Raw genomic sequence first — 72,089 nt, forward strand, 5'->3', positions numbered from 1 at the left:
AAAGTCCAGTACCTGCTGTAGACCCACAGTGTGAAATTTCTGCTCTCAAGCCCAGATACTGGCTGTCTTTTTACCTTGTAATATTGGGATGAGGGGTCTGAAATTGTGGTGACCTTTTAAACAGACTACCTCCCTACTACAGGATGGAAGCTTTTGGCTCAAAATACTGGTTCATGTTGGCCCCAGCAGTTGGTTCTTCCAGTTTCAGAACACCACCACTCCAGACAGCCCAGAGTATTATCTAACCAGCTCTCCTTCCAAGGGTCCCTTGGGCTACAGTCATCATTCCCATGCTGGTTGGATGTATGTGGTTGATATTATCTAGCTGAAGACTGAACTACCTGTAGCCTCTTGGGAACATGACAAGTGTTGGACATTTTACTCAAAGCCAATAAGCATGGTTCCTAGGTAGGTGTTCTCTCACCATGTATACCTGTCTACTTGGGCTTGTACATTTTTTCATGTAAAGTAATGTTTCACCCATTTAACTGATGGCCACCTTCCAGACTGAGGCCCTCAGAGCATCACAGATATATCTGGTGAGACTGAAAAAGCGAAACTTTGTGCTTATAATTACTGTTTGTTCCCAAGACTAATCATGTGAGTTTTAAAAGCCAACAAAATGCCCAAATCTTTTGGTTATGCTGAAAGTCCCAAAGGACAGCAGCCATCAGTTAAAGAGACAGGTTGAAACTAGAAAGGTGAACACAGACCCAATTTATCCTCTTGTGGGCCTTTAGTACTTGAAGGATTTTAGAAAAACAAAAAGTAGTTCTTTATGGGTTGTAAGCTGAAGATGAACAGTTTGCACAGTTTGGACAAAATAGAAGTACTCTGACCAATAAATATGTCTAAAAATGACACAAAGTTCTCCCCATTTGATGGTTCCAGAGCCCGGCAAGAAGTGATGGGCACAGGCACAAGGAGCTATATACAGTGTAAACAGTAAGGCCTCTGGGGAGACAAAGTGAGGGGCAGGGCGGAGCCTCAGTAGGGCAAAGTGGGCCCACAGGTTAATACAACAGGCTTGTAGGACAGTCATCCAATCTGCCACCAAAGCTTGTGGGTGGCAATGGCAGGCCACTGGATTCCTCCAGTCTGCAGTAAGGATAAATTGTGTCCATTGAGAAGCTTTGGCCCCACTGACTTTTTCCGGAGGGGAGGCATTGGGGGCAGCCAGGCAGGGCCTCTGTGCCCTTTCCTCCCCAAGAGGAGGCCATCTACCCAGGGTTCAAGGCATGGATGGGGCAGTGTTTCTCAAACAGGGATTGGAAACAAATGGCCCCAAGGAGCCCTCAGCCTCTCCCTTGAAAGGAGGAGCTGGGGGCATCTGTGTCCAGGAGGGGGAGCCCATAACTTTCTGCCCTTCAAGGGCTTCACCCACACCTCAGTTCCTCGGGGATTCTGGAGAGCAGTCGCCCTGATCGATTTCTGGGTCCTTGATTCTCACCGGCCTCTTGAACAAAGCCAGCCTCCATCTCCACACCCTTCTCCCACCCCCAGCACACTCCTCGGCCTAACTCAGGGGTCCTTAAATATCAGTCTCCCGGAGAAGGCTAGAGTTTGCCAATTCGTAGGCCTGGCAGGTGGTGCCCTCAGCTGCCTCACTGCGGACGCGTAAGCACACAGCTTCCACCTCCAAGTGCAGGGCGCACGCAGACTCTCTGGCGTGCTTCTTTTGCGACAGGCTGGAGACCTTGGCATGCAGCGGGGTGGTGGGTTTCTGGAACGGCCCGAGAAGCCTCCACTTGCGAAAGGCGCAGGGCGGCTTTCGACGGCCGACGACCGGAGCCTGCGCCTTGCGTGTGCTTGGGGAGCCGGGGGCTGAGGGCTCGGTGAGGGCCAGCAGGGCCCCGGAGGTTGCGGCGCCTGGGCCAGGAGCGTAGTCAGGGCGCGGGCCGCCATTCGAGGCTTGCCAGTGGTGACCGTAGATGCTCCAGAGGGGGCGGTGGTGCTGGCGACTACGATGGCATTGGCAGCGCAGGAGGCGGAGGAAGGCCCGCTTGAACTCCCGGCTGGAGCAAGGGTAGATGAGCGGGTTCACGCAACTGTTGAAGTAGCCCAGCCAGAAGATAACCTTGAAGACGCCCTCTGAGGGCTTCAGCTGTGGGAACAGGGAGCCTGTGGGAAGCAGAGACCCAGGCTGGTTAGATGCTCAGGGAGAGGGAGTCCCAGGCAGCGCCTGGTGCAAAGGGGCCACCCTCTCTGCACTACTCCCCCTCCCCCCACCCCTTTCAGGGGCCCTGGCCATTCATCAACCAGTGGCTCTCAAGATATCTCTCCTCAATGAGTCCCTGATATAATTCGAGGGTGTCCATGAACTTGAATGAGAAAAAAATAGTCATCTTCAGCTTTACTCACGTTTACCTGAAATTGAGCATTTCCAGCGAGTGTAAGCAACAAACCTGAGTAGAATTAGACAAAACAATATGAAATCACTGTTTTGTAGCTCAAAACTGGTGCAATATTGGCAGTTTACCCCCTAATATTAGCAGTTGCTACAGATATTTTGGAATATTGTCTATGCTTCTCACTATTTGGAAGTGTCAGTCACTAGAACACGCCACTAGATCTTGTTATTTAAAGCCTTCACATGGAAACACATTGGAGACTAAATCACAGCATTCAATTAAATGAAGTCGATTTCATCTGCAATCCTTTGTATTTTATTTTTTGCATTTGAAAGAGTAACTCTGAGAAAGGCTCCATACATTTTGCCAGATGCCCAAGTAGTCCCTAGCATAAAAAGGGTAAGAACTCCTGAATTAAATGTTGACCAAGGCTTGCCCTGAGCCAGGCACTGTGCTGGGCTGTCATCAAACACCTGAGGCCTTGCTCTCCCGGTAGCAATGTGGGTCACATATCATGGGCATGCAGGTGGGATGATGGTGGTGCTCAGTATATTGGGGTGGGGGGCTTCCAGGGTCTCAGGATGGACAGGAGCCAGGCAGGATGAGGAAGGGCAGAGGGTATCAGGAGTGGAAGGGACAGGTGGGCAAGAGGATAACAAGTTTGGGGCATGGGAATGTCCTGTAGGATATGCTCAGAAAACTTCATTTGAGACAAATGATGAAAGGCCTTAAATGCTGGGAAGTTTGGCTTTTATTTTGTAGGTAGTTAGGAGCCATGGATATTTTTGAGCAGGCAAGAGATAGAACCTAGAATTATGCCTCAATAAACACAATGCCCATGAGCTGTCAGAATGCAGGATAGTGGGGCTGTCCCAGTGGAAGTGGGAAGTGGTCAGGAAGTCTTCTGGGATGGCTTGGAAAGGGAGCAGAGTGCCAGGCAGGAGGAGGTGGGGACACTGGGGTCTGAGCTGTGCCAGGAAGACCCTCCTCCCTGCATACCTTTCCCCTGTCTTCCCCACCATAGACCTCAAGGAGTCATGTCTCCAAAGGCACCTAACAAAATGCAAAGACATCACCCAGGAAGCAGAGGCCACTTTGTCACCCTCACTACCCTCAACATTAGCAGGGGTTGGGGGTAGGCGGCAGGAGCGTCCCACCCCAGGCAAAAGCCTCAGGTGTCTGCCAGGCTGAGCAGACCAGGGGTAGTGGTCCTTGACAAATCATGGTCCTTGACAAAGCAAGACCTGCTTTCTTTTCTCCTTGCCCTCAAAGAAATAAGAGCAGTGTCCCCTACTGAGGGAGCAGGGGCACCATGCCCCCTCTTTGACCTGGGGACCCTTGCATATCACCCACCTCCCACCCAGTGGGATTCCTGATGCTAAGAGACACTGTGGAGGAAGAGGAGTGTCAGGCAGTATTGCGTGGCACAGCATTTTCAAACCCTGGTCACGCAGCCTTGAGCAAGTTATTTGGCCATCTAAGTCTCACTCTTCTTTTCTGTGAGATACATACAACAATTTCTCTAAAGGGATTTTGTGACAATTCATAAATTTCAGGGCACAAGACTTCGCAGTTTTGTGGTAAATACTGGAGTCTGTTCACTGCCCCTTTCCCTACTTCTGTGGCTTTTGAGAGAGGAGACCTCAGCCCTGGGAAGGGACCCCGTTCCCAGCTCTGGAGAGTGGCCAGAAACAGTAGCCGAGACCTGGTGGGTTTGGGGGAGGCTGGGGAATCGATCAGAATGTAAGGAGATAATTTTCCTTGTTGTCCCTGGAATGTGGGGGCCACCAGTGTTGACCTTAGCCTCCAGGAAGGCAGCCTTCTGAACAGCATCCCTTAATGGCTGCAAAATAAGACAGAGTGCTGAAAATAACTTTCTGACTCAGGCTAGAATTCTTTTATATTTAGCCCAGGATGACAAATCAGGGGACTATGCTTTAAGCAGTAAGCCAAAAGCCAGCCAAAGGGCTTTGTTATTGGTGTGGTTTTGATTCGGATTGGTGGGCAACATGGCATATAGTAGTGTGGCCTGGGCCTTGTTTTAAGCATTAAAATTCTAACTCATGCTCAACCAACCTATGCGGAAGCCTGCTGCCAGCTGGGAATTCCTTACACACAAAGGAGCTGGGATACAAACTCAGCCTTTCAGCCCCAGGTTTTTCCTACTGTGTCCTGCTGAGGGTTCTGTCTTACTTTGGGGTCTCCCAGAAGCAGACCTGAGACAAGGATTCAAATGCAAGTTGTTAATTTGGAAGGTAAATGAAACACCAGTAGTGAAGTGTGATAAAAAGAGGGAAGAGAAGGAAGCCAATAAAAGGAGAGTTAACAAGTTAGTCACTCTCACTGGGAGCTCTGGGGGACTGGAGAACAGGATCAGTAAGGTGAGGGAGGTGGGGTATCTATACTCCCATTATCATAAGCCAGTGTTTGGGTTGCTCCCTCAGGGTGTTAATTTTCCATCCTTCCTGCTTGCTGTGTGGGTGGACAGTGAGGATTTTGCTGGTCAGAGAATGCTGCAGGCGAAGATATGGAGGGGGGGATGGGTGGGGCACTGACAGCACTGCCACAATTTTGTTTCATTGCTGTCTGCCCTCTGTGCACAGACATCTTGCCTGGAAAATACAGACGTCTGTGCCTTGCACTCCAGCTTGCACAGGCAGGAGCTCCTAAGAGATTTTTACTCTGTTCCTTTCACATATGGCAGTCCTGAGCCTCACACCTACTTCTGCCCAGAGTGCTGCAGTCTACCCCCTATGCCTCCTTGCACCCTGCCTCACTCTTTGCTTTCTGCCTGCCCCAGCGTTCTCTCTTCTGCCCACAGCCTCTTTCAAGGATCTCTGGGTCGGGGGAGAGGGGCTTGTGGGCACTTCCCTCCCCTTTGCCATGGACGAGGTGGGTAACTGTCCTGAGACTCCCGAGGGTGCTCACTGGCATTATCCCTGCAGCACTGCCCTGCTGTCAGGGCATCAGTGGACAAGCCCCTTCTCAGCCACTCCCAACTTTCTCCTCCTCCAGCTACTCTGACTTATGGCCTCTTAGGTCGACCACTTGGTTTCACCTCTCTTGCCTTCACAGTCCTCTCCAGCTGCCCAGCACAAGCCTCTGCCAGCCCCGGAAGCCCAGCTACAGGAAAGCTTCAATGGGTACATGGGGGCTCTGAGGCAAGGCCTCTGTCTCCCAGTACCTGGCACTCCCCTTCCCTGTCCTGAGCTGGCTCCCTCTCCTACTCCCCACATTGTCCACAGCCGTTCTTGCAGGCATAAAGCACAGCTGTGCTAACTCATCTTGGCAGTTGTCACTGGAAACAGGTGCTCATGGGACCCTCCTCTCTCGGCCTCCCGCCATCCAGGTGCCCAGCACCACCCCCTTGTTCTCTTTTCTCTTGCAATTCCCGCTTCTCTTCTGTCTTCGTGTGCATCAGCTAAGTTGCCACACTGACTGTTCACTGCCCTCTGGCCACAGCGGGCTCCCCAGTCTTGTCTCTGTGCTTTTGCACAGGATCATCCTGGACTGCCCTTCCTCCTTCCTCCACCTGGTAGTGCTGGCTCCAGTGGCACCTCCTCCTGGGAGCTTTCGTCACACCATCCCCTCCCGACCCAGCAGAGTTAGTTGTATTCCCCCCTCCCCTAGCACATCTATTCACTTCTCAATGCCAAGAACACTGTGGGTAACTACCAGTTTCCCATCTATCTGATCCTTAAATGGAGAGCTCCCCACACCATCCTTGGCACATCGTAGGTGCTCCACACATCCTGACGCCTCTCTTTCTGGCACGCTCTGCATCCCATCCATCACCAACTCCTGTTAGTCCTGAATCCCGCACTTTGTACCGTCGCCCGTTACCACCCTGGTCCCAGCTACAATCATCACCTACCTACAGTGCCCTTCCAGGTGGGCTCTCCGTTCCTGCCCCTGTGCCCCCCGCAGCACCCTGTTCCCCACATAGTAGCTGGGTGTGTGTGTCCTTTTAAAACATAAGGCTGAGCAGTTCATTTCTTCACTTAAATCTATATTCCACTGCTGACTGCAGCTTTCTGTCCTCTCTCTTTTTCTCATCTGAACTTTGACCTGCCAGCCCCTTGGATTTCTCCTATCATCTCTGCTTAGCTGAGACTTCTCACTTGCACCCCAGCCATTCTTTCCTCAGTCCTTCCATGTGCATGTCCTTCTGGATTTGGGTTGTATTTATCCAGCCAGAGCCTAACTCTGGAGAGATTCACCCACACTCTGAACACGCTTAGGGTCTCCAACCTTAGCTCTGTGTCCTGGCTTCAAGCAATCTTGCCACCCATTCTCAGCCCACTCCCCCGCCCCCATCTATTCCTGCACCAGCTCCTTTGAGCCTTTACCCCTCTCCACAGGCTCTGCAGTCTGCCCCTTTCCCTTCTCCAAAGCAGTTGATCTCACTTCCTGTTTCACAGAGAAAACAAGACAAAGAAGTTGGGCACTCACTCAAACCTTCTTCACCTGTCTTCCTCCTTGGTAAGAAAGGAGTCTCTCCTCCCACCCAAGGTTCACGTCCCTACTTGTGTTGTAGAGCTCTCGACCCATCAGTCACTCGTGAGCTTGCCTCTGTCACAGCTGCACCCTCCTTGCTTGTTCTCTGGCTATGACTTCATTCCCTCCATGCTTTCTATCCACACATGCCATCTCCTCTTCCCCACCTGCTTTTCACTCCACTGCTTTGCCCCACTGCCCCACTCCACCCCAGCCCTCCCACATGCAGATACAGCTCTCATCCATCCTGGACACTTCTCATCTCACCCGGGGCTTCTGGGGCGCCATTCTCTTGGATTTTCTATTCCTTGTCAATTGCCTTTGCTCCTTCCTCATGTCCCCACTGCTATGTGTAGGAGTGCCCTTATAAGAAGAGTCTTGTAATCTCTTTTCTTTGCATTCTCTTGGCAATTTCAGCCAGGCTCACAGACTTTTGGCTGGTAATGCCCACAGTTCTATCTCCAGCTCAGTTTGCTCTCCCAAATTCTAGACTCATAGATCCAAGACTCACTGCCTCCCAGATATTTCCACTCGGATGTCTACTGGCATCTCACACTTATCCTGCCCTCATAAAGCTTACATTTCATAGGGCAAGACCAGCAAAACATATGATAAACAAGGAAAATGCAAACGTATCAAATAATAAAACATGCTAATAAAAAACAAAGCAGGGAAGGAAGATACCTAGTGTGTGTTTATATATGTGTGTGCGTGTGGCTGGGGGTGGTGCTATAAATTTTGGGTAAACTGCTGAGAATATGACGTTTGAGTAAAGAGCTGAATGAGGCATGTGGACATTTTGGGGAAAAGCATTCCAGGTAGAGGAAACAGCAAGTGCAAAGGGCCTGAGGTGGCCCTGGTATGTTTGCAGAACAATGACAAGGCTAGTGTGGATAGAATGGAGTGATTGAGTGTACAGCAGAAGGGGATGAGGTTGAAACTCAACCACTACCCTCCTCCCTGCGCCCTCCTACCCTGTCTGAGACACAATCCCCTCTTCCCTTGAGTAATTCAGCAGCCTCCCGACTGTCTCTTGCATGTACCCTTGCAGCCTGAAATCTACCCTCAACTTGGCAGCTAGAACGATCCTTTAAAAATATTGGGTTGGGCAAAAGTTTTGTTCAGTTTTTTCCATAAGATGGCTCGAGTAGCGCTTAGTTGTCTTTAACTTCATTCAAAACAATTTTGTTAGATTGTATTGTGACAGCTGTCATACCAGCGTGCATTTAAAAACAAACTTATCAAAATTGGTGAATTTTTATGTAGCTATTTTAATATTGAAGATGGAAGAAAAAAAGCATCATTTACAGCGTATTATGCTTTATTATTTCAAGAAAGGTAAAAATGCAACTGAAACGTTAAAAAAAAGATTTGTGCAGTGTATGGAAAAGGTGCTGTGACTGATCGAACGTGTCAAAAGTGGTTTGTGAAGTTTCATGCTGGAGATTTCTTGCTGGACGATGCTCCATGGTCGGGTAGACCAGTTGAAGCTGACAGGGATCAAGTCGAGACATTAATTGAGAACCATCAACATTATACCACGTGGGAGATAGCTGACACACTCAAAATATCCAAATCAAGTGTTGAAAATCATTTGCACCAGCTTGGTTATGTGAATCGCTTGGATGCTTGGGTTCCACAGAAGTTAAGCGAAAAAACCTTCTTGACTGTATTTCCACATGTGATTATCTACTTAAACGTAATGAAAAGTTTCTGTTTTTAAAAGAAATTGTGATGGGCGATGAAAAGTGGATACTGTACAATAATGTGGAATGGAAGAGATGGTGGGGCAAGCGAAATGAACCACCACCAACCACACCAAAGGCCAGTCTTCATCCAAAGAAGATGATGTTGTGTATATGGTGGGATTGGAAGGGAGTCTTCTATTATGAGCTCCTTCTGGAAAACCAAGTGATTAATTCCAACAAGTACTGCTCCCAATTAGACCAACTGAAAGCAGCACTCAGCCAAAACCATCTGGAATTAGTCAACAGAAAATGCATAATCTTCCATCAGGATAATGCAAGGCCGCATGTTTCTTTGATGACCAGGCAAAAACTGTTACAGCTTGGGTGGGAAGTTCTGATCTATTGACCGTATTCACCAGACATTGCACCTTCGGATTTCCATTTTTTTCAGTCTTTACAAAATTCTCTTAATGGAAAAAATTTCAATTCCCTGGAAGACTGTAAAAGGAACAGTTCTTTGCTCAAAAAGATAAAAAGTTTTGGAAAGATGGAATTATGAAGTTGTCTGAAAAATTTCAGAAGGTAGTAGAACAAAACAGTGACTATGTTGTTCAATAAAGTTCTGGGTGAAAATAAAGATGTGTCTTTTATTTTTACTTTAAAACCGAAGGAACTTTTTGGCCAACCCAATAGAACTAGATCACGTCACTCCTCAAGCTCAAAACCCTCTAAGGGCTGCCATTCCCCCTCACAGCTCGACATGTGGTCCCCTGACCCCCTGACATCCTCTCCTACTCCCCCCCACTCTGTTCCAGCCACACTACCCTCCTTTTGCTTCTTGGACATGCCAGACACACTCCCTCCTTGGGCCTTTGCATGTGTTTTTCCACAGAATCTTCTTCCCCCAGAACTCCACATGGCTCCCTGACCTCTCATCTAAAATTGCAGTGTGCCTGGAAACAACCCAAGGGCCCACCAACAGATGACTGGTTTAAGATGATGTGGTATGTATAAACAATGGAATATTACTCAGCCATAAAAAGAATGAAATATTGCCACTTGCAGCAACATGGATGGACCTAGAGATTGTCATACTAAGTGAAGTAAGTCAGAGAAAGACCAATATTATATGACTTACATGTGGAATCTAAAAAATAATACAAATGAATCTATATACAAAACAAAAACAGACTCACAGACATAGAAAACAAACTTACAGTTACCAAAGGGGAGAGGGAGGGAGGGAGGGACAAATTAGGAGTGTGAGATTAACAGACACAAACTACTATACATAAAATAGATAAGCAACAATAATTTACTGTATAGCACATGGGACTGTATTCAGTATCTCATAATAATCTATAAAGGAAAATAATCTGAAAAAAAACTGAATCACTTTGCTGTACAACTGAAAACAACACGATATTATAAATCAACTACAATAAAAAAAAATTGCAGTGTCCCCCACCCCATACTCCCCATCTCCCTCAGCTGGCTCTATCTGTGGCCCTTATCACCTTCTCTTGTACTATTTGAGTTATTCTTCATTTTGTCTATCACCTTTCTCCCTGCAGTAAGAGTCCATGGGGCAGGACTAGTGTCTGTTTTGCTTGATGCTGCACTCCCATTGCCCAGAAGACCTCATGAACACACTGAACACAGTAGGCGCTCAACACTTGCTGAGTTTGCTGAATGAGTCCCTCTTTTCTACGCTATATGTCACCATGTCTGGTACATTCAGTTTTCTCTCTAGTGGAGTCCTTCCCTTCACCTCATTCCTGAAGCCTTTGCTGACTCTGGCATCTCATTTTGTTTACATGGCTGTGACAGCCCCCAGTGGTCCCTTGTCTCCTCTACTCTGCACACAGCTGCTGGAGACTTATTGTAAAAAAAAAAATGGTTTCTCTCCTTTTCCCTCTGAAAACCGTTGGTGGCTTCTAATGGCTCTGAGGAATAAACCCAAATTTTCTTGTGTTGCATTCAAGTCTTTTTAGAATCCTAAGCTGTCTTCAGCTTACATCCCTCCCAAATTGGCCATACAAAGCCACAAGCATGTCTTCCCACAGAGGCTGGGCTCCTTCTGCCTTCCTGCGTGGCTCTAACTGCTCCCACGGTGCTTTCTGCTTCCGTCCACCCATCCCTCCAGCCCAGGTCAGGTGTCCTCCCCCACCAAGCCTGGGTTAGGTGCCCTTTTATGCACGCCTGCATCTTAACAAATAAAATTTGTTACTGCTCTATCTACTCTCCTAGACTCTAGGTTTCTTGAGGACAGGGGTGGGATTAATTATTCTTTTCATCCCAGCCTCTAACACACTTGCCTGATCCAGAGCAGGGGTCATAAAGTATCTGTTGAGTGAGGGAATAAGTGCTGTTTGCGTAGATGTAGGTAGCCTCTAAAGTGACGAGGAAGGAAATGGGAGCTCACGCTTGCTTTCTGAGTGTTCAGTACCTACCAGGCTTCATGCTGGGCCCTGTATGTAGCACTTCTCATTTAATTCTCATGGCATTAGCATCCCACTTTGCAGAGATTCTAGTTATCTCCGGAGGGCAAGTGGCAGCATCAGGATTTGAACCTGCGTCAGTCTAGCCCTAAAGTGCTTGGTCTATCCTTGACATCATGTAAAGATAGAAAAAAAACTTCCCCTGGTCTTCCAGGGGCCCTGGGGTCAGGATCCACAAAGACCCAATACCTTCCAGCAGCTGATCCGCAAGCAGCATGCCCATCCCTACCTCTGGACTTTCGTACATTTGGCCTGGTCTGGAAGATGGCCCTCTTCCTTTCTCCATAGCAGGTCTCTCCAGTTCTTCAGAGTTGGGCATAGAACCACCTCTCCAGGAGCAGTTCTGTGATTAATTCCACTCCCGGGGTCTGCAGAGGTGAGAGTGGTTTCTGGAGTGTGTGTGCCTTTGAGCACTTCTTGATTCTGCCTCCACCAAGTGGCATTCATTGGCCTTCTCTATGGCCTTTAGGGTGGCCTGTGAGGACTGCCACATTGAATTTGGCTCCTGTGCACACATGCCCATCCAGAACACTCAGAAAGGCTGGGCTGTTGCCTGCTCGCTGCATCTCAGGAAATAGACCCCAGCCTCCTGGAAGGAGCCCCAGAAAGCCACTTGGCCATCTCCTTCCCCTTCTTCAAGTCTTTGCTCAAAAGTCACCTTTAAGGTTTGAAGTTGATGCTATTAGTGCCCCACCCAGGTGCCCCTGGTCCCCAGCTACTGTGAGTGTTGGCTGCTAATGGCTTATAGTTGGCTGCTAATGGAGAATTGCCCTTGACCAATGGGAGCTGCTTCAACTGGGAGATGACACCTTCCCACCAAGGTGGCAGCCCACAACCAGTGATAGACTGAGCGGGGATGGAAAAGGCCAGACTCCTTGTCTCGAGGTGGCACAATTCTCTGCTGTCGTTCTTGTTCCAGGGATCAGGCTGAGGCCAGACTTTGAGACCACATCCTAGGTTTAGCTCTTTTCTGACTTATCCTGCTTCCCTCCCTCCCAGGTACCTCCTGAGAGCTTCCCTCAATCCATCACTCGCATAAGAACTCCTGTCTCAGTCTCTACATACAGGGACGTGACCCAGGACACTCTTTGCATGGATGTGTCTTCAAGCTCTCTTGATTGGTCCTAAACCTATAATCCAGGGATTAGCTCTTGGTCACTGTTTCAACTCTTCCGCCCACTGCTGAGAAAGGCAGGGCATGAATTTGCATGTTCATGCCCATTTCTCTCCACTCAACAGGCAGGCTGGAGCACAGGAGTGAACACATTGACCTATCTATGAGGAGGGGTGGTCAGGATGTAGGTAGGAGATGACTGCAAACACAACTCTTGCCTGCTTCTCTCTGCTCCTCGGCCTTTTCTTGCATGCATCCATCAAGCTTGCTCCCACCTGCCTTCCCCTATTCCCTGTTTTGGGGTGCCTTTGTCAGGAGTCTAACGTAATGTCCAGGGATGCTGAACATCCACTAGTCAGAAGAGGCAGGGCCTCTCCTGTGTCAGCAGGTTACCCCACTCTTTGGCATGTTGGCTGGGCTAGCCTGGCCTGCACACTGTTGGGGAAACTAAGGCAGGCTGAGATTGGCGGCAGAGGTCTGCAGCCTTATCACAGGCCAGTCCCCTCTCCTAAGTAAGAGCAATGTCCAGGCCCAGGAGATGCTGCTGAGATGGTGGTTAAGGCTGAAACTGGCCAATCTGGCCAAGCCTCGCTGAGTGACAGCGCTGAAGCCAAGGGGGGACTGTGTGATTAACAGCACTCTTTTGGCATCACCAGAAGGGAACTTCTTCTTGGCAGAATGTCATAATTCACAGCCAGTCTTGTTCATAGCTTGCAGCCAACCATGAACTATTAGGCTGCACCCCAGCCTTTCCCCTTTCCCACCTCCTCCCTCACCAGTGACTTTTCTATCCACAAGCAGCCATTTTCTCTAGCCAGAAGGAATAGAGGGATTAAAAATACCATATACCATATTCAGGTCTTTCTCTGCCAACAGGGCTAGCAGAGATGGAATTCCCAGTCCTAGACTCCCTTTCTCCCTCCTAGTTCTTTCAGCTGCTCACTCAGTGCTTCTGACTCTAGAACTCAACTGCACCTTCCCCAAGAGAGGCTGGGAAGCAGTGGACCTCTTTGCAATATTTTAAAGGGTCGGCCTCTCTCATAAGGCACACTTGAGCTGAGACCTGAAGACCCTCTGAGGGAGTGAGTCATGCATCTACCTGAAGAAAGAGAATTCCAGACAGAGGAGAGGGCATGTGCAAAGGCCCTGAGGCAGCAGGGTACCGCACAAGTTCAAGGACAACCAAGAAGTTAGGACTGCTGGAACAGAGAAGGGGAGGGAGAGATGGTAAGAGATAAGGCCATTTTGAAGCAGAGACAATCATAAAAGGCTGTCAGGAAGAGGTGACCTGAATAGGGTCCAGGTCTCAGATGGATTATAAAGACACAGAGTTGAGGATATTGTGGGGCTAGCTGTGCCAAGCTAAATCTCTTGAATTCCTTGCATTGCCAGTCTTCCATGGTGAGAGGTAACTGGTGGGTCCTCTGGCTTGAGATAGGCAAGGAATAGATCAGAAGTCCTTCTGTGCCCTGTGTTTACCTCAGGATCCTTGAGCTCTGTGGGGCTGGCCTAGAGCTACTGGTCTGGCCCTGGACATCCTTCTGCAGCTGTGTGGATTGGCAGGGAGGGGTAGTTCCTAGAGCCACAGAGGCTGCCTGGTGGGGCCCAAGGCAGGGAGATGAGTCACAGACCTGTTCAGTGTCCTACACTGGACCCCATCCATTCCCCTTCAGCTCTTCTCCCTCCCCTTCTCCCCTTTCTCTCTCTCCACCTTCCCTCTCTCCCCCTCTTTTCCACTCTTGTTGTCACTTCTTAACTCATTCCCTGATCTGTGGCCTTGGAGTGGTCACACCCCAAGCTCTGCGTGCCCAAGGCTGAAGTCCCTGCCAAATGGCCCTTGTGCTTGGCTGAACATGACCCTGATCTGAACATGAACCTTTCAGTTCTCAGGCCACACTGACAAATGGCTCATAAGTTGGAGCAGATCAGTGCTTTCGCCAGAGGAGAGAAGTTCCCAGACAGTGGTCACTCTGTCCAGGAGTCCCAGCACTGAATTGCTGGGGCATTGCCCACTAGGTCCCAATGCTGGCTCTCAGGGGCCCAGGCCAATGTTCTGCTGGGTCACCATCTGCAAAGGAGGGCAGGCAAATCTTCTAGCATTCAAGGAGACCTTTTTGGTGGGCATATGGCACATGAAGCAGGATGGGGCAGGGTTCAGGTGGGGTCAGAGGTGGGCTCAGGAACTCAGAGACTTTCCCATGAGGAGCGGGCTCAAGGGCTCTGGCGGTCTGGGAGGACCAAGCCACACAGGAAGTGGTCACGTCCTATGGCAATGCTCAGGGCCCTCATGGCCAGGATCTGGGGCAGAAGTGAGCCTGGAACTGAGCCTGGGGGGAGTTAAGCAGGTGCTGAGGCATTTGGTGAGATTTAAAGCTTAAAGCATGTCTGTCAACTGACCCTTAACCCTGGCTTCAGTTCGACCTCTGATCTCTGACCTAGGCAGGAAGTAACAAGGACCCTAGGGGCCAAGGGCACCCATTGGCCAAGCCCAAAATAGTGATGTCTATAATGTGTGACAGATTTAAATATCACTTTTAACATGGTACTAAAAAACCTATTGGTCCCCTTTGGAAAGATTGCTAGGAAATTGACTCTTTTTTTTTTTATATTTTTTTTTATTTTTGCGGTACGCGGGCCTCTCACTGTTGTGGCCTCTCCCGTTGCAGAGCAACAGGCTCTGGATGCGCAGGCTCAGCGGCCATGGCTCACGGGCACAGCCGCTCCGCGGCATGTGGGATCCTCCCGGACCGGGGCACGAACCCATGTCCCCTGCATCGGCAGGCGGACTCTCAACCACTGCGCCACCAGGGAAGCCCAACTCTTCTTTTGATAAAGGAGAGCATCGAGCAGCTCTCCTGATTTTGCTGTATGGACTCTATTTCAAGTGACCAAACAGCTAGTGGTGAATTCTTTTTAGAATTTTAGTCTACAAATGCAGAAGGAATGACAGAATTTGGATATCACCACTTTCAGTCCCAGTGATATAATGGGTCCAGGCCATGGTCAATGGCTGCTAAAACTAGCAGGTGAAAAGCTGATGGAACATTTTATAATGAATGAATCAGGCTGACTGCATCTGAACCCCTGATCAATCTTAACATCACAAAAGAAAAGAAATCTTGTCTCAAACACTGAACTTGAATCTGTTCAAGCCAGTTTACAGGAAGTACAGGGAACAAGGGGACACGTTAAATGGCACTAATAGGGATGCAAACTCCAAACTGTGGGCAACTCCTTTGGGACAAACAATCTGGTTTCTTCACCAAACAAGCTGAAAGGGAAAAGGTGGGGGTAGGGGAATCTTATTAATCAAAGAAACTGAGGAGACAAATCAAGTGCATGCAATGTATGTACTTTTTTTTGGACCCTGATTCAAACAAATAAACTAAAATTTTATGAGGCAATCAGCAACATTTGAACACTAAGATATTTGGTACTATTAAACAACTATTTTTTGTGTTATAATGGATTGTGGTTATTTTTTAAAAGTTCTTCTAGAAATATACATTGAAGAATTTACAGATGAACTGATACGGTGTCTGGGATTTTCTTCAAAATAATAAGCAGTGGTGGAAAGTGGGCGGGGTTTGAAATGAACGAAGATCAGCCTTGGGTTGATATTGTTGAAGCTGGGGCCATCACACCGTTCTGTCTACTTATGTGTTTGAAACCATCCATGATTTTTAAAAATGGAAAATAAAACCCCTAGCTCACTGCTTGTTCATAATAATCACTCAATAAATGTTAGCTGTTATGTTTAAAAACTTTTTTAGGTCACATAAATGGGCATAAATGCATTGCGAGTAAGGGAGGTCTCTGCTTACACAGAGGCTGTTATACTAAGTGAAATAAGCCAGTCACAGAAGGACTGCATGACTCCACTTCCATGAAGGTAGCTAAAATAGTCAAATTCAAAGAAAGAGTGGAATGGTGGGTGCCAGGGGCTGAGGGGAGGGGGAAATGGGGAGTTGCTAATCAATAGGCATAAAGTTTTAGTTAAGCAAGATGAATAAATTCTACAGATCTGCTGTACAACCTTGTGCCTAGAGTTAACAATACTGCATGCTTAAAAATTTGTTAAAAGGGTAGATCTCATGTTATGTTCTTACCACAGGAATAATAATAATAGTAAAGATAGAGGGCTGTGCTTTGTCAACCAGATCCTCGGCACGGAAGGATGTGAAAAGGCCATGGGTTCTGCCACTTCTTCCTCCTATACACACACTGACCAAGCATCTACTGTGTGCCAGGTGCCACAAAGGCACAGATAGGAGATGTAATGCCAGCCTCTTCTTCAGGTTTTTGGGCCAGGGAACAGTAATGCCATTCCTGAGAACTTGCTGCAGCGCACCCCCTGCCTCTCTCCTTGAGTCTGTGGACCCTGCACCACCTCAGGGAGCCTGTGGAGATGGGTCCTTCGGTACTTGGCCAGCACTCTGAGACGCAAACGCTGAATCTGCCCTCCACACCTGGCTGCCAAAGTGTGCTTTCCAGCCTGGACGCCAGTTCCTCAGATGGCTCACAACCTCCTCCTGCCTCCTCCCGCCTTCTCTCCCTCTCTCTCTCTCATTAAGGCATAAGATACTGACAGTCAAGTTTATAAAGTGTGTACATTTTAAGAGTATAGACTGATGACTTTACATATATATTCACCAATGTAGTCACTGCCTAGATCGAGTCACAGACAGGGAAACGGAGGTGTGGGGGATGACCCCTAGTCCCTCTCTGAGACCCTCAGGATTTTAGGTGCCCTGTGCTTGTGTGCCATTCTTTCCTGCCCAGCAACTTGAGCCCCAATGGCCCCACAGTTCAGCATACTTTGTCTGTATCTCCCTCTGCTGCAGCTCTGGCTTGACTAAAACATTTCAGGTGATAGATGGCTGTTCATGGCCCCCTGTGCGTATACCACTGGGACCCTGGGCCCACTTCCTAAAGCTTTTGATATCCTCTGGCCTATTGGGGCTGCTCACTGGCCATATCACTGCTGTGGCTGGGGCTCCTGCTTCCACTTGGCTTTGTGTGTGGAGATGTGGGTGAAGGGCACCCTGCATCTGCTCAACAACCCCAGGTCGTGGCCCTACTGGGCACCTTCATTTCCATGGCCTGTGGCCCTGGCTGGCACACAGTGCTTTTTCTCAATCCTCCCACGTTTGCTGTTCCCCACACCTGGTGTGGGAACCAGGGCCTGCAAGGAGGGCGGTACCACCTTCTCCTGGCTGCCCCCTTCTCTGCCTCCTTCTGGGTTCTTTCAAAGTGGGTACACCCCAAGGCTCCTTCCCCAGCCCATCTCTTCTCTTTGTCCATCCTTCCTCTTTCTGGGAGACTGTACCCCACACTCCTGCTTCTGCAACCATATCCATCCTTGGTCCCCTTATCTAAGTTCCCAACATCCTCTTCCCCCAAGCACATACTGGCACCTCCTACCAAAATATGCCAGCTCCTTGGATTCCACATTCAACCCCAAAAGTTGCTGCTCAGAATGTTCCCTGTTCCTCCAAAGACGCCTCCCTCCTCCCAGGCCTGGCCCCAGAGCTCCTGGGGGGGGTTTGCTCCTGGCCCCCCTTCTTTCTGCACAACCCTCAGGCCACTCCTGCTTGTACCACAGGCTCTGTCCTCCTGTTCTCTCTGCTGTCCTGCCCTCCAAGCCACGTCATGGCAGATCAGAATATTCTGTTTCCCTGCTTGGCCTCTGTCCTGCTTGCTCATTATTACCAGATTCCACTAAATTCAGCTCCATTGTGGCCCTGGGCTTTGTTCTAGACTTGGTGAGATGCCATGGGAGGCTGGGCACAGTGTAGACCGGCAGGAAGGGAGACGCAAGATAGCCCCAGGGTTCCCACGCGAGGTGTGAGGAGCAGCAGAGATGAGGGGTTGAGGAAGAGCAGTGTCTGCCAGCAAGGGCAGAGGCCATGGAGATTTAGGGATGACTTTTTGGAAGAGGGAGACGTGATCTCGACCTCAAAAAACAGTAGCCTTTTGCAGTGTTGATTATAACAGCGAAAAATTAGAAAAACTGAACACTCAGCAGGAGACTGCATCAACACACCATGGCATACTTTCAAACAGGATACTATGCTGTTGCTAAAATAACCAGAATGGATAAATCTCAACAACAAAACATTGGGTGAAAAGGGCAAACTGAAGATGGATGTGCACAGCTGGTGCAATTTATATAAGTCCAAAGGACACACAAAACAATGCTATTTATTATTATAGATTCAGGTGTTTGTAGTAAGAGTATAAACGTGTGTGGGAGTGATAAACACCAGATCTACCTTTGCAGAGAGAGGGAGAAAATGAGGAAGGGACAGGAGGAGGGAACTTAGTTGCGGCTGTTCTGTTTATCTGAAAGGAGAGGGAGGAAGTGACCTGAGGCAAATATGGCGAAATGTTGTCATCTGTTCAATGTGGGCAGTTACAGGTGCGTGGGAGGCCCTGGCTTGGGCTGGCTGGTTGCACCTGTGGGTGAAGTGACTCAGGGCAAAAGCAACCCCATAGATGCCGTTCCCTTTCTTCTCCCTGTGCTGACCGAGCCCCCAGGCTTCCAGGAGGGGCCTCAAGGCATGGGAGGAAGGTCCTGAGAACAGCTGCCCACCTCCCAGGACTACAGGAAAGCCTGTGAAAGAAATAACAAAGTTCTCCAGAAGTGCTAGGACTCTGTAAATTTAAGAAACTACGATGAACAATATTAACTTTCCATTTGATAAGATGCCCTTTCCCTTTCTCACCCCCACACAGACCACCCCCCCACCAAGAGGAGATTTCAGAAATGAGAGCCCACAGCATTCACAGATACCAGCTGGGGAGGGCCTCCCAGGGGGGCCCAGCTTCCAAACAGAGAAAGCAGGTGGCTTCCGGTGTCTGCTGATGTTCACGTAGACTGGCCAGGGATTGCTGCCCATGAATGAATGTAGGCCCTGGTGGTGGAGGGAGGGAGATATGTAGACAAGCACATACACTGCTCGCCACATACTATGGGAGCAGATGCCCGCAGATTTCCACTGACCTTTTGTATTTAGAGGAGTGGGGAGTGTAAAACAAGCCCAGGGCTTGTAATGGCAGTGAAGAAGGGGGAAGGCCAGAAAAGTTAGAAGCTCATAAAACAAATCCTGCAAGCATGAAGAGCCTATTTGTGTCCCACAAAGCAGCATGCGCACGTGTCTAAGAGACCAGGCAGTAAACCTTCCATGTTCAGGTGGAGAGTCACCCTCCACTGGGAAGGGCCATCCAAGTCTGGGTGCCAGGAAGGGACGGTCACAGGCTCAGGGAGGAAGAGAAGGGGCTGGTGGGACAGGGGTCACTCACCCAGTGGCAGGACAAAGAAAAAGGGGAACCAGCAGAGCACGAAGACGCCCACGACGATGGCCAGCGTCTTGGCCGCCTTCTTCTCACGGGAGAACTTGAGCAGACGCACCGACAGTGAGCTGCGGAAGGTGTGGCCCTTGGCGCTGCGCATCCCACCGTGGGCTCCGTCTGAGCCAGTGCTTGCGCCGCGACAGTGGATGCGCAGCACCACCTCTGAGGCCTTGCCCCGCTCGCGCTTGACTCCCGCCTCCAGGCTGCGCGTGGTGCTTCGCGCTACCACATACACGCGGCAGTACATGACCACAATGACGGCCATAGGCAGGTAGAAAGAGCACAGGGAGGAGAAAACAGCGTATCCCGCCTCCTCCGTGATGCCGCAGAAGCGCTCGTCAGGGGGCACCGGCTCCTTCCAGCCCAGCAGCGGCCCCACAGACACCACGAGGGCCACGGCCCAGAGCAGCGCCAGGATGGCGGCCGCCTTGCGCTCGGTCATGATGGCTGGGTACTTGAGCGAGTGGCGCACGCCCACGTACCGGTCCACCGAGATTGTGCAGAGGCTGAGGATGGAGGCCGTGCAGCACAGCACATCCACGGCGGCCCACACGTCGCAGAAGGCCCGACCGAAGGCCCAGAAGCCCAGAACCTCCATGGTGGCCGAGAAGGGGAGCACCGTGGTGCTCAGCAGCAGGTCGGCCACGGCCAGGTTCACAATGAAATAGTTTGTGACTGTCTGCAGGTGGCGGTTGCAGGCCACGGAGAGGATGACCATCAGGTTGCCCGCCACGGCCGTGAGGATGAAGGCGGCCAGGAAGACGCCCACGCCCACGCCCTGCGCACTCACCACCAGCCCCCCGACGGCCGCCGTGCCGTTCACCTCGCCGCCGGCGCCGGTGCTTCCCGGCTCCCCAGCGGAGCTCCGGTTGTCCTCGCCGTTGCCCGCGCCCACCACGCCGCCGCCGCCGCTACCGCCTGCGGTCACCCGCACGCCGTCCACCTCCCGGCCCTCGGAGGCGGCCGCGCCGCCCGCGCCACCCCCGCCACCGCCCGCGCTGGAGCTCCCGGCGCTGCTGTCTGAGCAGGGTCCCTCGAAACTGACGTTCAGGAGATAGCGGAAAGTCATCTCAACGCGCAGCCGTCGGGGGCCGGGGCTGGGCGCAGGACGAGCGACTGGTAGGGCTGGGGCCTCCGGCTCCAGACCCGCGCGCTGGTCCTGTCGGGGTCCTGCCTCAGTTCCTGTGACGTGGAGCACTGCTGCCCGCGAGCGGAGCGGGCGGCCGCGGAGTGGGACCGAAGAGCCGGAGCTGGCGACGCGCGCCTCTCTCGCAGCGTGCCCAGGCGAGCGGGCAAAGCGGCGGCTCGGGGCCGGGCGGTGCGGGCGGCGACCACTGAGGAGCTAGCTACTGGGCGCGGGGCCGGGACGGAGGGGAGGAAGGGCAGCGCCGGGGATGAAGAGGGGCCGCTGGCACCGAGGGACCAGCCGCCACAGTTGCCGGAAGAAGGAAATCTGCGCTCTGGGCGAGCTGGCGTTCCGGGGTCCCAAAGGGCGGTGGCGCTGGCTAGTGCTCCGACCCCGCGGAAGCCACCCCCGCCGCGCCGCGGGTGCTCACGCCCGCCCTCTCCCCTCGCGGTCCGCTCCCTTCCACCTCCCGCGCCCCTACCCCGCCTCCTCTCTCTTACCACTCAGTTAAGTCTCCCTCCCGCCCTTTCCCCAGCGTCTCGGTCACTGCTGGTGCCCTTGGGCGCGCTGAGTGTAGAAGGTGCGATTCCCGGGTCCCCGGACTCCCGGCTCCGGCCGCCAGAGAGCAGCAAGCGCCTGGGATCTGCAGCCTGCTGACTGGACCGCGCCATGCCGCGGCGGGTCTCCTCCAGGGAGAGCCCGGATGGATCTGCTGCACCTCCTTCCTTCTCTCAGGGGACTGGACAAAGGAGGGTCTCAGACACCTCTGTCCAGTGCAGTGGCGTGGAGAGCTCCAGAGGGTGTCGGAAGCTTTGCGGGCCTATGTGGGCGAAGGAACAAGAGACTACTTATATGGTTACAGCCTTCAGACCCTGCCCAGGACACACTGGTCTGCATACACCAACTTCTGCACTGTTACTTTACTCCATATCGGATGTCGAAATAAAACTTCCCATTGCTACACTAAATAAGTGGCCTCGTTCTAGGGAGGGAGGGTTTAAGTGCTGGAGGGTGGGAAAGGCCACTTGGCGGGATGGTTAAAGGAGGTGGGGCAGACAGTCTGGCTCCAAATCTAGGCTCCGCCCTATGTTAGCTGTTTGACCTCTTTGTGTCTTAGTTTCTCGTCTGTAAAATGAAGATAAGAGTAGTGTCTACCTAAGCGTGAAGACTGAATGAATTAATATCTGTTAGGGCCCCAGAGCAGTGCCTATATTTGTTAGCTGAGTGGGACTACGCAGGGCAGGATTTGAACAGGTAGGACAGAGGACAGAGGGAATGTGGAGCTGGTATGAACTCGGGCCACAGGTGGAGCGGTGGGTTTAAGGAGCCTCTTGTTGACTAACAAGACTGGGTAGGGAGAAACAAAAAGAGACCATTCCTTTGGCCAACATAAAAATACTAACCAGGCTGCTGTCATGTGTCAAGCTATGTTGGACACTCTGGGTGGCAGGGGAGGGGGGAACTGCAGGGAGAATAATGCCACCAAGTAAGTGCAGGATGAGGAAGTCTTGAGCCATGCCAGGGAGATGAGGACCTGTTTACAGAGGTATCTGGGAGGGGGCAGAGAACTCATGGCCTCAGTGCCCACTAGCTGTGAATGACATCTCAGGATGTATGAGAGTCCTAGATGAGAAGGTGCTTTGGAGAAAAGAAGAAAAATGGGAGAAATGGGAGAGATGGGTAACCCCCCTCCCCATCCCCTCCCCAGCCTAGGAATCCAAAGCTGTTATAGTCATAGCTTAGAAACAGCTCTTCCAAGGCCCTCAGCTTCCCATTACATCTTCCATCTTTTACTTGGGTCTTTGGGGGCTTACTGTGGAGAGTTGAAAGCAAGGTGCCTTATGAGGATTATTTGGCAGCTGATCAAAAGCAGAACTGTGGGTTTGGGCTTCCTCTCTGAAGGGGAGGGGCAGAGGGCTCTGGAAGGAGAGGCCAGGAGCTTCTCACATGGGAGTGTCAGATGGCAGCCTCTGTGTCTGTGACTGGCTGCCATCTCACAGTGTAAGACAGGGATAACCCTCGTGGAGTACATCTGATTCTGGGCTGGGTCAGTTTTCATGGATGACTGGGAATAGGAGACAAAGTTAAATCTAAGCTGAGCCTGGGGTGGTAGGGGGCTACCTGACAGGTGTCACATAGAGATCTGTGCCTGATCCTGGTCTAGAGAACCAGCATAAGGCTGGCTGGAGGTATACTTGCCAGCAGGGTGAGGAGAAATTGTGGGATAGTGTGCCTGGAAGGAGATGGGACAGCTTTACCACGTCTCAGATCTGGGTCTACAAGAGGGCTTTGGAGGTTCTAGAGCTCTAGGGGAAGAAAGAGGGAAAGGCAGGAGGTGTGAAATTGTGAGCTTTCTCTACCAGTTTATTATGCTCAAATCTGGGAAGGGATCAAATTGCTGGACCTGTGAGCCCTGGAGACCTGGCTGGCCCTTGGGTTCTTTGTGATCCAACAGCATGGCTTCTAGTTTAAGAAGGAAAACTAAGCATCTCCTTTATGAGATCCCTTTAGAGTGAGAGTAAAGAAAAAGGAAAGGTTTATCCCACAACTGAGAAGTTAACTCCTAGGCTGGTAAACTGGGACTTTAGCCCTTAAAGAGGAGGTTTAAAGGAACCCTACAAGAGATCATGAGAGGTATGAGGAGATTTGGACTCTCATGGAAATGGTGCAGGGTGGTTGTTTCTTTCAGTCAGGGTGTTGAATGGGAGAGAATGCAGGCATTCCTGACAGATATCCTGTTTGTGGGGGCCAGCCAGTCAACCCACAGTTCCTTCCTACCCCACCAAGCCTGGACAACTTTTATTCATTCATTCAACACAAATTAACTAAGCACTAGCTATATGCTAAGAACTTTTCCTGGCACTGGGGATATGATGTTGTATAAAGTAAAATCCCTGCCATCCTGGGGCTTACATTCAAATTGTAGAAAGTGCTACCCAGAAGAGTTAAGAGGAGATCTTTCCCATGGACAAAAAGTTTTCTTTGGGTTTGGTACCTGGGTCCTGGAGACTCTTTTCAGTTAAATTCTCAAAGAAAATCCAAATGCAAAGGAACTGTTTTCCAATTCTTCCCTGCCTCAGAATAGCAGTGGAGGCTGAAAGGGTGTAAATTCATGTATGTCAACTAGAAAACCTGGCTAATGCTGCCACTTCCTGGGATCAGTTCCTATGAAGAACATAGACATCCTTTCTATTCTTCAGCTGCAAATGGATCTCTACCTCTGGCCTGACCTTTAAGCTTACAATGGCTCTGGCTACAAGCTGACCCACAACCTGACTGACCCCAAACTTAAGCCTTCCAATTCCCCTAATAGTGCCATTCATCCTAGATGCCTACTATGGTCAACAGGGGTACTGGGTAAAGGGGTGAGGGCTCAGTGCTACCCTATTCCACCATAAGGACAGTAGAGTTTGGTGCTGGCTACCTCTCAGTGGTTGTGGGTTACGGAGTATGTGGGGAAAAGATATTGTTGAGTATGTGGGGAAAAGATATTATTGAAAAGATAAGCAGAAAGGAGATATGTACTTGGTAATTCATCTTTGCAGCCTCATTCCTATGTCAACAGAAGCTACAGGGAACGAGAGGCCCGTTGTTTGATTATTTATGCTAATACTTGCCTAAAATTAATGGAGTTGGAAGTTAGTGACTATATTTCTCATCATAGTAGAAATGGTAGAGGATGGGGATGGGCACCAGTGGAATGATATTCCTCGTTGAAGCCTGGCAAGCAGCCTACTGCTCTGGGGACCCTTGGTGTGGCTGTTTGCTTTGCAGCTGTGTTTTCTTCTGCCCCGAAGATATATTCTTTTGTTTCTTTTTATTTTCTTCAGGAGAGTAAATAAGCTGGGAAGCAGGATATTGGACAAAGCCACAATGTGTGACGCCACTATTTTCTAGAGCCCTGGAATTCTCCAGGGCCCTGGAGACCTCTTCTAGATTGTCTACATCCACCTGCCCAAAGAAAAAAGGGATTCCTTTTGTGGAGGATTATGTAGACATTTTAGGAGTCAAGCACAGCGCTCGTGTCTAAGCTCATGCCCCCACTTAGATGCAAGGGAGAAATGTGGGTCAGCCAAGTGCTCAAGAATAGGGAATAGAATTGATGACCATTCAGCCTGCAGGACATTATGCTGCAGGAAAGCAAGAGTTCCAGGAAGACTCCATTGGAGCATTAATGAGGCAATTCCCGTTGGGTGGACTGTGAAAAGAGCAGGTAGATTGGCTGATCTGAACCCCTGGCTAATATTCTACCCAGACCGCTGACACTCTTCATGTGGCTATTCCTTCTAGACCAAGCCCAATGTACACATTTCCAGTATGGCTTACTAAAAAAACATTAGAGTTGAGAATGCCATTTGGGAATGTGCTGGTGACAATGATAATTCCAATTCACTCAGCTGTGGGAAAGCAAAGGGAGAATTAAGGTGGGCAGTGGGAACTCAGCTAGCATTGCTTTAACCTCCCTGGAGAATAAGCAACCCCTCTCTAGTAGAGTCCACCCCGTGCCAAGGGGAATCTCTTCCCTTCCTTTATTAGAGCCCCAAATCCCACCCTTACAATCTAGGTCTTCTAACTCCAAGAACCAGTGTTTCTCATTACTTTACAAATTCTCATTACTTTACAAATTCTCATTACTTTACAAATTCCTAGTAGAGGTGACATATGTTACCATCTCCTCCAGCCCCTGAGATCTGATTACCCATTGTGCGATGTGGAACTGTGAGGAGTGGGGAACAAGTTCCATAGGGATAGTCTGTGGTAATGAAAAGAAATATGAGAAAATTCTAGGTGTAAACTTGGCTAACCTGACCCCCAAATGGAGCAGCAAATGCTAATGAGGGAGATTTCCTAAAACAGAATCAAAATAGGCCAGTCAGCTCTGAGGAAGTGACATGTAATCAACTTGAGAGGGTTGCATGACTCCAATCCCAATTAGGGAGGCTGAGGCAACTCCTGCTAGGATATCAAGCTTCCAGCTCACAAATGAGATGGCACAGAGCCATTTTCTATTTCCTTTTTCCTGGGGCAAGTTTCAGTCTCTGGAGAAGACTGTGAAGAAAGGACTTCCCTTGACAATGATTCCTTGGAGGAAAGGAAGGATGGAAGAAGCAAAAAATCCCAAGTGTCCCAGGAAAAAAATTAGGAAGTGAGGCTGGTTCTCCCCACTTTAGTGTTCTCCATGCCTTATCTCTTGGGCTTCTACCAGTTCTCCCTTCCTCTGTCCTCTATGGGTTAGTCACTTAATCTCTCTGATCCTTCGTTTCTCCATAAGTGTAAAATAGTGATAATAACTCTGACCCACATGAGGATTGTTGGCAAAAATCCCATTTACCTCCTCCTCTGGGTCCCCAGTATCTTTGATTTATTCCTCTGTTGATTAGTGTTTTGTAATTTCATTGTTTACCTGTGGTAGCTGGAGATAGTGAAAGTATGAATCAACAAATGAAGAAATGAATAAATGTACAAAAGCATGAAGTACTGTGCACCTTCGAGTGTCACTGATGGTTAGAGTATATGTCTCAGTCCCAGAGTTCCAGCCTTTTGCAATAGATGACTGGGGAAGGTTTTCACACATTCTAGGGAGCCTGGTCTGTTAGGGCAGGCATGAGTACCTTTCTCCTAGGAGGAATGCTTCTGAGAGGCATCAACAGAGATGAGGGTGACCATCTATATTTATAGTTAATATACCTTGGATGTTTAGGGGTAAGACAATATATTGGGTGCATTTTCCTTTCTTGTAGCACCTTCATTGACCTAAATTGACGGACTTTTAGTTGTCTTGGGGTTTTTTTGTTTGTTTGTTTGTAAAATGGGATGATGTTTTACCAGTGTGCATTCTGTTTACAATATTGACACATGTCCTTATTAACAAAGGTGGTCAGTTGCGAAGTGGGCCATCTAGCTCTTTGATCTGCAGGGCTGTAACAGTCAGGTTTTCCAGAGAAACAGAACCAATAGGAGAGAGGTATACATATCTGTAAATAAATAAATTTAGAAGTCTTTATTTAAGCTTTATTTTTATTTCAAGGAATTGGCTCACTCAATTGTGGTGTGTTGGCAAGTCCAAAATCTGTATTTAGGGCAGGCTGGAAATTAAGGATTTAAGTTGCAGTCTTGAGTCTGAAATCTGTAGGGCAGGCTAGCAGGCTGGAGACTCAGGTAGACTTTTTTTTTGAGGGGAAGGTGCTTTTTATTTTTTTATTTGTTCTGAGGGGAAGGTGTTTTATTTATTTGTTTGTTTATTTATTTATTTTTAATTTAAAAAATTATACCTATCTTACATCCTTAAACCTATCTTACAACCAATAATTTGTGCCTCCCACTCCCCACCCCTATAATGCCCCTCCTTGCCCCTCCCCACTTGTAGCCTCTAGTTTGTTCTCCATATCTGTGAGTCTGCTTCTTTTTTTTTGGTTATATTCACTAGTTCACTGTATTTTTTAGATTCCAGACACCATTGATATCATACAGTATTTGTCTTTCTCTGTCTGACTTATTTCCCTTAGCCTAATGCCCTCCAAGTCCATCCATGCTGCTGCAAATGGCAAAATTTCATTCTTTTTTATGGCTGAATGGTATTCCACTGTGTATATGTGTGTGTGTGTGTGTGTGTGTGTGTGAGATTATATATATATATATATATATATATATGTATATAAAATCTCACATCTGTTGATGGACTTAGATTGTTTCCATATCTTGGCAATTGTAAATAATGCTACTGTGAACATTGGGATCCATGTATCTTTTTGAACTAGCATTTTTGGTTTCTTTTTGGATATGTACCCAGGAGTGGAATTGCTGGGGCATATGGTATTTCTATTTTTAGCTTTTTAAGAAACCTCCATCCTGTTTTCCACAGTGACTGCACCAATTTACGTTCCCACCAACAGTATATGAGGGTTCCCTTTTCTCCAACATCCTCACCAGCATTTGTTATTTGTGTTCTTTTTGATGATGGCCATTCTGACAGGTGTGAGATGATATCTCATTGTGGTTTTGATTTTCACTGATGATTAGTGAGCATCTTTTCATGTGCCTGTTGGTCATCTGCATTTCCTCTTTGGAGAAATGTGTATTCAGTTCTTCTGCCCATTTATTAATGGAGTTTTTTTTTTTTTTAATGTTGAGTTGTATGAGCTGTTTATATATGTTGAATATTAATTCCTTTTCAGTCATATCATTTGCAAATACTTTCTCCCATTCAGTATGTTGTCTTTTCGTTTTGTTGATGGTTTCCTTTGTGGTGCAAAAGCTTTTAAGTTTAATTAGGTACAATTTGTGTGCTTTTGCTTTTATTTCCTTTACTTTGGGAGATGGATCCATAAAAATATTGCTGCGATTGGTGTCAAAGAGTGTTCTTCCTATGTTATACTCTAGAAGTTTTATACTATCCTGTCTTACATTTAGGACTTTAATACATTTTGAGTTTATTTTTGTATATGGTGTTGGAGAATGTTCTAATTTCATTCTTCTACATGTAGCTGTCCAGTTTTCCCAGCACCACTTATTGAAGAGATTATCTCTTCTCTGTTGTGTATTCTTGCCTCCTTTGTCATAGATTAATTGGCCCTAGGTGTGTGGGTTTATTTCTGAGCTCTCTATTCTTTTCCATTGATCTATGTGTCTGTTTTTGTGCCAGTACCATACTGTTTTGACTACTGTAGCTTTGTAGTATAGTCTAAAGTCAGGGCTCATGATTCCTCCAGTTCCATTCTTCTTTCTGAATAATTGCTTAGCTATTGGGGGGAGGTCTTTTATGTTGTTGTACAAATTTTAAAATTATTTGTTCTAGTTCCGTGAAAAATGCCATTGACGTTTTGATAGGGATTGCAATGAAACTGTAGGTTACCTTAGGTACTATGGTCATTTTAACAATATTGATTCTTCCAATCCAAGAAAATGGTATATCTTTCCATATGTTTTGTCATCTTCAATTTCTTTTGTCAGCATCTTATAGTTTTTGGAGTACAGGTCTTTTGCCTCCTTAGGCAGATTTATTCCTAGGTATTTTATTCTTTTTGATGTGATGGTAAATGGGCTTGTTTCCTTAATTTCTCTTTATGATACTATGTTGTTAGTGTATAGAAATACAACACATTTCTGTGTATTAATTTTTTTTGTGTGGTATGTGGGCCTCTCACTGTTGTGGGCTCTCCCATCGTGGAGCACAGGCTCTGGACACACAGGCTCAGTGGCCATGGCTCATGGGCCCTGCCGCTCTGTGGCATGTGGGATCTTCCCGGACCAGGGCATGAACCTGTGTCCTTTGCATCAGCAGGCGGACTCTCAACCACTGCACCACCAGGGAAGTCCCTGTGTATTAATTTTATATCCTGTAACTTTACTGAATTTACTGATGAGTTCCAGTAGTTTTCTGGTGGGGTCTTTAGGATTTTCTATGTACAGTACCATGTCATCTGCAAACAGTGATAGTTTTACTTCTTCCTTTCCAATTTGGATTAATTTTATTTCTTTTACTTTTCTGATTGCTGTGGCTAGGACTTCCAAAACTATGTTGAATAAATGTGGCAAGAGTGAACATCCTTGCCTTGTTCCTGACTTTAGAGGAAATGCTTTTAACTTTTCATCATTGCATATGATGTTACCTGTGGGTTTGTCATATATACGGCCTTTATTATGTTGAGGTATGTTTCCTCTTTACCTGCTTTCTGGAGAGTTTTTATCATAATTGGATGTTGAATTTTATCAAAAGCTTTTCCTTCATCTAATGAGGTGATCATCTATATGGTTTTTACTCTTCAGTTTGTTAATGTGGTGTATCACATTGATTGGTTTGTAGATATTGAAAATTCTTGCATCCCTGGATTAAATCCCACTTGATCATGGTGTATAATCCCTTTACTGTATTGTTGGATTTGGTTTGCTAGTATTTTGCTGAGGGTTTTTGCATCTATGTTCATCAGTGATATTAGCCTCTAATTTTCTTTTTTTGTCTGCTTTTGGTATCAGGGTGATGTTGGTCTTATAGAGTGAGCTCAGAAGTATTCCTTCCTCTGCAGTTTTTTTGGAATGGTTTCAGAAAGAGGTGTTAACTCTTCTCTAAATATTTGGTAGACTTCACCTGTGAAGCCATTTGTTAGGAGTTTTAAAATTACTGATTCAATTTCATTCCTGGTAATCAGTCTGATCATATTTTCTATTTTTTCTCTGGTTCAGTCTTGAGAGATTTTACCTTTGTAAGAATTTGTCCATTTCTTCTAGGTTGTCTATTTTATTGGCATATAGTTGTTTGTAGTAGTCTCTTATGATCCTTTGTATTTCTGTAGTGTCATTTGTAACTTATCCTTTTTCATTTCTAATTTTATTGATTTGATCCCTCTTCCTTTTTTTCTTGATGAGTCTGGCTAAAGGTTTATCAATTTTGTTTATCTTTTTAAAAACCAGCTTTTAGTTTCATTGATCTTTTCTATTGTTTTTTTAAGTCTCTATGTCATTTATTTCTGCTCTGATCTTTATTATTCCTTTCCTTCTACTAACGTTGGGTTTTGTTTTTCTCAAGTTTCTTTAGGTGTAAGGTAAGGGTGTTTATTTGAGATTTTTTTTTTGTTTCTTGAGGTAAGATTGTATTGATATAAACTGCCCTCTTGGAACTGCTTTTGCTGCATCCCATAGGTGTTTTTGTTCTCATTTTTCTCTTGGTACTTTTTGATTTCCTCTTTAATTTCTTCAGTGATCCATTGGTTGTTTTGGCCATCCATATGGTTTGGCCTCCACGTGTTTGTGTTTTTCACAGTTTTTTTCTTGTAGTTGATTTCTAGTCTCATAGTGTTGTGGTTGGAAAAGATGCTTGATATGATTTTAATTTCCTGAATATACTGAAGATTGTTTTGTGGCCTTGCATGTGATCTATCCTGGAGACTGTTCCATGTGCACTTGAAAAGAATGTGTATTCTGCTGCATTCATATGGAATGCTCTATATAGATATCAATTAAGTCCAGTTGGTCTAATGTATTAAGGCCTGTGTTTTCTTATTGATTTTCTGTCTGGATGATCTGTCCATTGGTGTAATTGTGGTGTTAAAGTCCCCTGCTGTTATTGTGTTACTGTCAATCTCTCCTTTTATGTCTGTTAATACTTGTCTTATATATTGATGTGGTCCTATGTCAGGTGTATATATATTTACAATGTTATAACTTCTTCATTTGATCCCTTGATCAGTATGTAGTGTCCTTCTTTGTCTTTTTTAAAAACCATCTTTATTGGAGTATAATTGCTTTACAATGGTGTGTTAGTTTCTGCTTTATAACAAAGTGAATCAGTTATACATATACATATGTTCCCATATCTCTTCCCTCTTGCATCTCCCTCCCTCCCACCCTCCCTATCCCACCCCTCTATCTGGTCATAAAGCACTGAGCTGATCTCCCTGTGCTATGTGGCTGCTTCCCACTAGCTATCTGTTTTACATTTGGTAGTGTATATATGTCCATGCCACTCTCTCATTTTTTCCCAGCTTACCCTTCCCCCTCGCCATATCCTCAAGTCCATTCTCTAGTAGGTCTGCATCTTTATTCCCATCTTGCCCCTAGGTTCTTTATGACCATTTTTTTTTAGATTCCATATATATGTGTTAGCATATGGTATTTGTTTTTCTCCTTCTGACTTACTTCACTCTGTATGACAGACTCTAGGTCCAGCCACCTCACTACAAATAACTCAGTTTCGTTCCTTTTTATGGCTCAGTAATATTCCATTGTATGTATGTGCCACATCTTCTTTATCCATTCATCTATTGATGGACACTTAGGTTGCTTCCATGTCCTGGCTATTGTAAATAGAGCTGCAATGAATATTTTGGTACATGACTCTTTTTGAATTATGGTTTTCTCAGGGTATATGCTCAGTAGTGGGATTGCTGGGTCGTATGGTAGTTCTATTTTTAGTTTTGTTTTTTTTAACATCTTTATTGGAGTATAATTGCTTTACAATGGTGTGTTAGTTTCTGCTTTATAACAAAGTAAATCAGTTATACATATACATATGTTCCCATATCTCTTCCCTCTTGCATCTCCCTCCCTCCCACCCTCCCTATCCCACCCCTCTAGGTGGTCACAAAGCACTGAGCTGATTTCCCTGTGCTATGTGGCTGCTTCCCACTAGCTATCTATTTTATGTTTGGTTGTGTATATATGTCCATGCCACTCTCTCACTTTGTCACAGCTTACCCTATCCCCTCCCCATATCCTCAAGTCCATGCTCTAGTAGGTCTGCATCTTTATTCCTGTCTTACCCCTAGGTTCTTCATGACATTATTTTTCTTCTTAGATTCCGTACATATGTGTTAGCATATGGTATTTGTTTTTCTCTTTCTGACTTACTTCACTCTGTGTGACAGACTCTAGGTCCATCCACCTCACTACAAATAACTCAATTTCGTTTCTTTTATGGCTGAGTAATATTCCATTTTATATATGTGCCACACCTTCTTTATCCATTCATCTGTTGTTGGACACTTAGGTTGCTTCCATGTCCTGGCTATTGTAAATAGAGCTGCAATGAACATTTTGGTACATGACTCTTTTTGAATTATGGTTTTCTCAGGGTATATGCCCAGTAGTAGGATTGCTGGGTCGTATGGTAGGTCTATTTTTAGTTTTTTAAGGAACCTCCATACTGTTCTCCATAGTGGCTGTATCATTTACATTCCCACCAACAGTGCAAGAGTGTTCCCTTTTCTCCACACCCTCTCCAGTATTTATTGTTTCTAGACTTTTTGATGATGGCCATTCTGACTGGTGTGAGATGATATCCCACTGTAGTTTTGATTTGCAGTTCTCTAATGATTAATTATGTTGAGCATTCTTTCATGTGTTTGTTGGCAATCTGTATGTCTTCTTTGGAGAAATGCCTATGTAGGTCTTCTGACCATTTTTGGATTGGGTTGTTTGTTTTTTTGTTACTGAGCTGCATGAGCTGCTTGTAAATTTTGGAGATTAATCCTTTGTCAGTTGCTTCATTTGCAAATATTTTCTCCTATTCTGAGTGTTCTCTTTTCATCTTGTTTATGGTTTCCTTTGCTGTGCAAAAGCTGTTAAGTTTCATTAGGTCCCATTTGTTTATTTTTGTTTTTATTTCCATTTCTCTAGGAGGTGGGTCAAAAAGGATCTTGCTGTGATTTATGTCAAAGAGTGTTCTGCCTATGTTTTCCTCTAAGAGTTTGATGGTGTCTGGCCTTACATTTAGGTCTTTAATCCATTTTGAGCTTATTTTTGTGTATGGTGTTAGGGAGTGTTCTAATTTCACTGTTTTACATGTAGCTCTCCAGTTTTCCCAGCACCACTTATTGAAGAGGCTGTCTTTTCTCCATTGTATATTCTTGCCTCCTTTATCAAAGATAAGGTGACCATATGTGCGTGGCTTTATCTCTGGGCTTTCTATCCTGTTCCATTGATCTATATTTCTGTTTCTGTGTCAGTACCATACTGTCTTGATTATTGTAGCTTTGTAGTATAGACTGAAGTCAGGGAGCCTGATTCCTCCAGCTCCGTTTTTCTTTCTCAATATTGATTTGGCTATTCGGGGTCTTTTGTGTTTCCATACAAATTGCGAAATTTTTTGTTCTAGTTCTGTGAAAAATGCCAGTGGTAGTTTGATAGGGGTTGTATTGAATCTGTAGAATGCTTTGGGTAGTAGAGTCATTTTCACAATGTTGATTCTTCCAATCCAAGAACACGATATATCTCTCCATGTATTTATATCAACTTTAATTTCTTTCATCAGTGTCTTATAATTTTCTCCATACAGGTCTTTTGTCTCCTTAGGTAGGTTTCTTCCTAAATATTTTATTCTTTTTGTTGCAATGGTAAATGGGAGTGTTTTCTTAATTTCACTTTCAGATTTTTTATCATAGTGTATAGGAATGCAAGAGATTTCTGTGCATTAATTTTGTATCCTGCTACTTTACCAAATTCATTGATTAGCTCTAGTAGTTTTCTGTTAGCATCTTTAGGGTTCTTTGTCTCTTGTAACAATTTTTATTTTAAAGTCTATTTAGCTTATGTAAGTATAGCTGCTCCAGCTTTCTTTTGATTTCCATTTGCATGGAATATCTTTTTCCATCTCTTTACTTTCAGTGTGTATGTGTCTCTAGAGCTGAAGTGAGTCTCTTATAGGCAGTATATTTACAGGTCTTGTTTTTGTATGTATTCAGCCACTCTGTGTCTTTTGGTTGGGGCATTAACTCCATTTACATTTAAGGAGACTCTCCAAGACCAGCAAGTGTGTCTGACCCTGACTCCTATCAAATTACTTCTTTAGCCCTGAGTCCCAGTGTGCATGAGATTTTGTGTGTGCCCTTTAAGAGTGAAGTCTCTATCTTCCCCAGTCCTTTGGGGCTCCCAAAACTAAGCCCTGCTGGCCTTGTTTTCTCAGTGCAGGACCCCCAGACTGGGGAGCTTGATGTGGGGCTCAGAACTCTCACTCTTGTGTGAGAACCTCTGCAATATAATTATTCTCCAGTTTGTGCATCACCCACCGAGGGTATGGAACTTAATTATATCATGAATTTGCCCCTCCTACCTGTCTCATTGTGTTTCCTTCTCTATATCTTTAGTCATAGAAGAGCTTTTCTGGTATGTTCCAGTCCTTTTCATCTGTGATTGGTTTGTAGATAATTGTGATTTTGGTGTGCTCATGAAAAGAGCTGAGCTCAGGGTCTTTCTACTCTGCCATCTTGGCTGCTCTCCCCTATGTTACATTATTCAGGCAGAATTTCTTTTCTCTGGGAAACCTCAGTTTATGCTCCTAATACCATCAATTGATTGTATGAAGCCCACCCACATTATTGAGGGTAGTATCCTTTATTTTAAGTAAACTGATTGTAGATGTTAATCTCATCTACAACATACCTTCACTGCAACACCTAGGTTAGTGTTTGAGCAAACAACAGGGAACCATAGCCTAGCTTTTATACTTTTGCATAATTGAATTATGGGCCAATATATGTTTATAGAAATGTTTTAGCTATGGCTTTTAGGAGACTTTACCCTGCTTTTTGGACCAGTTTTTGACCTTCAAGTTTATAGTAGAAAGAGGAATCCAAGTCAGTCTAATCAGCTTTTGTCATCCATAATTCAGTATCTGAGGTTCTGACCAACATGTAAAAAATTGATATAGGTCAGGAAACCCTGGGTCATATGTGCCCAAAAGAATTCTAACTTCTTCTGTGACTAGTTGCTGGTCTTGTCTGGGTTTAGGACAATCCTTAATTATAGTTATTAATTCAGCTCTGGTCCAAGGTTTAAATTCTACAGCTGTCTGCATAGCTACCTTATGGAAGGGCTATCTATATCTTTAGAGGTAACTGATATTTAAAGATCTTTGGATTTGTTAGGAAAGTGTAAGGGCTAGACAGGGGATGAGGAGGGAAGCATCAGTGGAGGTGTGAAGGCTGAACATTTGGGAGGAGAAGGTGGAAGAGGTAAGATTAGATCTAGGGAATTAACTGGAGGAAAAGGAAGGGGAAGATTTGCTATAAAAATGAGTCTAGTTTGTTGTTGCCTAAGTTTGTCCTATTGCTCATTATAGGCCAAAGAATCTTTTAGTGAAGCAGTTTTAAAATCAGAATTTCCTTTGGAAGCCTCTGAATACTGATCAAAGTATCTTATTCCTTTTGTTTTCTAAAGCACCTCTAAAATGAACAATTTTGTTCAAGTCACATATTTCCTAGAGTGGCAATTGCAGGTCCAAATGATCCCTGGTGAAGTTTATCCATTTAGAGAGAGAATTAGGATTCTAATGAGAATACATACAAGAAACAATAGTTTTTCCTGGAGGAGGAGAGGACTTTGGTGACCCCATGAGAGCTGGCAATGGTGGATAGAAATGTAATGTTTGGGCACCTTGTGTCTCGGACCCTCAGCTTGACAGTTGGCTGTCTCCAAATGCAGAGCTGACAATTTACTCCCTACAGAAAGCCAGGGAGAATACTCTCTCTGGGAAAAGTGTTGGGATGAAAGAAGAATGTTACCCAGTTTTATTGGTGACCTACAGCCAGTATAAATGAGAACCACAAAGTCACCTATGAGGTGTATGAGGCTGGCTTGACCAACAAGCCTAAAGGGGGCCTATGTCTGTGTTTTTCCTTGTGCTTCTCCTTCTTGTTACAAAAAACAACTTTAACAGCATCACTCAAAATGGAAGCATAAAAGAGAACCAAAAAGATGAAAAGCAATGTCCTAATTCCACCAACGATACAAACAAAGGGGAACCAATAACAAAACCTGGGTGCTAAACTGGTAATAAACAGCTGAGAACTCAATACAAAAGGTGTGGAGTTCAAGCCCAGTGCTGATTTACCAGGTTGGCATGGATCTGACAAGCCATGAGCAGCAAGACACAAGAGGTTCATGTATTATTATCTATAGATAATGCATTTGGTGTTGAGCATCTTTTCATGTACCTCTTGGCCATCTGTATATCTTCCTTGGTGAAATGTCCATTTAGGTTTCCCACCCATTTTTTAATTGGATTGTTTGTGTTTTTGATATTGAGTTCCATGAGCTGTTTGTATATTTTGGAGATTAATCCTTTGTCAGTTGTTTCATTTGCAAATATTTTCTCCCATTGTGAGGGTTGTCTTTTTGTCTTGTTTATGGTTTCCTTTGCTGTGCAAAAGCTTTTAAGTTTAATTAGGTCCTATTCGTTCATTTTTGTTTTTATTTTCATTACTGTAGGAGGTGGGTCAAAAAATATCTTGCTGTGTTTTATGTCAAAAATTGTTTTTCCTATGTTTTCCTTTAAGAGTTTTATAGTGTCTGGTCTTACATTTAGGTCTTTAATCCATTTGGAGTTTATTTTTGTGTATCGTGTTAGGTAGTGTTCTAATTTCATTCTTTTACATGTAGCTGTCCAGTTTTCCCAGCACCACTTATTGAAGAGGCTGTTTTTCCTCCATTGTATATTCTTTCCTCCTTTGTCATAAATTAGGTGACCATATGTGCATGGGTTTAGCTCTGGACATTCCATCCTGTACCATTGATCTATATTTCTGTTTTTGTGCCAGTACCATATTGTCTTGATTACTGTAACTTTGTAAAATAGTTTGAAGTCAGGGAGCCTGATTCCTCCAACTCCATTTTTCTTTCTCAAGATTGCTTTGACTATTTGGAGTCTTTTGTGTTTCCATACGAATAGTAACATTTTTTGTTCTAATTTTGTGAAGAATGCCATTGGTAGTTTGATAGGGATTGCATTGAATCTGTAGATTGCTTTGGGTAGTATTGTCATTTTCACAATATTGATTCTTCCAATCCAAGAACATGGTATATTTCTCCATACATTTATGTCATCTTTGGAACCTCACTCACTCCTTACCACAGTGCCAGAAAGGCCACATATTGCTCCACTCTTTTGGGTTGAGCATTGCCTTCCATTTCTTGATTCATTCATTCAAATATGAATTACAAGTGTATCAGGCACCATATATTTGGCACTTTACTGGTCACTGGTGATAAAATGTTGAGCAAGACACAGCTCTGACTTTCACAGGTCTTATAGTCTATCATGGGAGACAGATGATAAAAACAAAAGTGCAATGAATCTAGTGCAATGAACACACACAAGGCACTGTGCTGGATCATGGAGGGCACTGGGCAACTTAGGTGAGAGTGTGGCATTTCAACTGAGATTGGATTTTCAGAAATACCAGGTTTGTGAAGAGCAGACAAATGCACCTCAGACATAAGAAAAGCGAGTAGAAAAGTCTCAGACCAGGAAAATCTTGGCATTCTTGGCACCAAATGAAGGTTGGTGAGCTTAGAGCATAGAGTATGAGGATTGAGGGCATGAGTTGCTGCTAGAGAGGAAGCTGGGGGCACACAGGGATGTAGAAATCTGTGCATTTGTATTTAACTTCAAATTTCTACACAATGGAATGTTTTTGAGTAAACTTTTAAAGTATAACATATATAGAGAAAAATGAACAAATCATAGGTAAATAGCTTGCTGAATTTTCACAAAGTGAACGTACCTGTGTAACCACTGCCCAGATCAAGAAACCCAATGTTAACCCACTCTCATCCCACTGGAGACTCTTGGTGAGCAACTGGCCCTTCTCAGCTGCCAGTCCTGGTGAGGCCCCTTGGTTAGGGGCTCCTGCAGGACAGCCATCTTTCCTTCGGTCCTCACCTGAACTGATGATATGGTTCATGGCTGCCTCTCCCACTAGACTCGAGGCTCCCTGAGGGCAGGAGCCTGGGGGTTCTGTTCACCCTTGGGTTTCCACTCTGGGCTTGGGTCACTCATCATGACTGACCCACTGACCATCTAAGGTAGAAGCCACTCTTCTGATTATGAGCTTGACCATTCCACATGTTTCCTGCTTGCAAGAGGTTTACAAGTGTCCAGCAAATGCTTTTTATTTTTTTATTGGAGTATAATTGCTTTCCAATGTTGTATTAGTTTCTGCTATACAATGAAGTGAATCAGCTATATGTATACCTATATCCCCTCCCCATTGGACCTCCCTCCCACTCCCCCAATCCCACTCATCTAGGTTGTCACAGAGCACTGAGCTGCACTCCCTGTGCTAGCCATCAGGTTCCCACTAGCTATCTATTTTACACATGGTAGTGTATTTATGTCAAACCTAATCTCCCAATTCGTCCCACCCTCCCCTTTCTCCCTGTGTTCACATGTTTTTCTCTACATCTGCTTCTCTATTCCTGCCCTGGAAATAGGTTCATCTGTACCATTTTTCTAGATTCCACATATATGTGTTAATATATGATATCTGTTTTTCTCTTTCTGGCTTACTTCACTCTGTGTAACAGACTCTAGGTCCAACCACATCTCTACAAATGACCCAATTTCATTCCTTTTTATGGCTGAGTAATATTCCATTGTATATATGTACCACACCTTCTTTTTTTTTTAACATCTTTATTGGAGTATAATTGCTTTACAATGTTGTGTTAGTTTCTGCTGTATAACAAAGTGAATCATCTATATGTATACATATATCCCAATATCACCTCCTTCTTGTGTCTCCGTCCCACCCTCCTTATCCCACCCCTCTCGGTGGTCACAAAGCACCAAGCTGATTTCCCTGTGCTATGCAGCTGCTACCCATTATCTATTTTACATTTGGTAGTGTATATATGTCAATGCTACTCTCTCACTTCGTCCCAACTTACCCTTCCCCCTCCCCGTGTCCTCAAGTACATTCTGTACGTCTGCATCTTTATTCCTGTCCTGCGCCTAGGTTCATCAGAACCTTTTATTATTTTTTGTATATATATATATATATGCATATGTTATTTATTTTTCTCTTTCTGACTTACTTCACTCTGTATGACAGACTCTAGGTCCATCCACCTCACTACAAATAACTCAATTTCATTTCTTTTTATGTCTGAGTAATATTACATTGTATATGTGTGCCACATCTTCTTCATCCATTCATCTGTTGGTGGACATTTAGGTTGTTTCCATGTCCTGGCTATGGTAAGTAGTGCTGTAATCATCACTGGGGTATAAGTGTCCTTTTGAATTATGGTTTTCTCAGGGTATATTCCTAGTAGTGGGATTGCTGGGTCATATGGTAGTTCTATTTTTAGTTTTTTAAGGTTCTCCATAGTGGCTGTATCAATTTACATTCCCACCAACAGTGCAAAAGGGTTCCATTTTCTCCACACCCTCTCCAGCATTTATTGTTTGTAGATTTTTTGATGATGGCCATTCTGACCAGTGTGAGGTGCTACCTCATTGTAGTATTGATTTGCATTTCTCTAATAATTAGTGATGTTGAGCATCTTTTCATGTGCCTCTTGGCCATCTGTATGCCTTCTCTGGTGAAATGTCTATTTAGGTCTTCTGCCCATTTTTTAATTGTGTTGTTTGTTTTTATGATATTGAGCTCCATGGGCTGTTTATATATTTTGGAGATTAATCCTTTGTCTGTTGCTTCATTTGCAAATATTTTCTCCCATTCTGAGGGTTGTCTTTTTGTCTTGCTTATGATTTCCTTTGTTGTGCAAAAGCTTTTAAGTTTCATTAGGTCCCACTTGTTTTTTTTTGTTTTTATTTTCATTATTCTAGGAGGTGGGTCAAAAAAGATCTTGCAGTGGTTTATGTCAAAGAGTGTTTTTCCTACGTTTTCCTCTAAAAGTTTTTATAGTGTCTGGTCTTACATTTAGGTCTTTAATCAATTTGGCGTTTATTTTTGTGTATGGTGTTAAGTAGTGTTTTTTAAAATTTTTTATTTATTTATTTATTTATACAGCAGCTTCTTATTAGTTATCTATTTTATACATATTAATGTATATATGTCAATCCCAATCTCCCAATTCATCCCACCACCACCCTATCCCTGGCTTTCCCCTCTTCATGTCCATACGTTTGTTCTCTACATCTTGTCTCTGTTTCTGCCTTGCAAACCAGTTCATCTGTACCACTTTTCTAGATTCCACATATATGCATTAACATATGATATTTGTTTTGCACTTCTGACTTACTTCACTCTGTATGACGGTCTGTAGGTCCATCCATGCCTCTAAAAATGACCCAGTTTCATTCCTTTTTATGGCTGGGTAATATTCCATTGTATATATGTACCACATCTTCTTTATCCATTCATCTGTCGATGGGCATTTAGGTTGCTTCCATGACCTGGCTATTGTAAATAGTGCTACAATGAACATTAGGGTGCATGTGTCTTTTTGAATTATGGTTTTCTCTGGGTATATGCCCAGTAGTGGAATTGCTGGGTCATATGATAGTTCTATTTGTAGTTCTTTAAGGAACCTCCATACTGTTCTCCATAGTGGCTGTATCAATTTACATTCCCACCAACAATGCAAGAGGGTTCCCTTTTCTCCACACCCTCTCCAGCATTTGTTGTGTGTAGATTTTCTGATGATGCTCATTCTAACTGGTATAAGGTGCTACCTCATTGTAGTATTGATTTGCATTTCTCTAATAATTAGTGATGTTGAGCAGCTTTTCATGTGCGTCTTGGCCATCTTTATGTCTTCTTTGGAGAAATGTCTATTTAGGACTTCTGCCTATCTTTTGATTAGGTTTTTTTTTTTTTAATATTGAGCTGCGTGAGCTGCTTGGAAATTTTTGAGATTAATCCTTTGTCCATTGATTCATGTGCAAATATTTTCTCCCATTCTCAGGGTTGTCTTTTCATCTTGTTTGTAGTTTCCTTTGCTTTGAAAAAGCTTTTAAGTTTAATTAGGTCCCATTTGTTTATTTTTGTTTTCATTTCCATTACTCTAGGAGGTGGATCAAAAAAGATCTCACTGTGATTTATGTCAGAGTGTTCTTCCTATCTTTTCCTTTAAGAGTTTTATAGTGTCTGGTCTTACATTTAGGTCTCTAATCCATTTTGAGTTTATTGTTTTGTATGGTGTCAGGGACTGTTCTAATTTCATTCTTTTACATGTACTGTTCAGTTTTCCCAGCACCACTTATTGAAGAGACTGTCTTTTCTCCATTGTATATCCTTGCCCCCTTTGTCAGAGATTAGTTGACCATTGGTGTGTAGGTTTATCTCTGGGCTTTCTATCCTGTTCCTTTGACCTATATTTCTGCTTTTGTGCCAGTATCATACTGTCTTGATTACTGTAGCTTTATAGTATAATCTGAAGTTAGGGAGTCTGATTCCTCCAGCTCTGTTTTTTTCCCTCAAGAGTGCTTTTGCTATTTGGGGCTTTTTGTGTCTCCATACATACTTTAAGAATTTTTGTTCTAGTTCTGTAAAAAATGACACTGGTAATTTGATAGGTATTGCATTGAATCTGTAGATTGCTTTGGGTAGTATAGTCATTTTCACAATAGTGATTCTTCCAATTCAAGAACATTGTGTATCACTCCATCTGTTTCTGTCATCTTTGATTTCTTTCATCAGTGTCTTATAGTTTTCTGAGTACAAGTCTTTTGTCTCCTTAGGTAGTTTCATTCCTAGATATTTTATTCTTTTTGTTGCAATGGTCAATGGGACTGTTTCCTTAATTTCTCTTTCTGATCTTTTGTTGTTAGTGTATAGGAATGCAAGAGATTTCTGTGCATTAATTTTGTATCCTGCAACTTTATGAAATTCATTGATTAGCTCTAGTGGTTTTCTGGTGGCATCTTTAGGATTCTCTATGTATAGTATCATGTCATCTGCAAACAGTAGACAGTTTTACTTCTTCTTTTCCAATCTGTATTCCTTTTATTTCTTTTTCTTCTCTGATTGCCATGGCTAGGACTTCCAAAACTATGTTGAATATGAGTGGCGAGAGTAGACATCCTTGTCTTGTTACTGATCTTAGTGGAACTGCTTTTAGTTTTTCACCATTGAGAATGATGTTTGCTGTGGGTTTGTCACATATGGCCTTTATTATGTTGAGGTAGGTTCCCTCTATTCCCACTTTCTGGAGAGTTTTTATTGTAAATGGGTGTTGAATTTTGTCAAAAGCTTTTTCTGCATCTGTTGAGATGATCATACGGTTTTTATTCTTTTTTTTTTTTTTTTTTGCGATATGCGGGCCTCTCACTGTTGTGGCCTCTCCCGTTGCGGAGCACAGGCTCCGGATGCACAGGCTCAGTGGCCATGGCTCACGGGCCCAGCTGCTCCGTGGCATGTGGGATCTTCCCAGACTGGGGCATGAACCCGCGTCCCCTGCATCGGCAGGCAGACTCTCAAACACTGCGCCACCAGGGAAGCCTGGTTTTTGTTCTTTAATTTGTTAATATGGTGTATCACATTGACTGTCTTGCATATATTGAAGAATCCTTGCATCCTTGGGATAAATGCCACTTGGTCATGGTGTATGATCCTTTTAATGTGCTGTTGGATTCTGTCTGCTAGGATTTTGTTCAGGATTTTTGCATCTATATTCATCAGTGAGATTGGTCTGTAATTTTCTTTTTTTGTTGCATCTTTGTCTGGTTTTGGTATTAGGGTGATGGTGGCCTCATAGGACGAGCTTGGCAGTGTTCCTTCCTCTGCAATTTTTTGGAACAGTAGGTGTTAGCTCTTCTCTAAATGTTTGTTAGAATTCGCCTGTGAAGCCATCTGGTCCTGGACTTTTGTTTGTTGGAAGATTTTTAATTACAGTTTCAATTTTATTAGTTGTGATAGGTTTGTTTATACTTTCTAATTCTAGTATTCTCTTATAATCCTTTGTATTTCTGTGGTGTCAGTTCTGATTTCTCCTTTTTCATTTCTAATTTTATTTGTTTGTGTCCTCTCCCTTTTTTTTTTTTTGGTGAGTGTGGCTAACAGTTTATCCATTTTTTTATCTTCTCAAAGAACCAACTTTTAGTTTATTGATCTTTGCTATTTTCTTCATTTCTATTTCATTTATTTCTGCTCTGATCTTTATGATTTCTTTCCTTCTCCTGACCCTAGGTTTCCTTCATTCTTTATCTAGTTGCTTTAGGTGTAAGGTTAGATTTTTTTATTTGAGATTTTTCTTGTTTCTTGAGGTGAGATTGAATTACTATAAACTTGCCTCTTATACCTGCTTTTGCTGCATCCCATAGGTTTGAGGTTGTCATATTTTCTTTTACTTTAAAAAAAATAATTAATATATTTAGTTTTGGTTGTGTTGGGTCTTCATTTTTGTGCATGGGCTTTCTCTAGTTGTGGCAAGTGAGAGCTCTCTTCGTTGTGGTGCCTGAGCTTCTCATTGCAGTGGCTTCTCCTGTTATAGAACACAGGCTCTATATGTGTGGGCTTCAGTAGTTGTGGCACACAGGCTCAGTAGTTGTGGCTTGTGGACGCTAGAGCACAGGTGACCATGGGCTTAGTTGCTCTGGGACATGTGGGATCTTCCTGGACCAGGGCTCGAACCTGTGTCCCCCTGTATTGGCAGGTGTATTCTTAACCGCTGTTCCACCAGGGAAGTGCCAGGTCATCATGTTTACAATGTCATTTATTTCTATGTATTTTTTAAGTTCTCCTTTGATTTCTTCAGTGATCTCTTGGTTATTTAGTAGTGCACTGTTTAGCCTCCATGTATTTTTGATTTTTACAGTTTTTTTTTAACTTGTACTTGATTTCTAATATCATAGCACTGTGGTTAGAAAAGATGCCTGATACCATTTCAATTCTCTTAAATTTTCTGAGGTTTGACTTGTGACTCAAGATGTGATGTATCCTGGAGAATAACCTCTTCAAATATTTTCTCAGACCCTTTCTTTTTCTCTTCTTCTTCTGGGACCCCTATAATTCCATGTGCACTTGAGAAGAAAGCGTATTCTTCCACTTTCAGGAGGAATGTCCTATAAATATCAATTAAATCTATCTTGTCTATTGTGTCATTTAATACTTGTGTTTCCTCATTTATTTTCTTTTTGGATGATCTGTCCATTGGTGTAAGTGGGGTGTTAAAGTCCCCTACTATTATTGTGTTACTGTTGATTTCCCCTTTCATGGTTGTTAACATTTGCCTTATGTATTGAGGTGCTCCTGTTTTGGGTGGGTAAACATTTATAATTGTTATATCTTCTTCTTGGATTGATTCCTTGATCATTATGTAGTGTCCTTCCTTATGTCTTGTAACAGTCTTTATTTTAAAGTCTATTTTATCTGATATGAGTATTGTTACTCCAGTTTTCTTTTGATTTCCATTTGCATGGAATATCATTTTCCATCCCTTCACTTTCAGTCTGTATGTGTCCCTGGGTCTGAAGTGGGTCTCTTGTAGACAGCATATATAAGGGTCTTGTTTTTGTATCTATTCAGCCAGTCTGTGTCATTTGGTTGGGGCATTTAATCCATTTACATTCAAGGTTATTATTATTATGTATGTTCCTATTACTATTTTCTTAATTGTTTTGGGTTTGTTTTTGTGGCTCTCTTTCTTCTATTGTTTCTCCTACCTAGAGAAGTTCCTTTAGCATTTGTGGTAAGGCTGGTGTGGTGGTACTGAATTCTCTTAGCTTTGGCTTCTCTGTAAAGCTTTTGATTTCTCTGTCAAATCTGAATGAGATCCTTGCTGGGTAGAGTAATCTTTCATCACTTCAAGTATATCCTACCACTTCCTTCTGGCCTGCAGAGTTTCTGCTGAAAAATCAGCTGATAACCTTATGGGGGTTCCTTTGTATGTTATTTTTTGCTTTTCCCTTGCTGCTTTTAATATTTTTTCTTTGAATTTAATTTTTGTTAGTTTGATTAATATGTGTCTTGGTGTGCTTCTTCTAGGGTTTAACCTGTATGGGACTCTCTGTGCTTCCTGGACTTGGGTGGTTATTTCCTTTCCCATGTTAGGGAAGTTTTCCACTATGCTCTCTTCAAATATTTTCTCAGACCCTTTCTTTTTCTCTTCTTCTTCTGGGACCCCTATAATTTGAATGTTAGTGTGTTTAGTGTTGTCCCAGAAGTCTCTGAGATTGTCTTTAATTCTTTTCATTCTTTTTTCTTTATTCTGGTCCTTGGCAGTTATTTCCACCATTCTGTCTTCCAGCTCACTTCTTTGTTTTTTTGCCTCAGTTATTCTGTTATTGCTTCCTTCTACAGTACTTTTCATTTCAGTTATTGTGTTGTTCATCTCTGTTTCTTTGTTCTTTAGTTCTTCTAGATCTTTGTTAAACATTTCTTGTATTTTCTCAGTCTATGACTCCATTCTATTTCTGAGATTCTGGATCATCTTTACTATCATTACTTTGAATTCTTTTTCAGGTAGGTTGCCAGTTTCTTGTTCATTTATTTGGTCATGTAGGTTTGTACCTTGCTCCTTAATCTGTAACATATTTTTTTGTTGTCTCAGTTTTTTTTTTTTTTAATGTGTGGAATTTTATTCCTTTCTTACTGGTTGTTTGGCCTGAGGCTTCCAGCACTGGAGTTTGTAGGCTGTTGGGTACAGCTAGTTCTTGGTGCCGAGATGAGGACTTCTAGGAGACCTCATTCCAATGAACATTCCCTGTGGTCTGAGGTTCTCTGTTAGTCCAGTGATTAGGACTTAGAGATCCCACTGTAGGAGCTCAGGGCCCACCCCTTGTTCATGTACCTATATCCCACAAGCCACATGGGGTGGCAGAAAAAATGAGAAGAAAAATAACAAAGAGCAAAATTAAAATATATTAGAAAACTAACAGATATATTAGAAAAAGTTAAAAAAATAAAAATATAGACAAAACAACAACCAGAATGTAAAACAGAACCACAATAGTGAAAAAGAGGAGAAAATTAAAACCCCAGCAAATACTTACTGAAGTAATGAATAAATGAATAGTAGCTGGTTTTCACCTTAATTCCATGCAGCAGTTTAAGCCAGCAAGTGACCCTCTCTTAGTGCATCAGCATCTAAATCATCAAGGCTGAATTGAATGGGCACAAGTGGTTATTGTGGCAAGTTAAAGTAGACATGGTATGTAAGTACAATTTTTTTCAAGAGTTCCTTTTGAGTGTGAAGAAGCTGGGTAAGCAGCATTTGGCAAAGAAATGATTTTCCCTTGTATGGTCACACCTTGGCTGCACTTCTTGCTTAGGTCTAGTTTTATTATTTTTTAAAATTACAGCTTTATTGATGTAGTCATATACCATACAATTCACCCATTTAAAGAGTACAATTCAGTGGTTTTTATTAGATTCATAGATGTGAACAACTACCACCAAAGTCATTTTTAGAATATTTTCATTACTTACTCTCCCTCCTCCACCAAAATAAAATCCCTACCTATGAGCAGTCACTCCCCATTCCTTCACACTTACCCTCTCCAGTCCTAGGCAATCACTAATCTACTTTTTATCTCCATAGGTTTGCCTATTCTGGACATTTCATACAAACAGAATAGTATATGTCTTTTGGCTTCTTTCACCTTGCTTAATATTTTCAAGATTCATCTGTGTTGTAGTATGTTTCAGTACTTCATTCCTCTTTATGGATGAATATTGCTCCATTCTATTTAAAGTAGCTGATTTAAAGTCTTTGTCTAGAGGGGGACCTTGAAGATGGCGGAAGAGTAAGACGCGGAGATCGCCTTCCTCCCCACGGATACACCAGAAATACATCTACACGTGGAACAACTCCTACGGAACACCTACTGAAGGCTGGCAGAAGACCTCAGACCTCCCAAAAGGCAAGAAACTCCCCACGTACCTGGGTAGGGCAAAAGAAAAAAAGAAAAAACAGAGACAAAAGAATAAGGACGGCACCTGCACCAGTGGGCGGGAGCTGTGAAGGAGGAAAAGTTTCCACACACTAGGAAGCCCCTCTGCGGGCGGAGACTGCGGGAGGCGGAGGGGGGAGCTTCGGCACCGCGGAGGAGTGCACAGCGACGGGTGCGGAGGGCAAAGCGGGGAGAGGAGGGCAAAGCGGGGAGATTCCCGCACAGAGGATCGGTGCCGACTGGCACTCACCAGCCTGAGAAGCTTGTCTGCTCACCCGCCGGGGCGGGCGGGGCTGCGAGCTGAGGCTTGGGTTTCGGTTTTGGACGGAGCGCAGGGACAGGACTGGGGTTGGCGGCTTGAACATAGCCTGAAGGGGTTAATGCACCACGACTAGCCGGGAGGGAGTTCGGGGAAAAGCCTGCACCTGCCGAAGAGGCAAGAGACTTTTTCTTCCCTCTTTGTTTCCTGGTGCGCGAGGAGAGGGGTTTAAGAGCGCTGCTTAAAGAAACTCCAGAGACGGGCGCGAGCCGCGGCTAAAAGCGCGAACCCCAGAGACGGGCGCGAGCCGCGGCTAAAAGCGCGAACCCCACAGATGGGCGCGAGCCGCGGCTAAAAGCGCGGACCCCAGAGACGGGCGGGAGACGCTAAGGCTGCTGCTGCCGCCACCAAGGGGCCTGTGTGCGAGCACAGGTCACTCTCCACACCCCTCTTCCGCGGAGCCTGTGCAGCCCGCCACTGCCAGGTTCCCGGGATCCAGGGACAACTTCCCCGGGAGAACGCACGGCGGGCCTCAGGCTGGTGCAACGTCACGCCGGCCTCTGCCGCAACGTCACGCCGCCTCTGACGCCGCAGGCCCGCCCCGCACGCAGTGCCCCTCCTTCCCCCCCCCACCCCCGGCCTGAGTGAGCCGGAGCCCCCGAATCAGCGGCTCCTTTAACCCCGTCCTGTCTGAGCAAAAAACAGACGCCCTCCAGCGACCTACACGCAGAGGCAGGGCCAAATCCAAAGCTGAGCTCCTGTGAGCTGTGAGAACAAAGAAGAGAAAGGGAAATCTCTCCCAGCAGCCTCAGAAGCAGCGGATTAAAGCTCCACAATCAACTTGATATACCCTGCATCTGTGGAATACCTGAATAGACAAGGAATGATCCCAAACTGAAGAGGTGGAATTTAGGAGCGAGATCTATGATTTTTTTCCCTTTTCCTCTTTTTGTGAATGTGTACGTGTATGCTTCTGTGTGAGATCTTGTCTGTATACTCTTGCTTCCACCATTTGTCCTAGGGCTCTATCCGTCCATGGTTTTTAAAAAAAATTTTTTTTCTTAATAATTAATTTTAATTGTAATAACTTTATTATACTTCACCTTCGTTCTTTCTTTCTTTCTTTCCTTCCTTCCTTCCCTCCTTTAGACAACGAATCACCCCAAATTGAGGAGGTGGTCTCTGAGAGCAAGATTTATGATTTTTCCCCCTTTACCTCTTTTTGTGAAGGTGTATGTGTATGCTTCTGTGTAAGATTTTCTCTGTATAGCTTTGCTTCCAACATTTGTCCTAAGGTTCTATCCATCCCTTTTTTTTTCTAAATATTTTTTAATTCAATAACTATATTATACTTTATTTTATTTTTACTGTATCTTCTTTCTTTCCATCTTTTTCCCTTCTTTCCCTCCTTCCTTCCTTCCTTCCTCCCTCCTTTCTTTCCTTCTTTGCTTCTTCCTTCCTTCCTTTCCTCCTTTCCTCATACTTCTACTAATTCTCTCTACTTTTTCTCCCTTTTATTCTGAGCCGTGTGGATGAAAGGCTCTTGGTGCTCCAGCCAGGAGTCAGGGCTCTGACTCTGAGGCAGGAGAGCCAACTTCAGGACACTGGTCAATAAGAGACCTCCCAGCTGCACATAATATTAAACGGTGGAAATCTCCCAGAGACCTCCATCTTAACACCAGCACCCAGCTTCACTCAACGACCAGCAAGCCACAGTGCTGGACAACCTATGCCAAACAACTAGCAAAACAGGAACACAACCCCACCCATTAGAAGAGAGGCTGCCTAAAATCATAATAAGGCCACAGACACCCCAAAACACACCACCAGACGTGAACCTGCCCACTAGAGAGACAAGATCTAGCCTCATCCACCACAACACAGGCACTAGTCCCCTCCACCAGGAAGCCTACACAACCCACTGAAACAACCATAGCCACTGGAGACAGACATCAAAAACAACGGGAACTACGAACATGCAGCCTGCAAAAAGGAGACCCCAAACACAGTAAGATAAGCAAAATGAGAAGACAGAAAAACACACAGCAGGTGAAGGAGCAAGATAAAAATGCACCAGACCTAACAAATGAGGAGGAAATAGGCAGTCTACCTGAAAAAGAATTCAGAATAATGATCGTAAGGATGATCCAAAATCTTGGAAGTAGAATGGACAAAATGCAAGAAACAGTTAACAAGGACCTAGAAGAAATAAAGATGAAACAAGCAACAATGAACAACGTAATAAATGAAATTAAAAGTACTCTAGATGGGATCAATAGCAGAATAACTGAGGCAGAAGAACGGATAAGTGACCTGGAAGATAAAATAGTGGAAATAACTACTGCAGAGCAGAATAAAGAAAAAAGAATGAAAAGAACTGAGGACAGTCTCAGAGACCTCTGGGACAACATTAAACGCACCAACATTCGAATTATAGGGGTTCCAGAAGAAGAAGAGAAAAAGAAAGGGACTGAGAAAATATTTGAAGAGATTATAGTTGAAAACTTCCCTAATATGGGAAAGGAAATAGTTAATCAAGTCCAGGAAGCACAGAGAGTCCCATACAGGATAAATCCAAGGAGAAATATGCCAAGACACATATTAATCAAACTGTCAAAAATTAAATACAAAGAAAGAATATTAAAAGCAGCAAGGGAAAAACAACAAATAACACACAAGGGAATCCCCATAAGGTTAACAGCTGATCTCTCAGCAGAAACCCTACAAGCCAGAAGGGAGTGGTAGGACATACTGAAAGTGATGAAGGAGAAAAACCTGCAACCAAGACTACTCTACTCAGCAAGGATCTCATTCAGATTTGATGGAGAAATTAAAACCTTTACAGACAAGCAAAAGCTAAGAGAGTTCAGCACCACCAAACCAGCTTTACAACAAATGCTAAAGGAACTTCTCTAGACAAGAAACACAAGAGAAGGAAAAGACCTATAATAACGAACCCAAAACAATTAGGAAAATGGGAATAGGAACATACATATAGATAATTACCTTAAATGTAAATGGACTAAATGCTCCCACCAAAAGACACAGATTGGCTGAATGGATACAAAAACAAGACCCTTATATATGCTGTCTACAAGAGACCCACTTCAGACCTAGAGACACATACAGACTGAAAGTAAGGGGATGGAAAAAGATATTCCATGCAAATGGAAACCAAAAGAAAGCTGGAGTAGCAATTCTCATATCAGACAAAATAGACTTTAAAATAAGGACTATTAAAAGAGACAAAGAAGGACACTACATAATCATCAAGGGATCGATCCAAGAAGAAGATATAACAATTGTAAATATATATGCACCCAACATAGGAGCACCTCAATACATAAGGCAAATACTAACAGCCATAAAAGGGGAGATCGACAGTAACACATTCATAGTAGGGGACTTTAACACCCCACTTTCACCCATGGACAGATCATCCAAAATGAAAATCAATGAGAAAACACAAGCTTTAAATGATACATTAAACAAGATGGACTTAATTGATATTTATAGGACATTCCATCCAAAAACAACAGAATACACATTTTTCTCAAGTGCTCATGGAACATTCTCCAGGATAGATCATATCTTGGGTCACAAATCAAGCCTTGGTAAATTTAAGAAAATTGAAATTGTATCAAGTATCTTTTCTGACCACAACGCCATGAGATTAGATATCAATTACAGGAAAAGATCTGTAAAAAATACAAACACATGGAGACTAAACAATACACTACTTAATAATGAAGTGATCCCTGAAGAAATCAAAGAGGAAATAAAAAAATACCTAGAAACAAATGACAATGGAAACACAACGACCCAAAACCTATGGGATGCAGCAAAAGCAGTTCTAAGAGGGAAGTTTATAGCAATACAAGCCCACCTTAAGAAGCAGGAAACATCTCGAATAAACAACCTAACCTTGCACCTCAAGCAATTAGAGAAAGAAGAACAAAAAAACCCCAAAGCTAGCAGAAGGAAAGAAATCATAAAAATCAGATCAGAAATAAATGAAAAAGAAATGAAGGAAACGATAGCAAAGATCAATAAAACTAAAAGCTGGTTCTTTGAGAAGATAAACAAAATAGATAAACCACTAGCCAGACTCATCAAGAAAAAAAGGGAGAAGACTCAAATCAATAGAATTAGAAATGAGAAAGGAGAAGTAACAACTGACACTGCAGAAATAAAAAAAATCATGAGAGATTACTACAAGCAACTCTATGCCAATAAAATGGACAATCTGGAAGAAATGGACAAATTCTTAGAAATGCACAACCTGCCAAGACTGAATCAGGAGGAAATAGAAAATATGAACTGACCAATCACAAGCACTGAAATTGAAATTGTGATTAAAAATCTTCCAACAAACAAAAGCCCAGGACCAGATGGCTTCACAGGTGAATTCTATCAAACGTTTAGAGAAGAGCTAACACCTATCCTTCTCAAACGCTTCCAAAATATAACAGAGGGAGGAACACTCCCAAATTCCTTCTACGAGGCCACCATCACCTTGATACCAAAACCAGACAAGGATGTCACAAAGAAAGAAAACTACAGGCTAATATCACTGATGAACATAGATGCAAAAATCCTCAACAAAATACTAGCAAACAGAATCCAACAGCACATTAAAAGGATCATACACCATGATCAAGTGGGGTTTATTCCAGGAATGCAAGGATTCTTCAATATACGCAAATCTATCAATGTGATAAACCATATTAACAAATTGAAGGAGAAAAACCATATGATCATCTCAATAGATTCAGAGAAAGCTTTCAACAAAATTCAACACCCATTTATGATAAAAACCCTGCAGAAAGTAGGCATAGAGGGAACTTTCCTCAACATGATAAAGGCCATATATGACAAGCCCACAGCAAACATCATTCTCAATGGTGAAAAACTGAAAGCATTTCCACTAAGATCAGGAACAAGACAAGGTTGCCCACTCTCACCACTCTTATTCAACATAGGTTTGGAAGTTTTAGCCACAGCAATCAGAGAAGAAAAGGAAATAAAAGGAATCCAAATCGGAAAAGAAGAAGTAAAGCTGTCACTGTTTGCAGATGACATGATACTATACATAGAGAATCCTAAAGATGCTACCAGAAAACTACTAGAGCTAATCAATGAATTTGGTCAAGTAGCAGTATACAAAATTAATGCACAGAAATCTCTGGCATTCCTATATACTAATGATGAAAAATCTGAAAGTGAAATCAAGAAAACACTCCCATTTACCATTGCAACAAAAAGAATAAAATATCTAGGAATAAACCTACCTAAGGAGACGAAAGACCTGTATGCAGAAAATTATAAGACACTGATGAAAGAAATTAAAGATGATACAAATAGATGGAGAGATATACCATGTTCTTGGATTGGAAGAATCAACATTGTGAAAATGACTCTACTACCCAAAGCATTCTACAGATTCAATGCAACCCCTATCAAACTACCACTGGCATTTTTCACAGAACTAGAACAAAAAATTTTGCAATTTGTATGGAAACACAAAAGACCCCGAATAGCCAAAGCAATCTTGAGAATGAAAAAAGGAGCTGGAGGAATCAGGCTCCCTGACTTCAGACTATACTACAAAGCTACAGTAATCAAGACAGTATGGTACTGGCACAGAAACAGAAAGATAGATCAATAGAACAGGATAGAAAGCCCAGAGATAAACCCACGCACATATGGACACCTTATCTTTGATAAAGGTGGCAGGAATGTACAGTGGAGAAAGGACAGCCTCTTCAATAAATGGTGCTGGGAAAACTGGACAGGTACATGTAAAAGTATGAGATTAGATCACTCCCTAACACCATACACAAAAATAAGCTCAAAATGGATTAAAGACCTAAATGTAAGGCCAGAATCTATCAAACTCTTAGAGGAAAACATAGGCAGAACACTCTATGACATAAATCACAGCAAGATCCTTTCTGACCCACCTCCTAGAGTAATGGAAATAAAAACAAAAATAAACAAATGGGACCTAATGAAACTTCAAAGCTTTTGCACAGCAAAGGAAACCATAATCAAGACCAAAAGACAACCCTCAGAATGGGAGAAAATATTTGCAAATGAAGCAACTGACAAAGGATTAATCCCCAAAATTTACAAGCAGCTCATGCAGCTCAATAACAAAAAAACAAACAACCCAATCCAAAAATGGGCAGAAGACCTAAATAGACATTTCTCCAAAGAAGATATACAGAATGCCAACAAACGCATGAAAGAATGCTCAACATCATTAATCATTAGAGAAATGCAAATCAAAACTACAATGAGATATCATCTCACACCAGTCAGAATGGCCATCATCAAAAAATCTAGAAACAATAAATGCTGGAGAGGGTGTGGAGAAAAGGGAACACTCTTGCACTGCTGGTGGGAATGTGAATTGGTTCAGCCACTATTGAGAACAGTATGGAGGTTCCTTAAAAAACTACAAATAGAATTACCATATGACCCAGCAATCCCACTACTGGGCATATACCCTGAGTAAACCAAAATTCAAAAAGAGTCATGTACCAAAATGTTCATTGCAGCTCTATTTACAATAGCCTGGAGATGGAAACAACCTAAGCGCCCATCATCGGATGAATGGATAAAGAAGATGTGGCACATATATACAATGGAATATTACTCAGCCTTAAAAAGAAATGAAATTGAGCTATTTGTAATGAGATGGATAGACCTAGAGTCTGTCATACAGAGTGAAGTAAGTCAGAAAGAAAAAGACAAATACCGTATGCTAACACATGTATATGGAATTTAAGGAAAAAAAATGTCATGAAGAACCTAGGGGTAAGACAGGAATAAAGACGCAGACCTACTGGAGAACGGACTTGAGGATATGGGAGGGGGAAGGGTGAGCTTTGACAGGGCGAGAGAGAGTCATGGACATATACACACTAACAAACGTAGTAAGGTAGATAGCTAGGGGGAAGCGGCCGCAAGGCACAGGGATATTAGCTCGGTGCTTTGTGACAGCCTGGAGGGGTGGGTTAGGGAGAGTGGGAGGGAGGGAGACGCAAGAGGGAAGACCTATGGGAACATATGTATATGTATAACCGATTCACTTTGTTATAAAGCATAAACTAACACACCATTGTAAAGCAATTATACTCCAATAAAGATGTTTAAAAAAAAAATAAAGTCTTTGTCTAGTTAATTCCTCATCTGGGTTTCTCAGGAATATGTTCTATTGATTACCCTTTTTTTTGTATGGGTCATACTTTCTAGATTTTTTGCATGTCTCCTAAATTTTTGCTGAAATCTGTACATTTAAAAATACAGTCTGTAAAAAAATACAGTATGGCAAGCCTGGAAATCAGATTCTTCCCCCTCCTCCCCATCAGGGTTTGTTGTTGTTGCTGTTTGTTTGTTTGTTTTTTTAATAAATTTATTTATTTATTTATTTTTGGGTGCGTTAGGTCTTCATTGCTGTGCACGGGCTTTCTCTAGTTGCAGTGAATGGGGGTTACTCTTCATTGCTGTGTGTGGGCTTATTGCAGTGGCCTCTCTTGTGCAGCATGGGCTCTAGGGTAATGGGGCTTCAGTAGTTGTGGCTCATGGGCAGGCTCAGTAGTTGTGGTGCACAGGCTTAGTTGCTCCACGGCATGTGGGATCTTCCTGGACCAGGGCTCGAACCTGTGTCCCCTGCATTGGCAGGCAGATTCTTAACCACTCTGCCACCAGGGAAGCCCATTGTTGCTGTTTTTTGTAGACATTTTTGTTTTTTGTTTGTTTAGTGACTTTTCTGAACTACTTCTGTAAACTCTGTGTTGTTTGTCATGTGTGGCCACTGAAATGTCTGCTTGGTAGCTCAGTTGTCATATAATGAATAAACAGAGATTTCCTTAGATAAGTCTCCCATTCTTGGCCAAGGGGATCTGTGTTCATATTGAGGCACAAACTTAACACTCAGCCAGGCAATTGATACCTCTTCCTCCTTTTGCCTTCACTTGCTTGTGTATCTCCTCAAAGTCAGCCAGGGATGAGAATTGAGGGCCTTCTCAGGCCTTTTCTGAGCATGTGCGCAACCCTGTGCATGCAAGTGGTCTTGTAGATTCCCAGGAGTATGTCAGAGATTTTCAAAGTCCCTATGGGTATCTCACTTTTAATGTTTTCCTTTAAAATTTTTGGTTAGTCTAATGTTTGATTCAACTGCTGTCCACCACTATAGATAGCATGGAGTTAAGCATTTGCCTTTAATCATTTTTCATATTTGGAAAGCACTGAGTCAGGTCAAATACAGACAGACTTGCAAGTCTGCAGATCTTCCAAGGAATCATCAAACTGGTCAAATTATGGAAATTCTTAAGGATTGTAGTTTTGAAAGCGCTCCAACTCTGTGGTGCTCTTGGTGGCTGCCAGGCAGCTACTTTTCACTGAGAGTGTGGGTTGTTATTTTTTTAAGACTACTGTGGAGCTGGAGAGTGGGGAATGAGATGAAGGCAAGTTAAAATGCAACAAAGCTCACTGTTCTTAATAAGATTCACTTGTTTTTCTTTGAATAAATAACTCTGTTAACAATAAACCCTGGTTAATTACCAGAGTTGTAAAAAAGCTAATCCTGATGAATTTTGCTTTTATGGAGGAGACAATTTTCAGAGATCCTTACTCTGCCATTTTTGCTCATGCCATCTCCTCATGATGTTGTTTAACATATTCATCTGGGTGTTTTTAGATTTTGTTTTGTTTTTCTGTGTTTCTGTTTTCTTTTCTTATCTTTATTTCTTTAGCAAGTACATTTCATAGGTTGTGTTGTATATTTCCTACGGCATCACATTAGGAATTCTGTAATATCCTGTCATATATTTAGGATGTTTAAGACTAAACTGTGAGTTTAGGTGTTGTCAGCCCAGTCTCTTCCTTATAAAGCTTCCTCACAAACTTCACACAATGGTTTGTGTAGCCATTTGTTGCCTAGATTCATTATTTCTTTAGAGGTTGTGAAACTGTGATTTTTCTACATCTGTCATTCCTTCTGCATTTATTAGCTGTGATTCATCTATGAAGAACTTTCCGTCATCATTTTTTGGTTATTCTGGAATATAATTATGTAAGAAAAGAAGGATAGAAATTTGATTTTTAAAAAATTTGTTATTATGACAAAAAGACACATAACAAAATTTACCACTTTAACCATTTTAAGTGTATATTTCAGTGGTATTAAGTATATTCACATTATTGTGAAACAGAGATCCAGAACTTTTTAAACTTGCAAATCTGAAACTTTATATCCATTAAACAATCACCACCCCTCCCCCCTTCCCCTCAACCCCTGGTAACCACCGTTCTACTTTCAGTTTCTATGAATTTGACTATTTTGTATACCTCATACAGGTAGAACCATACAGTATTTGTCTTTCAATGACTGTCTTATTTCACTTAACATAATGTCCTCAAGTTTCATCAATGTGGCATGTGACAGGATTTTCTTCTTTTTTGAAGGTGAATAATATTCCATTGTATGCATATACTACATTTTGTTTATCCACTCATCTGTTGATGGATATTTGTGTTGCTTCTGATTCTTAGCTATTGTAAATAGTGCTGCTATGAACTTGGGTATGCAAATATCTCTTCAAGATCCTGCTTTTGGGTATATGCCCAGAAGTGGGATTGCTGGATTATATGGTAGTTTTATTTTTAATTTTTTGAAAAACCTCTGTACTGTTTTCCACAGTGGTTGCAGCATTTTACAGTCCCACCAACAGTGCTCAAGGGTTCTAATTTCACCACATCCTCACCAACCTTTGTTATTTTCTAGGTTTTTTAAATAGTAGTCATCCTAATGGGTATAAGGTGGTATCTCATTGTGGTTTTGATTTGCATTTCTCTGATGATTAGTGATGTTGATTATCTTTTCATACGCTTGTTGGCCATTTGTATATCTTCTTTGGAGGAATGCCTGTTTAGGTCCTTTGATCATATTTTAATCAGATAATTTACTTTTTTGTTATTGAGTTGCAGAAGTTCTTTACATAGATATTCTGGATACTAACCCCTAATCAGGTATATGATTTGCAAATATTTTCTCCTGTTCAATGGGCTGCCTTTTTACTTTGTTGGTTGTGTCTTTTGATGCACAAAAGTTTTAAAGATTCATGTATTCTTATTTGTCTATTTTTGCTTTTGTTGCCTGTGCTTTTTGTGTCATATCCAAGAAATCACTGTCAAAATCCAATGTCAGGAAGATTTCCCCCTATGTTTTCTTCCAGGAATTTTATAGTTTTGGGTCTTATGTTTAGGTCTTTAATCTATTTTGAGTTAATTTTTGTATATAGTGTTAAATAAGGGTGCAACTTCATTCTTTTGCGTATGGCTATTCAGTTTTTCCCCAACACCATTTGTTAAAGAGTCCATCCTTCTCCCACTGAGTGGTCTTGGAACTCTTCTTGAAGATCATTTGATCATATGTGAGGGTTTGTTTCTTGGGTCTATATTCTATTCCATTGATCTATTTATTTGTCTTTATGTGAAGCTTGATTTGTTTTTTCTTTATCAACTTTCAGAATAATGAGTTGGTGTCCTATCAATTCTATTAGTCCTTCAAAAAATTCTTAAGTACTCATGGATTTTTATGTTTTTGGTGTGTTTCAATTCACTGCAGTCATTTTTATCTCTTGGGCAATATGAAGATTCTCTCCTAAAGCTGTGAAGATCCTTTAAGTTAGCTCCTATGCCAGCTTATTACTATGGATCTTTCAGTCACAACAATATATTCCAAGATCATCATGTACATTTCCTGCTCTAGACCTGGGCTCAGCTGTTTCTCCAAGGAATCCTGGTTTGCTTTAATTTTAGGGATCACAATATAAGTGCTAACCACTTGTTCTGATTATCTATTGCTGTGTAACATATTACCCCAAGGATGAAGTTTAAAATAGTAACAAGAATTCGTTTTTTTCAATAAGGGTTCTGGCAATTGACCTGGACTCTGGTAGTTTCCACTTGGAGAGGTAGGGATCTCTCATGTGGTTGCAGCTAATTCCTGTGTCTGGGGTCTTAACTACTTATTCACTTAGATGTCCAACGTCTGGACTAGAATAACTTCTAGGGGTAGAAATGTCTGAGATTCCTTGGGAATCTCTCTCTTCACCACCCTTTCTGTGCTCTTTACATCTGGCAGCCTCAGCATATCTGGACTTCTTATATGGTAATGAAGACTCCCAGAGCAAGTGTTGCAAGAGAAATGAGCAGAAACAATATGGTATTTTCTAACTTAGCCTTGGGAGTAGTGAAGCATTACTTCCATTGTATTCTATTTATAGAGGCAGTCACATCCCCTACCCAGGTTCAAAGGGACAGGACATAAACTCTACATCTTGATGAAAGGAATGTCAAGGAATTTGCAGACATTTGTGTACAAGTCTTAAGACCATCATACTGCCTTTCCAGTAGACAGAGTTTGAAAATACGTATCTATATTTTAGAAAGAGTAATTAATCATAAGTTTAATATAGCATTTCCAATTCAATTTAAAATCACAGGGGTTTTACTCAACTTTATTTGATTTTATATTTGTATCTCTTTTATCATATGCTGAAAATCAGTTTGATTCCTTATAACCTTAACATAATTACTAATTTGCTTTATCCTAATACATACATGTATGTGTGTTTACATGTATCTATGAGTATATTTCAAAATAACAGTACCAACTATAGTAGGTGGAATAATGCCCCCCCCAAAAAAATATGTCTATGACCTAGTCCCTAGAACCCATAAATTTTTAAATATTTTAAGGCAAGGGGAAATAAGGTTTTCAGAAAGAAATTAAGGCTTCAGAATTAAATTTACTAATCAGCTGACCTTAAAACAAGAAGAACATCCTGGGTTATCCAGGTGGGTCTAATGCAATCATGAGGGCCCTTAAGTGATGAGGAGGAAGACAGAAGGGTCACAACCAGAGAGACAGCATCATGAGAAAGATTAGACTGGCCATTGCTGGCTTTGAAGATGGAAGAGGGCCACGAGTCAAGCAATGTGGGGCAGCATCTAGAAGCTGGAAAATGCAAGAAAACAGATTCTCCCTAGAATCTCCAGAAAGGGGCGCAGCCCTACCAACACATTGATTTTAATCCAGTGAGGCCCATTCTGGACACCTGACCTCCAAAATTGTAAAACAATAAATTTGCATTGTTTTAAGCTACTGAATTTGTGGTAATTTGTTATAGCAGCAATAGGAAGAAAATACAATTATTTTGTGCCTGAAACAAGGTGCTGCTGAAACAAATACCTAAAAATGTGCAAGAGGTTTTGAAAGTGGGCAGTGGCTGGAGGCTGGAAGAATTTTTAGGAGCATGAATCTAGGAAAAAACCTAGATCATTGAATAGATTGTTAATAGAAATATGGATGTTAATAGCTTGGTTAGTGATAACTCAGAAGGAAGTGAGAGACATGGTAGAGAAAGCCTCAGTTGTCTTAGAGGGTACATAAATCATCATGAACAGAATGTTTTTTGTTTGTTTTTGTTTGAGAAGGAAGGATTTATTACTTGCAGCAAGTAAGGAGAACACTGAGGATCTTTCCCAGAGCAATGTCTCCATGAACAGATAGAATAATATCCATGTGGATAGAAACACAGATATTAAAAGTACTGCTGGTGAGGGCTCAGATGGAAATGAGAAACATGTTATTGGAAACTGGTGGAAAGGTGATTAGCTGAAAGCTTACTGAATTGTGTTCTGCAGTTACATGGAAAGCAAAACTTGCAAATGATGAATTTAGATATTTAGCTGAGCTTTCTAAACAAGATGTTAAATGTGTGGTCTTATTTCTTCTTGCTTCTTATAGCAAAATGTGAAGGAAAAACATAGGTTTAAGAAAGAACTGTTAAAAGAGAAGGAACCAGAATTTGATGATCTGGGAAGTTTTCAGCTTGTCCAGATTGCAAAAGAAGCTAAATTAGGAGATTCAATGTCAGGAAAGCACACTCTAGAGAGAAACCTAAAGGTATGGATGGACAACTTTTGTTAGTGCCTTGAAAATATCAAAGTTCAGAATTTCTGATCATACAGAGAGCTCTTTGTAGGTGCGTGACTCATGGATCCCTCACCTGTCTCAGCCAAAGCCAGGAATAGGGATGGGATCATTCAGGAAATTTCTGTAGGGGAACCTCTCGTCTAGTGGAGTGAATCCCTGAGATATGTGCAGGAAATCCACAAGGCTTTTGAGAACTTATGCCAGCAGAAACACTGCCAACTTGGCTCAAATGGTACAGAGAAATGAGAAAATGAAAGAAAGCTTCTGGACCCCTAAAATTCTATAGGAAAGAAACAAGCTGATAAAACTATTCAGCTGCAGACCCAAGACCTTTCATAAAAGAGAGAGAACATGACTCCAAGGGTGGAGGCTTGAGCTAGAGAGGGTTATTTCCAGACCATGGAACCAAATGGAATTTGCTTAGCTGGATATTGAAATTGCTTGGGATCTGTTACTCCTTTTTTCCTTCCACTTTATTCTTCTTCGAACCAAATATCTATAATTGGTTTTACCACCATTGTCCTTGGTGGGGGAGATAACTTATTTCTGGAGTTTCATAGGCTCACAGATGGAGAGGAATTTTGTCTAAGGTGGATGATAGCCAGAGCCTTACCTACACCTGACTTAGATGATGAGATTTGAGATTTTTGAACTAATGATATTTAGATGAGATTTTGGACTTCATGCTATAATGAATTGAGACTTTGGGGACCTTGGGATGGAGTGAATGCATTTTTCATGTGGGATAGTTGTGAATATTTGGGGGCCAGTGGGAAGATGGCCCTGCAAAGATGTCCACTTCAAATCCCTAGAACCTGTAAATATGTTTTATCATATGGCAAGAGAAAATTAAGTCTGCAGAGGAGAATTAACTTTGTTAATCAACTGAACTTAAAACAGGAAGAGTATCATGGATTATCCAAGTGAGCCAAAATAGTCACAAGGGTCTTTAAATGGGGATGAAGAAGGCAGAAGAGTTGGAACCAGAGAGATGGCAGAAAAATTAGACTGGACATTGCTGGCTTTGAAGATGGAAGGGCCCACAAAGCCAAGGAATATGGGCAGCCTCTGGAAGCTGGAAAAGACAAGAAAACAGATTCTCTCCTAGAGCCTTCAGAAGTGAACACAAACCTGCTGACACCCTGATTTTAATCCAGTGAGACTCATTTCAGACTTCTGACCTCCAGAAGTATAAGATTATATATTTGTGTTGTTTTAAATAACTAAATATGTGGTTATTTTTTACAGCAGCAATAGAAAATCAAGACACCAACTTTATTGCTACCAAAAAGACTACTGCATATAGTTTAAGATTTCTTTGTGGTTCATTTTGTCTTTAGAATATGACTCACTAGGGATGCATCATCAAAATACTGTTTCTAAGTCAGTTGAAATAATTTGCCTCTGTATGGTTATTCCACCAACTTTTTATACAGTCAGTTCATTTGCTTCAGTTTACTTTTTTACTTGTAGAGATGATTTTTTTCTTTTTGAATTAACTTATTTATTAGAAAAATGAAACATTTACATGATTCCAAAATTCCATTTCACCTGCTAAGTTCTCCCTTTTTCCTTATTATTAACTATTAAGCAATTAGTTTTTGGCTTACCTTCTTGTTTGGTTATCCCAAAATTCATATGTTGAAAAACCCTCATCCCCAATGTGGTGGTATTTGGTGGTAGAGCCTTTAGGAGGCAATTTGGATTAGTGCTGTTATAAGAAGAGACATGAAGGAGCTTGCTTCCTCTTACTCATTCAGTCATGTGAGAATATAGCAAGAATGCAGCTGTCTACAAATCAGGAAGTGCACTCTCACCAGACACTGACTCTGCCAGTGCTTTGATCTTAGACTTTCCAGCACCCAAAATGAGAAATACATGTTTGTTGCTTAAGCCACCCATTCTATGATTTTTTTAAGATTTTTTTTTATATGGACCACTTTTAAAGTCTTTATTGAATTTGTTACAATATTGCTTCTGTTTTATGTTTTGCTTTTTTGGCCCCGAGTCATGTGGGATCTTAGCTCCTCCATCAGGAAAAGAACCTGCACACCCTCCATTGGAAGGTGAAGTCTTAACCACTGGACCACCAGGGAAGTCCCTCTATGGTATTTTTGTTACAGCAACCCAAACTGACTAAGACACCTAACTTTTAGACACATTCTCTGTCTGTCTCTCTCCCTCCCTCCCTCCCTCCCTCTCTCTTTCTTTTCTTATAAATAGATAGCAAACTATACACATTGTCTTACTCCTTGATTCTTTTTTGAACTTAAAATATTTGGGAGATCACTTTTTAACTGTATGTAGAGAGTTCCTTGTTGCTTTTTATAGTGGCATTGTAGTCCATTGCGTACATGAACCGTAACTAATTTAACCACTTCCATATGTTTTGATATTTAGATCGTTTCTAGTCTTTCACTGTACAAAGAATGCTGCTGCCATGAACAGCTTTATTCACACACATTTTTATATTTTTGGTAGTTCAGCATTGGGATAGATTCCTAGAAGTGAGATTGCTGCATCGAAGAGTACATACATATGTGAATTTTCCTAGGTATTGTCAAATGAGAGAGCTTTTAAAAAAAAGTAGTTATTAGAGATTATTTGTGTGATACAAAAGTCTAGAGTGTGAGTTAGGAATAGTTGAGGGAAGACGAGTGGAGAAAGAAGTGTCACAGTTAAGACCAGGGTTTTGAGTGGGGTCATAGTTGTAGATGTTGAAATCACAAGAACTGGACATGAGAAGAAGACTGTCATTAGGTGCTATGATTGTTAGCAAATGGGAAGAGTGACTAGGAGGTTGATGGATGGCAGCAGTGAGAAACAGGAAAAGGTGACAAAACCATATGACATGAACCTCAAAGTGTCTGGAGTTTCAATAAGCCAGTGGGGAGACCTGGGTTAGGAAGCAATAGGACTATTGTCAGTTGTTTTGTGCTGCTATAACAAATTACTAAAGACTGGTTACAACAAACATTTATTTCTTATAGTTCTGGATAAGTCTAAGATCAAGGTGTCAACAGATCTGGTGTTTGGTGAGGGTCCACTTCCTGGTTTACAGTTGGCCATCTTCTCATATCCTCACATGGTGGGGAGCAGAGAGAGAAAGCGAGCTGTTTTATGTCTTCTTATAAGGGCACTAATCCAATTCATGAGAGCTCTTTCCTCATGATCTAATTACCTCCAAAGGCCCCACCTCCTAATACTATCACATTGGGGGTTAAAACTTTGACATAGGAATTTGGAGGTGAGGGACACAAACATTTAGTCCATAGCAATTATCCAAGCCTGAGACTTTGGGGATGTGAAAGATGAAACAGATAACCACTAGAGAGGGTCTCAGGGAAGGAGTGTCATAGGGGCAACTAGACTAAAGCAAGAGGTGAGTGGAATGTCCTGAGAATTCCTCTCTTGTAGTGTGGGAGTTCTTCTCACAGAGTGGGAGGACACAGTAGAAGTGTTTAGGAGGGCAGGGAAAGGTGGTGGTTTACATCACAAAAGTAGTCACAGGGAGTTATTAGCTGAGGATTTGGGAGTTTTGGGAGGACTAATGGTAACTGATATGATTAAGGATGTGTGGCATTGAGACATAGTTTACTGCCTACCCAACATCCATTCCTCACTGTACTTTCCCCCACCTGATTCCTCCTTTCTAAAAGAGCCTTGTGGTTGTTTAGCTCTCTATCTTCAACCTTTGTATTTGTCCCTTCCCTAGCCCTAGGGAGTGGTCCTAATTGGTTAAAGCCATCAAAAAATCCTGTTTTTGTACCTAATGTTTAGCTAAGGTATAGGCCTGAAATGAAATTCTGTCTAATGAAAGCAAAAGGATGTCTTCTGGGAATTATTTTATAATTCTTTATAAAAGACACAGGAAAAGATAGCCACTTTTTCGATAGAAATTATTATTTCTGGTACAATGCTTGGAAGTCCTGCAGTCATCTTGGGTCCACAAAGACTCGCATTAACAAGATAATTTGGTGGACCTGGTGGAACAAAAAGATGGAAGGAATCTGGGTTCTTGATGACTTGTGTGGGCTGGTGAGTCAACAAGCCCTGAAGCTGCCATTCTGTTGTGGGAAATAGTTCATGTCCTTATATTCTACTTTGAGTTGAGCTATCTGTTTTTTGCTGTAATAACTGACACCATGAGGCTGGAGAAAGTTAGAAAATATACTTATTTGTCATCCATATTACCATCCCAAACAGTATAGGGATTTACCACTAAAAACATAAAGAAATATATAGATAGGTATGTGTGTGTGTTTGTGTGTGTATATACACTTGTATATAGATAATCTCTAGAAGGATTAAGAAACTGGGAACAATGTTTACCTCTGTGGAGAGAAATGCCTCAGGGGCAGGGTTGGAAGGAAGACCTACTTTTCACTGTTTGCATTTTTCCTTTATCAGTTTTGCATCCTGTTTGTGCATTATCTATTCAAGCAAGACAAAAGTTCAATAGCACCATTAAAGTATGCATTGAAAAGTCAAGAACCGAAATGACATTGTAGAAAATAAAATTAGGGATGGAGAGGGCAATTTAGGAAAATCTCCTAGAATGCCATGTAACAGGTCAAAGAGATGAAACTGATGAGAGAGAGGATGACAACTCTGAAGAGACAGGGTGGAGCCCATTACAAAAATGAAATGGAAGCAATAATCAAAGGCATAAATAGTACTCCCTGAGATGAGAAACGATAAAAATCAAAAGAACTGAACTGTGTTTCAATAAAAAAGAGTAACAAAGAGCCTGATATTTTAATGCTTTCTGGTGAAGATTTCATATTTCAGATATATTGAGAAAAGAAATTCAGTCTGGACTCAGATTTCTCCCTGATAAAGAAAGTGGGGTAAATGCTGCAGTATCATTTCTTAAGAGGATGTTAAATCTATCACTGTCCTGGAAGAAAGATACATGCTTGGGAAATGCTAGAGACTACATACTTCCTTTTGAAGTTTACAAAGTCCTGTAATTTAGTAAAAAATAAATGGTTTATCTTTGTTTATTCAATATTTCCCTTTAACAAATATTATGCCTCTGTTAATATCCATAGATAATTCCCACTACTTTGGGAATTACTTAGGAACAGAGTCCCAGGATTGTGACCCAATAATTCTTGGCTCCACTAAGTTGTTGTTCATATGTAAAGGTAACAGGAATGTATTTTTTATAGCTTAAATATGCAAAGTCTTAGAAAATGCATTATTCCATAGCCCCCTTCTGCAAGGACACTGCCATCGTGAACTCTAGAGCTACATTATTGTGCAGAGTATATTTAGAGACGGGAATGACCAGAGGCAGTGGGGTGTGGTGGAGAGTGTATCAGACCAAGAGTCAGCAAATTGGACGTTAAACACAACCCAGTAAATTGTCAGTTACTTGTTATGTGAGCTTCAGCTCATTACCAACTTTCAGGGTCTTGATTCCATCATCTGAAAAATGAGAATAATTCTACTTCCTCAGGCTGCTGGAGGATTAAATAGGATAAAAATATGAAATTAAACTTAAAAGGATGATAAAAATACATGTAGAATTTAGTTCCCCAAGAAGTAGACCCTGAGACAAGGATTTGAGTACAAGTAGTTTATTTGGGAGGTGATCCCAGAGAACACTGGTTGAGTGGAGAAGTGAGACAGATGGGAAGGAAACCAGTAAAGGTGAGTTATCAAACCAGTTACCACTGTGGCATTTGAGGCTTAATTCCTATGGGCAGCTCTGGATGACTGTGAAGAACAGTTACCCCATCAGTGAGGTGAGGGAGGCAGGACTTGTTAACTGATAGAATTAAATTCAAGATATGACTTATTTTTTTTTCACCCATATATATCCCCATTTTCATCCAGAAACGTCCTTTTAGAGGCAGATGCCTCCTGAGGAGAATGCTGTGCTGGGGAGGCCTGCATAAATAAAACTTATGGATGACAGCCAAGCTTCTTCTTAAAAAGTAGATTCCATCTTTTCCCCCAGCAAAACACTTAGAACTGCTCGTGTGGAGCAAAACCAACTGGCTTGAATTACTTGCCACTCTGAGGCAACCCTCTTGGGACAATTATGCTTTAAAAACATCTTATCTCAGAATCTTCTCTTCCCCTAGATGTCAACCCTTTCTAACCCAGTTTCCATCTCCTGGGTGCCAACCCCTTGGGTCAGGGCCAGTGTTCCTTCAGCCTTTGCTGGTTTGGCTAACTGTCCAGATATCTCCTTCTCTCTCCCTAACCTTTATGGGATCTTCCAAAGTCCCTTCTCAGCTGGAGAAGATGATATTGCCAACAGAATACAATCCACTGGCCTAAGAACTGTCACGAGTGAGGGGGTCAAGAGTGACACACAGACCCTTCCCTGCCTGAATTTCTGTCTCCCTTCCTTTCCCTAAGCCTGAAATCTTCAAGCTGTACTCATCTCTGGGAAACAATTGAGGGCCTTGATTTTATACATTGTCTTTTTATTTTGGTTCACAGGAGGTGAAAGCCCTAGAAAAACTCAAAAATAGTGCCTAAAACAACCCACTGCACATTCTCAAAAACACCAGTGATCGTCTGGTGGCTTTATTTTTTTGATAGCATGCAACAGAGCTGCCTGCATTTTTTTCCACTAAACTGAGTGACTTTTTGATGGATTTGACTGGTTGTTTTGGCATTGCATAGGCAGGAACTTGAGCTGGGGCTCCACAGAGGCGGCAAAATCAGACATGAATAATAATCATAATAAACCTTCACAACATTTGAAAGTTTCCAAAGAGCTTTCCCATGTATTTACCTTGTTCTATCCTAAAGTGCCCTGTGACATAGGCAGGGATGGTGGTATGGCTCCCATTTTCCTCATGGAGGGCACAGAAGCCCAAAAACGGGTGCTGGCTTGTCTCTGGCCCTGACCAGACCTGAACTCCTCATCCAAGGCTCTCTTTCTCTCTCTTTTTTTAACATCTTTATTGGAGTAGAATTACTTTACAATGGTGTGTTAGTTTCTGCTTTATAACAAATTGAATCAGCTATACATATACGTATGTCTACATATCTCCTTCCTCTTGCATCTCCCTCCCACCCTCCCTATCCCACCCCTCTAGGTGGTCACAAAGCACTGAGCTGATCTCCCTGTGCTATGCAGCTGCTTCCCACTAGCTATCTATTTTACATTTGGTATTATATATAAGTCCATGCCACTCTCTTACTTCGTCCCAGCTGACCCTTCCCCCTCCCCATGTCTTCAAGTCCATTCTCAATGTCTGCGTCTTTATTCCTATCCTGCCCCTAGGTTTTTCATAACCTTTTTTTCTCTTTTTTTTGGATTCTATATATATGTGTTAGCATACGGTATTTGTTTTTCTCTTTCTGACTTACTTCACTCTGTGTGACAGACTCTAGGTCCATCCACCCCACTACAAATAACTCAGTTTTGTTTCCTTTTATGGCTGAGTAATATTCCATTGTATATATGTGCCACATCTTCTTTATCCATTCATCTGTCGATGGACACTTAGGTTGCTTCCATGTCCTGTCTATTGTAAATAGAGCTGCAACGAATATTGCGGTACATAACTCTTTTTGAATTACGGCTTTCTCGGGGCATATGCCCAGTAGTGGGATTGCTGGGTGTATGGTAGTTCTATATTTAGTTTTTTAAGAAACCTCCATACTGTTCTCCATAGTGACTGTATCAATTAACATTCCCACAAACAGTGCAAGAGGGTTGCCTTTTCTCCACACCCTCTCCAACATTTATTGTTTGCAGATGTTTTGATGGTGGCCATTCTGGCTGCTGTGAGGTGATAACCCCATTGAGTTTTGATTTGCATTACTCTAATGATTAGTGATGTTCAGCATTCTTTCATCTGTTTGTTGACAATCTGTATATCTTCCTTGATGAAATGTCTATTTAGGTCTTCTGCCCATTTTTGTTTTTTTTTTTTTTTTGTGGTACGCGGGCCTCTCACTGTTGTGGCCTCTCCTGTTGCGGAGCACAGGCTCCGGACGTGCAGGCTCAGCAGCCATGGCTCACGGGCCCAGCCACTCTGCGGCATGTGGGATCTTCCCGGACTGGGGCACGAACCCGTGTCCCCTGCATCGGCAGGCAGACTCTCAACCACTGCACCACAAGGGAAGCCCTTCTGCCCATTTTTGGATTGGGTTGTTTGTTTTTTGGATATTGAGCTTCATGAGCTGCTCGCATATATTAGAGATTAATCCTTTGTCAGGTGCTTCATTTGCAAATATTTTCTCCCATTCTGAGGGTTCTCTTTTCGTCTTGTTTATGGTTTCCTTTGCTGTGCAAAAGCTTTTAAGTTTCATTAGGTCCCATTTGTTTATTTTTGTTTTTATTTCCATTTCTCTGGGAGGTGGGTCAAAAAGGATTTTTCTGGGATATATGTCATAGAGTGTTCTGCCTATGTTTTCCTCTAAGAGCTTGATAGTATCTGGCCTTACATTTAGGTCTTTAATCCATTTTGATTTTATTTTTGTGTATGGTGTTAGGGAGTGTTCTAATTTCATTCTTTTACATGTGGCTGTCCAGTTTTCCCAGCACCATTTATTGAAGAGGCTGTCTTTTCTCCATTGTATATTCTTGCCTCCTTTATCAAAGATAAGGAGACCATATGTGCATGGGTTTATCTCTGGGCTTTCTCTCCTGTTCTATTGATCTATATTTCTGTTTCTGTGCCAGTACCATAGTGTCTTGATTACTGTAGTTTTGTAGTACAGTCTGCAGTCAGGGAGTCTGATTCCTCCTGCTCCATTTTTCTTTCTCAAGATTGCTTTGGCTATTCGGGATCTTTTGTGTTTCCATACAAATTGTGAATTTTTTTTGTTCTAGTTCCGTGAAAAATGACATTGGTAGTTTGATAGGGGTTGCATTGAATCTGTAGAATGCTTTGGGTAGTAGAGTCATTTTCACAATGTTGATTCTTCCAATCCAAGAACATGGTACAACTCTCCATCTGTTTGTAACATCTTTAATTTCTTTCATCAGTGTCTTATAGTTTTCTGCATACAGGTCTTTTATCTCCTTTGGTAGGTTTATTCCTAGGTATTTTATTCTTTTTGTTGCAATGGTAAATGGGAGTGTTTTCTTGATTTCACTTTCAGATTTTTCATCATTAGTATATAGGAATGCCAGAGATTTCTGTGCATTAATTTTGTATCCTGCTACTTTACTAAATTCATTGATTAGCTCTAGTAGTTTTCCGGATTCTCTATGTATAATATCATGTCATCTGCAAACAGTGACAGCTTTACTTTTTCTTTTCTGATTTGGTTTCCTTTTACTTCTTTTTCTTCTCTGATTGCTGTGGCTAAAACTTCCAAGACTATGTTGAATAATAGTGGTGAGAGTGGGCAGCCTTGTCTTGTTCTTGATCTTAGTGGAAATGGTTTCAGTTTTATACCACTGGGAATGATGTTGGCTGTGGGTTTGTCATATATGGCCTTTGTTATGTTGAGATAAGTTCCCTCTATGCCTACTTTCTGGAGGGTTTTTTATCATAAATGGGTGTTGAATTGTGTCAAAAGATTTTTCTGCATCTATTGAGATGATCATATGATTTTTATCTTCAATTTGTTGATATGGTGTATCACATTGATTGATTTGCATATATTGAAGAATCCTTGCATTCCTGGGATAAACCCCACTTGAACATGGTGTATGATCCTTTTAATGTGCTGTTGGATTCTGTTTGCTAGTATTTTGTTGAGGATTTTTGCATCTATGTTCATCAGTGATATTGGCCTGTAGTTTTCTTTCTTTGTGACATCTTTGGTTTTGGTATCAGGATGATGGTGGCCTTGTAGAATGAGTTTGGGAGTGTTCCTCCCTCTGCTATATTTTGAAGAGTTTGAGAAGGATAGGTGTTAGCTCTTCTCTAAATGTTTGATAGAATTCATCTGTGAAGCCATCTGGTCCTGGACTTTTGTTTGTTCGAAGATTTTTAATCACAGTCTCAATTTCAGTGCTTGGGATTGGTCTGTTTATATTTTCTATTTCTTCCTGGTTCAGTCTCTGCAGGTTGTGCTTTTCTAAGAATTTGTCCATTTCTTCAAGGTTGTCCATTTTATTGGCATAAAGTTGCTTGTAGTAATCTCACATGCTCCTTTGTATTTCTGCCATGTCATTTGTTACTTCTCCTTTTTCATTTCTAAATCTACTGATTTGAGTCTTCTCCCTTTTTTTCTTGATGAGTCTGGCTAATGGTTTATCATTTTATTTTATCTTCTTAAAGAGCCAGCTTTTAGTTTTGCTGATCTTTGTTATTGTTTCCTTCATTTCTTTTTCATTTATTTCGATCTGATCTTTATGATTTCTTTCCTTCTGCTAACTTCGGGGTTTTTTGGTTTTTCTTTCTTTAGTTGCTTCAGGTGTAAGGATAGGTTGTTTATTTGAGATGTTTCTTGTTTCTTGTGGTAGGATTGTATTGCTATATACCTCCCTCTTAGAACTGCTTTTGCTGTATCCCATAGTTTTTGGGTCATCGTGTTTTCATTGTCTTTTGTTTCTAGGTATTTTTTTATTTCCTCTTTGATTTCTTCAGTGATCTTTTGGTTATCAGGTAGCATATTGTTTGGCCTCCATGTGTTTGTATTTTTTACAGATTGTTTTCCTATAATTGATATCTAGTCTCATAACGTTGTGGTCAGAAAAGGTACTTCATATGATTTCAACATTCTTAAATTTACCAAGGCTTGATTTGTGACCCAAGATATGATCTATTCTGGAGAATGTTCCATGAGCACTTGAGAAGAAAGTGTATTCTATTGTTTCTGGATGGAATGCCTTTATAAATATCAATTAAGTCCATCTTGTTTAATGTATCATTTAAAGCTGTGTTTCCTTATTTATTTTCATTTTGGATGATCTGTGTATTGATGAAAGTGGGGTGTTAAAGTTCCCTACTATATTTGTGTTACTGTCAATTTCCCCTTTTATGGCTTTTAGCATTTGCCTTATGTGTTAAGGTGCTCCTATGTTGGGTGCATAAATATTTACAATTGTTATATCTTCTTCTTAGATTGATCCCTTCATCATTATGTAGTGTCCTTCTTTGTCTCTTGTAATAGTCTTTATTTTAAAGTTTATTTTTTCTGATACAAGAATTGCTACTCCAGCTTTCTTTTGATTTCCATTTGCATGGAATATCTTTTTCCATCCCCTCACTTTCAGTTTGTATGTGTCCCTAGGTCTGAAGTGGATTTCTTGCAGACATACTATATATGGGTGTTGTTTTTGTATCCATCAGCCAGTCTATGTCTTTTGTTTGGAGCATTTAATCCATTAACATTTAAGGTAATTATCAATACGTATGTTCCTCTTACCATTTTCTTAATTGTTTTGGGTTTGTTATTGTAGGTCTTTCCTTCTCTTATATTTCCTGCCTAGAGAAGGTCCTTTAGCATTCATTGTAAAGCTAGTTTGGTGGTGGTGAATTGTCTTAGCTTTTGCTTGTCTGTAAAGGTTTTAATTTCTCCATGAAATCTGAATGAGATCCTTGCTACGTAGAATAATCTTGGTTGTAGGTTTTTCCCTTTCATCACTTTAAATATGTCCTGCCAGTCCCTTCTGGCTTGCAGAATTTCTGCTGCAAGATCAGCTGTTAACCTTAGGGGGATTCCCTTGTATATTATTTGGTTTTTTATCCCTTGTTGCTTTTACTATTTTTTCTTTGTATTTGATTTTTGATAGTTTGATTAATATGTGTCTTGGCATGTTTCTCCTTGGATTTATCTTTTATGAGATTCTCTGTGCTTCCTGGACTTGATTTACTCCTTCCTTTTCCATAATAGGGAAGTTTTCAACTATAATCTCTTCGAATATTTTCGCAGTCCATTTCTTTTTCTTGTCTTCTTCTGGGACCCCCTATAATTTGAATGTTGGTACATTTAATGTTGTCCCAGATGTTTCTGAGACTGTCCTCCATTCTTTTAGTTCTTTTTTCTTTATTCTGCTCTGCAGTAGTTATTTCCACTATTTTATCTTCCAGGTCACTTATCCATTTTCTGGCTCAGTTATTCTGCTACTGATTCCTTCTAGAGAATTTTAAATTTCATTTATTGTGTTGTTCATCATTGTTTGTTTGCTCGTTAATTCTTCTATGTCCTTGTTAAACGTTTCTTGTTTTTCCTCCATTG

General features: G+C 42.5%; 1 protein-coding gene across 1 annotated transcript; it reads right to left on the reverse strand.

The window, feature by feature from the left end:
• Positions 1-586: 586 nt before the first annotated feature.
• On the reverse strand, positions 587-20,641 carry ADRA1D (adrenoceptor alpha 1D). Its single transcript, XM_029222309.1, has 2 exons — positions 19,457-20,641; positions 587-2,121 (listed from the first exon to the last, which is right to left on the reverse strand). Exons 1-2 carry the CDS (start codon positions 20,574-20,576, stop codon positions 1,532-1,534), a joined length of 1,710 nt encoding a protein of 569 aa, XP_029078142.1. The 5' UTR covers positions 20,577-20,641; the 3' UTR covers positions 587-1,531.
• Positions 20,642-72,089: the final 51,448 nt, after the last annotated feature.

The sequence above is a fragment of the Monodon monoceros genome, unplaced genomic scaffold (genome assembly GCF_005190385.1).
Source record: "Monodon monoceros isolate NGI ecotype Baffin Bay Population unplaced genomic scaffold, NGI_Narwhal_1 Super_Scaffold_13, whole genome shotgun sequence".
In the NCBI taxonomy this organism is placed as follows: Eukaryota; Metazoa; Chordata; class Mammalia; order Artiodactyla; family Monodontidae; genus Monodon; species Monodon monoceros.

What these genes read in the sequence shown, in the direction of transcription:
- ADRA1D (XM_029222309.1), bottom strand. Translation starts at nt 20,576, where the DNA reads ATGACTTTCCGCTATCTCCTGAACGTCAGTTTCGAGGGACCCTGCTCA. An exon ending in TTTCTTTGTCCTGCCACTGG is followed by an intron (nt 2,122 to 19,456) that starts GTGAGTGACCCC and finishes TGCTTCCCACAG; the next exon opens with GCTCCCTGTTCCCACAGCTG.